General features: G+C 45.5%; 14 protein-coding genes across 14 annotated transcripts; 8 read left to right on the top strand and 6 right to left on the bottom strand.

The window, feature by feature from the left end:
- Positions 1–14199: 14199 nt before the first annotated feature.
- On the top strand, positions 14200–26608 carry MYCFIDRAFT_176173 (uncharacterized protein; the record flags this gene model as incomplete). The annotated part of the gene is made up of 6 exons (XM_007929980.1): positions 14200–14204; positions 23854–23925; positions 23950–23995; positions 24043–25211; positions 25264–26084; positions 26145–26608. The coding sequence occupies 6 exons, from the start codon at positions 14200–14202 to the stop codon at positions 26606–26608; spliced, it is 2577 nt and encodes an 858-aa protein (XP_007928171.1).
- A 1416-nt stretch (positions 26609–28024) lies between these two features.
- On the bottom strand, positions 28025–29093 carry MYCFIDRAFT_110181 (uncharacterized protein; the record flags this gene model as incomplete). The annotated part of the gene is made up of 4 exons (XM_007929979.1): positions 28025–28244; positions 28298–28383; positions 28448–28846; positions 28896–29093. Coding segments are annotated over 4 exons (903 nt in total), but the record flags the coding sequence as incomplete, so codon positions are not given.
- Positions 29094–30347: 1254 nt separating this feature from the next.
- On the top strand, positions 30348–32545 carry MYCFIDRAFT_57954 (uncharacterized protein). The gene is made up of 5 exons (XM_007929837.1): positions 30348–30441; positions 30494–30702; positions 30764–30963; positions 31021–32030; positions 32079–32545. Exons 1-5 carry the CDS (start codon positions 30352–30354, stop codon positions 32265–32267), a joined length of 1698 nt encoding a protein of 565 aa, XP_007928028.1. The 5' UTR covers positions 30348–30351; the 3' UTR covers positions 32268–32545.
- Positions 32546–36868: 4323 nt separating this feature from the next.
- On the bottom strand, positions 36869–37937 carry MYCFIDRAFT_118485 (uncharacterized protein; the record flags this gene model as incomplete). The annotated part of the gene is made up of 3 exons (XM_007929978.1): positions 36869–37165; positions 37225–37814; positions 37871–37937. Coding segments are annotated over 3 exons (954 nt in total), but the record flags the coding sequence as incomplete, so codon positions are not given.
- Positions 37938–38299: 362 nt separating this feature from the next.
- Positions 38300–39485, top strand: MYCFIDRAFT_79994 (uncharacterized protein; the record flags this gene model as incomplete). Its single annotated transcript, XM_007929916.1, has 2 exons — positions 38300–38960; positions 39040–39485. 2 exons carry the CDS (start codon positions 38300–38302, stop codon positions 39483–39485), a joined length of 1107 nt encoding a protein of 368 aa, XP_007928107.1.
- A 1919-nt stretch (positions 39486–41404) lies between these two features.
- On the top strand, positions 41405–43031 carry MYCFIDRAFT_165651 (uncharacterized protein; the record flags this gene model as incomplete). The annotated part of the gene is made up of 1 exon (XM_007929977.1): positions 41405–43031. A coding segment is annotated over exon 1 (1473 nt), but the record flags the coding sequence as incomplete, so codon positions are not given.
- Positions 43032–43325: 294 nt separating this feature from the next.
- Positions 43326–44180, bottom strand: MYCFIDRAFT_183144 (uncharacterized protein). Its single transcript, XM_007929976.1, has 2 exons — positions 43578–44180; positions 43326–43524 (listed from the first exon to the last, which is right to left on the bottom strand). Exons 1-2 carry the CDS (start codon positions 44102–44104, stop codon positions 43485–43487), a joined length of 567 nt encoding a protein of 188 aa, XP_007928167.1. The 5' UTR covers positions 44105–44180; the 3' UTR covers positions 43326–43484.
- A 928-nt stretch (positions 44181–45108) lies between these two features.
- On the top strand, positions 45109–45749 carry MYCFIDRAFT_197689 (uncharacterized protein; the record flags this gene model as incomplete). Its single annotated transcript, XM_007929975.1, has 3 exons — positions 45109–45201; positions 45256–45457; positions 45559–45749. 3 exons carry the CDS (start codon positions 45109–45111, stop codon positions 45747–45749), a joined length of 486 nt encoding a protein of 161 aa, XP_007928166.1.
- Positions 45750–45954: 205 nt separating this feature from the next.
- MYCFIDRAFT_208168 (uncharacterized protein) lies at positions 45955–48836 on the bottom strand (the record flags this gene model as incomplete). Its single annotated transcript, XM_007929974.1, has 5 exons — positions 45955–47865; positions 47914–48663; positions 48692–48725; positions 48768–48787; positions 48816–48836. The coding sequence occupies 5 exons, from the start codon at positions 48834–48836 to the stop codon at positions 46948–46950; spliced, it is 1743 nt and encodes a 580-aa protein (XP_007928165.1). The 3' UTR covers positions 45955–46947.
- A 41-nt stretch (positions 48837–48877) lies between these two features.
- On the top strand, positions 48878–52833 carry MYCFIDRAFT_204073 (uncharacterized protein; the record flags this gene model as incomplete). The annotated part of the gene is made up of 1 exon (XM_007929973.1): positions 48878–52833. The coding sequence occupies one exon, from the start codon at positions 48878–48880 to the stop codon at positions 52517–52519; it is 3642 nt and encodes a 1213-aa protein (XP_007928164.1). The 3' UTR covers positions 52520–52833.
- Positions 52832–54427, bottom strand: MYCFIDRAFT_140424 (uncharacterized protein; the record flags this gene model as incomplete). The annotated part of the gene is made up of 2 exons (XM_007929972.1): positions 52832–53256; positions 53314–54427. The coding sequence occupies 2 exons, from the start codon at positions 54425–54427 to the stop codon at positions 52832–52834; spliced, it is 1539 nt and encodes a 512-aa protein (XP_007928163.1).
- A 601-nt stretch (positions 54428–55028) lies between these two features.
- Positions 55029–56165, top strand: MYCFIDRAFT_35189 (uncharacterized protein; the record flags this gene model as incomplete). Its single annotated transcript, XM_007929737.1, has 2 exons — positions 55029–55431; positions 55501–56165. 2 exons carry the CDS (start codon positions 55029–55031, stop codon positions 56163–56165), a joined length of 1068 nt encoding a protein of 355 aa, XP_007927928.1.
- A 306-nt stretch (positions 56166–56471) lies between these two features.
- On the bottom strand, positions 56472–58685 carry MYCFIDRAFT_35595 (uncharacterized protein; the record flags this gene model as incomplete). The annotated part of the gene is made up of 1 exon (XM_007929744.1): positions 56472–58685. The coding sequence occupies one exon, from the start codon at positions 58683–58685 to the stop codon at positions 56472–56474; it is 2214 nt and encodes a 737-aa protein (XP_007927935.1).
- Positions 58686–59688: 1003 nt separating this feature from the next.
- MYCFIDRAFT_176160 (uncharacterized protein) lies at positions 59689–60873 on the top strand (the record flags this gene model as incomplete). Its single annotated transcript, XM_007929971.1, has 8 exons — positions 59689–59803; positions 59830–59962; positions 60025–60067; positions 60097–60106; positions 60142–60322; positions 60384–60550; positions 60582–60808; positions 60835–60873. 8 exons carry the CDS (start codon positions 59689–59691, stop codon positions 60871–60873), a joined length of 915 nt encoding a protein of 304 aa, XP_007928162.1.
- Positions 60874–69425: the final 8552 nt, after the last annotated feature.

Here is a 69425-nt window from a genome sequence, read left to right as displayed (position 1 = left end):
AGATATTCCGGTTGATTTGTATTAGTTTAGATTTTTATAAAAAGAAAACAGGGAAAAATAAGGAAGGTTAAAGAGCCTAATAGTTATAGTTATAGGCACTATCCCTGTTTTCTAGAGTATATTATACACCTGCCTTCGCAACTCTACCTAATACTCCCTCTAAATATCCTTATACTCTACCTACTAGAAATTCAACTAGGTACCTAGACCTATAGCTACCTCTATATCTTTTACTATCTTCTATAGATTGAAGGCCTCTTCTATAGCAGCCTCTACCTCCTTATGCAATACGAAGTTACTACCTGCCCTACCCTTTATATCTCCTAAATAACTAAGAGTTCTAAGGAACGAACTAGCATTCGGCCTTAGTATAGCGAGTAACTAGTAGAACGTTCTATAGAGCTGCCTTATAGCTCTTTTATATACTATGCCGATACCGAGGGAGGAGCTATCCTAGTACTTAATGTTGTCGAATAGTTCGGTAGGAAAGTGTATAAACTTCTTAAGGAGGAGGACTTCTAGGGAAATCGATAAGTTCTGCCTAGATCTAGATAAAGACATTCTGCTAAGCAGTTAGGGAATTGAACCGTAAACGAAAGGATGAAATTTATACCTAAGGAGTGCAGTTTCCGAACTGAACTATAATGCCTTATATATATGTATATGCTTTTGATTGGTTAGTGCCCTTAGCTAATTGTCTATGGATTTAAGGTTATATAAGTACCTTTATACAACTACGTAGCCTAAGTAGGATTCGAAAATTCTATAAGTACTAAGGACTAAAAATGCCGGCCACGCTGCCGGCTATACTGCTAAGTCTTACAAAGGGCTTGCTTAAAGCTACGTATACATTCGTACACTTCTTAAAAACCGATAAATTATATAGTTCGAACTAGCTACTTATATAGTTGCTTAGCAAACCAACCTAAACTAAACTAGAGTTTCGGCTTAGCAAACCAAACTAAACCAACCCGAACTACTACGGGGTCTAGGGGCCCTTAGGCTCGTAGTATAGGTAAGGTTGTATCTATAGGCGTAGTAATAATAGCAAGTAATGTCGACAATAGCGGCGCTAGTCGTCTTAGCGCTAACTTTACCTTGCTTTCGATTTCCTTCTTCGACTAATAACACACTCCGTAATACTGTTACTAATATAGCTACGCCGGCCGTATCGCCCTTTAGTACGAGCGTAACGCCGTCGTTACTATTATTATTACTAGCACCTTTCGCCTACGCGCGCGCGCGCCTCTATCGACTGTCTAGGCCTTAGGGTCCCGATAGGACGTAGAAACAAGAGGGGCGCTAAGAGGAGGACCTTATAGAGTACGCTAGTAAAGAGGTAGATTCCTTAAAAGAGCGGGCGATTAGTTAATAGTTATAGTACGCTCGTTAGTACTCGTTGCGCGTTCGTTATCGTAGTATAGTCTTGTTATCCTTTGCTAACAATTGCTTGCCTCTAATTAGTTAGCTTAATAGCACCCCGGGGGTAGCATTGTTCCTAGGCCCTAGTAGTAACATTATAGCCTCTTAGCCTTCTTCTTGTCCTTTACGCTAGTCTAATACTCGTCTAATAGCTTAGCTATATCCTTAAAGGAACCTTTAGCTTCCTACGAGTCCTATTTAGGTAAATAGCCTTGCTATCTTAATAGGTACTCCTTCTTGCCTTACCTAGTCCGATGCTATAGGATACGTTCTATAGACTACAGCTCTTTACTATCCGCTAGTATGTCTTCGTGTTCTGTAGGGGCTTTATCCCCTTCGCGTAGGTAGTACGGCTTAAGGAGGGATATATAGAAGGTGTTGTAGATAGTGTAATAAGGTAGAAGCTACAACTAATAGGCCTATGTGCCCTTAGCCTCTCGGATACGGAATAGACTAATATATCTTAGTGCGAGCTTAGGCCTTGTTTTACTATCGGGGGATAGGTGTTTACGGATACGGAGGTTCTTAGTGCTAAGTATAACTATGTCGCCTTGCTTAAAGGTTATTAGCGTATAGTGCTTGTCGTAGTAGGTCTTTTAGTACTCTTAAGCCTTTGTTAACTTCTCGGCTATCTTAGTATAGATTTCTCGTATCTTCTAGACACGTTCTATTACCGCTAGTATCTCTAGTACTTGACGCGCTTCCCTTTCCTTGCGCTCGGCCTCGAGCGAGGTAAATAGATCTTGTAGTAGGGCAGCGTTTTGCCCTATTATAGCTATATATAGCGAAACCTTAGTTAATAAGTATATACTATTGTTATACACAAACTCTATAGGCTATAGGAGGTTAACCCAATCCTCGGGGTTCTTATTAATATAGCTACGCAGGTACTACTATAGGGTAGCATTCTGCCTCTCTGTTTAACCGTTAGTCTATAGATAGAAGGCTATTAATAGCCGATGCTTTAGTCTTAGCTATAGGCATATTTCGCTCTAGTAGTACGATATAAATATCGAGCCCCTATCGGAGACTATCCCCTTAGGGGTTCCCTAATAGGTATAGAAGATGTTAGTCTATAGCGCCTCTACTATATTAATAGTAGTCTAATCTTTGCGCGCCGGGATATATCGAGCGCCTTTAGTAAATCGATCTACTATAATAAGGATAGCATCGTATACGTCCTTGCTACCCCTACGCTTAGTAGGAGGAAGGCCTATAATAAAGTCTATTATTAGCTTAGCAAATAGCTTCTTTAGAACAGGGAGCGAAGCTAACTCGCCGAACGGTAAGTGCTTCGGTGCTTTAACTCGTTAATATACGGCATACGTGTTTACGTAGTCCTTTATATCCCGCTTACTATTTAGCTAGTAGTATATACGCGATAGTAGCTCGTACGACCTCTCTATGCTATAGTAACCGGCAAGCTTACTATTATAGTGTCGCTTAAGAAGTTCTTATCGGATCGAATGTTTAGCGGGGATATAGTATCTGCCCTTGAACTTTAAATAACCTTTGTTATCGATCGACTAATTGTTACTCTTACTAGATCGAGTCTTTCGCCTACTTACAAGCTTGTCTATACGTTTAGTAGCAAAGGCGTCCCTCTACTAAGCCCGTAATAGCTTATCTATAAACGATTAACTATCCCTATCTATAAGGTTATTTAATAGTACCCTCGCTATTAAACGAGGTACGCATTATATATATCTAATAATATTCGATAGAAGGGTTCTAGAATAGTAGCGAACAATCAGAGACGAAGGGAAGACAGTTAAGAAGGAAGGGAGGACGAATGGAAAGCACTATATACTAGGGTAGAGGAGGTACTAAAGGCGGAAGATAGAAGAACCCCTAAGAGGGTATATAGGATAATAATCTTAGAACTCCTTAGAGGACTAAAAGCAATCTACAACTAGGCAAGCCACGTAATTACAAAGGTAGCTAATATAGTCGTAGCAAAGATTACGAAGAAACAATAGGAGACAAGCCTAAACTACCGCACCTAGGTAGCAGTAGCTAGTTAGGAGGCGCTAAAACCCCCGAGGATAGTAGTTAGAGTCTATATTACGGACCTATAGGAGCAAAAGGAAATCTAAGGACTTATAGGGAAAGAGATTATAGAAAGAATCGCAGTTAAAGAGGTAATTAGGGCTAGGAACGAAGGTAAAGGGATAATCAAGCTATTTATAGCACGAGCGTAGGATAAAAAGAAGCTAGAAATACAAAAAGAATAGACAACTAAGATAGGGAAAACAGCAAAGGTCTCCTAATAGCAATTTATAATTATAGCCTATAGTATAATAAGAAGCTTTAAGGAAGGACAGGATATTAAGAGCCTATAGAGACAAAACTAAGCTATATACCTAGGCCTAAAGATTACAAAAGTAGCATAGATTAAAAGGAAAATCGAAGAGACTAAGAAGTAGTCTTCCCTAATTATCTAGGTAGGGAGTATAGAGCAAGCTAATATAGTACTAGACTAGGGGTTGTTCTAGGACTTTAAAAGATTAGAAACAGAGATATATAGAAGCAACTATAGGATAATATAGTACTTTAAATGTTAACACTATAGACACTTAGCAGCTAAGTGTATAAAGATAACTAATACCTGCTCCTATTATATAGGTGATTACTAGGTTAAAGAATGCAAAGCATATAAGGGAGAGGCAAGATATGCATACTATACTAAAAGACACCCCTCTTAGGCGAAAGAATGCCTAGTAAGAATACAGGTAGCTAGGAAGGCAAAGGAAGCTAGAATCAATATACTAAAAAGATATATAACAAGCTAGGGCAGCTAGGTGTAGAAGCAACCTAGCTAAGTGCTATAAAAGAGGTCTAGACAAGATAATAGGTTCACATTTAGGGCCTTACTAGCATAAGAGAGTCACTAGCAACTAGGGAGACTAAGATACCTTAATATTGTAGGAAAGGAAGCAGGGTAGACAAAGCTTAGTTAAATGTTAGTCTAAAGTAAGGGAAGACCGAAGGAAAACTTATAGGGAAATAATATAGATAAAACCTAATAAACATTGCAACATTACTAAACATTATATAGTACAATATCAATAAGAGCAAAGACAAGGTACAGAGGAGCTTCCTTTAAGCACTAAACCTAAAAGAACATTACATTATTATAGTCTAAGAGCCCTAGCTCAACCTATATATAAAGAGACTAGCAATAGTTAAAGACCTAAGATACTACCTAATTATCTATAACTAGGGAGCCCTAAGGACATACATCTATATTAGCAAGGAGATAGATATAGAAACCTAGCAGGCTATACTATAGGAGGATAGGGACCTAATATTAGTTCAAGTAGAGACATCCTAAGGTATACTCTAAGTCTACTATATATACAACCTACTACTAGACTTAAGAAGCAGTACCTAACTAAAAACCCTAGAAAGACTACCTAGAGTTATCTAGGGGAACACCTACTAAATCCTACTTAGGGATTTTAACCTCTACTACCCCCTCTAGGGCTTAGACTTTACCCTAGCTTACTACTTCCTAGTAGGAAGACTGATTAATATATTAGAGAGGGAAGGAATAGAAATTGTTACCCTAAAGGGACTAATTACTTAGGAGGCAAGAGGAAGCAGCAGCACACTAGACCTATACTTTGTATTATATTAGATTAGGAATAGGATTATAAGATATAGGGTTAACTAGGAACTAGAAGAATTATTAGACTACTTCCCGGTATAGATTGAGCTAAATGTCTAAGCTAATTAGGAAAGGGAACTAGAGGAGAAGCTTAACTAGAAAGGTACCTAATAGGGCAGGATTAGGGAGGAACTAGAAAGGGACCTAAAACTAGAGGAACTCTTAATAAAGTACCTACTAAGGCTAGAGGATATTAACAAAGCAGTAGAAGAACTAATAGGAATCCTAAAACAGGTAGCTAGAAAGCATACCCTAGCAAAGAAACATTTACTATACTAGCAACTATACTAGACTAGTAAGTGTATAAGGAAGGTTAAAGTAGCAAGGAAGGCTAGGAGGCAGTAGACACAAACCTATACCTAGGAAGCATAGGACAACTATAACAAAGCCTACTAGGAAAAGAAGATCTAGATTAAGAAAGATAAGATACAAGAATAGAGATCTATAATAGGAATGATTACAAAGAAACTAGAGGAGATATAGAGGATAGCTAAATAGGCAAGGAGACCTAAATAGGATAAGGATATACTACTACAATTCCCGGACATTATAGACTAACAAGGACAAATATAGACTACAATAGAAGGGAAAGCAAGAGCCCTAGGCTAATACTTCTTCTATAGAAAAGTACAAGCAAACCTATTAGATATAAAGGAGAAAGAACAAGAGACTCGACTACTAGGCATACTAAGAGACACCTAGGTTAAACCCGAAACTATTGAAAAGATCCTAAAGAAAATTCTAGGCAATAAGGCACTAGGAGAAGACAAGATCTATAATAAACTTCTAAAAGCATATAGGAAGGGGCTAGCCCTAATACTAGCTAATATCTTTTTATAAAGCCTAGTACTAGGACACTACCTAAGACTATTTAGGAAGTCCCTAATAGTAGTATTAAGGAAGCCCTAGAAGGAAGACTATATACAGCTTAAGGCCTATAGACTAATAGCCCTACTTAATACAATAGGCAAGGTGCTAGAAAAAATTGTCGCTAAAAGGCTAATAACCTTTACCGAGGAAAGGAATATCCTTCCCGAAGGCTAGATAGGAGCAAGAAAGAAGAGGTCAACACTAACAGCTATAGAACTAATTACAGAACAGATCAAGCATATCTAGCACTATAGTTAAAACTAGGTAGCAACCCTCCTCTCCCTTAATATCTTAAGAGCCTTTAACAATGTCTCCTATAAAAGGCTCCTATATATACTTAAATAGAAAGCTATACTAAACTAGATAGTCCAATTTATCTAGTCCTTCCTATAGGAAAGATTAATATAGCTTATTCTAGGCAAATTCAAATCAGACCTAATGCTAACTAAAAAGGGAATCCCCTAAGGATTAATACTCTCCCTAATCCTCTTCCTTATCTTTATAGCAGACCTACTCCTACTCCTAGAATCAAAAAACACATTAGCATTAGGGTTTGTAGATAATACAAACATCCTAGCCTAGTCTAAGACAATAGAAACCAACTACAAGATCCTAGAAGAGAAGTACTAGGAGTATAAAAAATAGGTAAGGAGGCATAGAGCAAAATTCGCCCTAGAAAAGTACTAGCTTATCCACTTTAGCAAGGCTAAATCAACCTATAATATAAAGCAATCAATCACTATCTAAGGCTTTAAAACCTAACTATTAGCAGAGCTTAGGGTACTAGGGATCTAGCTAGATCTAAAACTGAATTAGGGACTATAAGTAAAGAAGGCAAAGCAGAGGGCAGATGCTAATATACAATCTATTAATAGGCTTATAGCCTCTATATAGGGGGCTATATTCGAGAAAGCTAAAGTTATATACAAAGCAATTGTTAAGCTAGCAATACTATATAGAGCATAGATATAGACAGCCTAGGAGAAAATACTAAAGAGGATTGAGCAACTAGTTAGTAGGTCCTAAACCTAAAGCCTAAAGAAAATCCTAGGAGTATATAAAACTATACTAACAAGGGTAGTAGAAAAAGAATTAGGGATCCTACTAGTTAAACAATACTTTAAGGGACTAAGACACCAATATGCAGCAAAGACAATAGAATACCTAGCCTAATAGACTATCTAAAAGGCACTAGATAAGATAAAAGCCTAGTATATTAGGACTAGGAGGCGAGATAGACTACAAATAACTCCCTAGAAAGTCAAAGACCTAGAGCAATATAGAGTCTTAATAAGAGAAATGCTAGAGAAAGAGCTTTAGGGACTAAACGTAAGGCTAAAGGAAGATAAGCTAAAGGGAGAGAAACAAAGCCTAGTAGAATCAATTGCTAGATACCTATAGGAGTAGGAATAGAATAAAACACAAGTCAGACTAGGAACCCTAAAGGTACTAATCAAATTTGGTTAACATAACTACTAGCTCTATAAGGACCTAAACAGGGCCGAGGCAAGCCTAGCTATCTAAATCAGATCTGAACATATTAGACTTAGATCTTACCTATTTAGAAGAAACGTCCTAGGAATTGAAAGTAGGGCTTACTAATATAGCTACTAATCTCAGAACCCTAAGTATATACTACTAGTCTACCCTTAATAGTTAGAAGGCAGAAGTAATTAGAGACTAAAAGCAATGGAAAGGGAATACGACAAGCTAATCTAGAGCAAAGAAGACCTAAAGAGGATAGTAAAGTAGATTATTAAATAGGGATTTGTATAACAATTCGCACTAGCAAGGGAAACTAAGGAGTAGATAAGAAGGAGGGAAGAAGAGGGGGAAAGAAGGGCAGGGTAGTAGGCAAGGTAGTTAGAGGGTAATAACTATAACACTAGTATACCTTAGAGGAAGGAAAACAAGGAAACGAGGAAGATTAACACTTATAAATAGGATAGGAGGGAGGTTTTTACCAACTAAGTTGGTTTCCTACCTAAAACAATATATAGAAACAGACCTGTATAGGCCGAAAGGCACTATAACAGGCAAATGAAATATCTATCTATCTATATATATCTAATAGCACTAGCAGCCGGATTAACTGCATTAGTGCTTTAATCGCTATTACTATATATAGCGATATCGACTAGGGAGTTATTATAACTTCTCCTGTCTATGTCCTTAGCCCTTGCCTTAACACGCACTATTAATATAGCAAGAGCATTAACATGCTTTAAGCCGTCGCGGAGTCCGGTAAGCCGCTTATCCTACGCGTACTTATTAATAATATAGGCTATAGCAATCTTATACTATAGGGTTAGAAACAAAGAATTAATAGATTACTAAGTCTCGCTATTGTAATTAGGTCGCCTCGATAGGCTATTAGTAGGGTTGCTTACGCCTAGCCGATATAATATATTAAAATCAAACCTAGCGAGGTAGACGGCCTATCTAGCCTATCGACCTATAACCCTAGTAACCTTAGTAATACTACGGAGGTTGTTATAGTCTATATAGACCTATATCGTATGTTAGGCCCTATCGAGGTAATGCCTCTAATACTTGAAGGCCTCGACAATAGCTAAGAGCTCTTGCTCGTAGGTCTCGTAGCGACGCTTAGTATTAATTATCTTTCTCGAGAAGAAGGCAATCGGGTGCTAGTAGTAGTTACTATCTAACTGCTAAGACATTATAGCTAATATAGCGAACTGTAAAGCGTTAGTCTCAATTCGGATCTACTTGTTTAGTACAAAATAGTATAACAAAGGGACTTTAGTAAATCGCTTCTTTAAACCGTCAAAAGCGGCTTGTGCTCTATTAGTCCATTTAAACTCTCTAGTAGGGTTGGCCTTAGTTTTAGTAAGCTTAGTTAGGGGCATTATATGCCGTAAATAGCCCTTAATAAATCGGCGATAGAAGTTAGCAAAACCGAGGAACGACTGCAGCTCCCTAATTAACGTAGGAATAGGCTATTTAGTAATAGTTTTAATCCAATTAGGATTAGCCTTAATACCCTTAGTTAATACGAGGAAGCCGAGGAATAACACCTCCTTAGTAGCAAAGGTGCATTTAGAAGGCTTGCAATATAAGCTATAGGCTCGTAGGCGGTCGAGGACCTTGCGTACTATAGCCTAGTATTCCGCAATGTTAGGAGAGTATATATAAACTAGGATGTCATCTAGGTAAACTATATAGAGGTGATCTAATAGGCCTAATAGGGCCCGATTGATGTAGGACTAGAATGTAGTAGGGGCATTAGCTAGCCTAAATAGCATAACTAAGTACTTAAAATAGCTATAGCGAGTACGAAAGGCTATCTTCTATTTATTACCCTTACGGATGCGGATGCGATAGTATGCATCCTTAATATCTAATATAGTATAGTAGTAAGCGCTAGAAAGGCGATCGAGGGTCTTATTAATAAGCGGAAGTAGATAGCGGTCTTTAATAGTAACAGCGTTAAGCCTACGATAGTCGACACATAGGCGTAGGCTACTATCCTTCTTTAGCACGAACAGGATAGGTATACCGGCAGGGCTGTTACTATACCGAATACGCCTATTAGCTAGGTTTTCCTCTAGATACTTACGCAATATAGCAAGCTCGCGCTTACTAAGGTTATAGAGTGGTCTAAAAGGAACCTCCTTGCCCTCTATAATATTAATCTTATAATCCGTCTCTTTAAATATAGGCAATATCGATGCTAGGTAGTGTTTAAACATATTAATATAGGTCTCTCGGATAGGCTCTAGTATGCGAGCAAGCTAATTAGGATCTATACTATTAGGGGGTATAGGCTTATTATTATTACCGAGCAGGTCGGCCGTCGGATTAGCTAGGGTTAGGTTGCTAATAAATAGGACCCTAATATTATTAGGGCACTCGCTAATATCGATGTGTTTAATATCCTCTTTCCGAGCGATTCTAAATCGCTACTATTAAAGGCCTAGGTCTATAACTATAGCATAGTACTTAAGGACAGGGTTGCTAATAACAATATTAGACGGGAGGCTATCTATGTCTACTGCGTAGGTAGTAAAGTTTAGTAGGCGCTTATTGCCGAGGTCGTCCTTTAGGGCTATATAGACATAGTAGGCTCCGTAGGTTAAGTGCCGAGCGTTATTAAACTAAGTAAGGGTTAGTAGGTTAGTCCTAGGCAGTTGTCGAAGGTCTAATTGCTTAGCTAGGCGATAGCTAATAAGGGCACTAACTGAATTTCCTAGATCTAGTATAACCTTAGTCTTATAGTTAGTCCTATACGTGTCCGATACGAGATAGGTACGTATAATAGCTAGCACAATGTCGATGGTCTTACGCCGCATAAGGCTAACAGTTAGTACGGCGCTTATTCTTTTTTCGAAGGACCGATAGGGGTAGCATTAGCGGCTAAAAGGTGCTTACGGTGCTCGGCGGTAGCACGGTCGATTCGGGCCTAATCCTTAGGTTTGTCGCATTAGCCTAGTAGGTAACTAGTGCTATCGTAGTTAAAGCACTTCAATCCGGTTAGGAGGTTACTATGTCTACTCGGATTAGCGCTAGAATTAGAGGAACGATTAGGGGCGTATAGAAATAAGCCCCTTCCTTGTCCTCTTCCTCGCTAGGGGTTTCTACCGCGGTATCGGCCCCTGCCCCTTCTACGTTAGTCGTTACTGTTTCTATTGTTAGCAGTGTTAGTTTAGGGAGTACCTCCTTAGTTTCTACCGCGGCTACGGTTAGTAGATAGTCGTATCTTAGATTCTAACCGTTGCTATAGCTATACTATACGCTCTATAGTCTCTACTTTAATTATAAATTAAATGCGTATAAGATTAGCCTATTCGAACACACGGCGGCGGTCTAATTTAAGGACAAGCTCCTACCTTAGTTTAGGGCGTATTTCGGAGATCTATATAGAGTCGGTTTTAGCCGGAAGGTTATCTTCGAGGGTCTTTAAATAGGCTTTAAATAAGCGAGCCGATTAATTAGTCTTCTATTTAGCTCGAAGGTACTAGTCCTAAGTATATTGTTGCCTTAGTATAGGGTTCCTAAGGGTGTTTAGTATAACGGTCTTATAGTCTTGCTATTAAATAGCGGTCTAGTCGTAAAGGGAATCAAAATAGTTATCCTATGTACGCTTTAGGTCGCTATTAATGTACTATATAGCGTATACGACTAAGGAATAGTCGTCTAGTAGCGCTCTTAGTGCGTTGCGCTAGTTAAGCTTACAGTTACGAATATAGTCGTTATATTGTTTTCGACTAGAGCTATCGAACACGGTACAATCCTTAAGTTTAGCATCCTTCTTTTAAATAGTTAGTAAGGAAGGCCCTGCTATTAGTTTAGTTGTCGGGGCTTCCTAAAGGCGGCGAAGCTTAAGAAGGTTATCCTTTAACTGTTGTTCTTAGCGTAAAGTAGTAAGCCTGTTTTAAGTAGCTTCTTAAAGTCTCCCTACTAGTTAAGGACTAAAGGCTAGTTAGCTATATCGACGATTAATAATATTGTTAAGAATGTCGTCGACAGGCAATTCTAGGTCGTTACCTAGAGTTACAGGTTCTTTAGTAGGCTTAGTAGCAGGCTCTTTAGTAGGTGCTTTAGTAGGCACTTTAGTAGGCACTATACTACTAGCATTGTCGTTGCTAGTACTGCTAGCGGCAGCACGGTTGTTGTTTCGTAATAAACCGGCTATTATAAGGGGCGACACTAATAATATATTATTAGCCCCTAAGATGCGGATATAGCGGAATTAGTAGATATCGGCCTAGTATGCTTAACTTAGTGTAATAGGCCGTATAGAAGGCCTTGCTTAATAATTGGTACGGTTGTTTCGATAGAATAGTACGTATAGGTCCCGTTCTTCGGGCGCAATATAGTTAGATTAGTCTTGTTTGTAGCTATACCGCTAAAAGCTTGAAATAAGGACTGTCTAGCTACTACCCTTAAAGGGTAGATCGAATACTGTATAAGAAGGGTATGCTAGTAGGTAGATAGGGTAGTAGTAGGTACGAGTAGTATTCGATAAGGAGCTAGAAGGAGAGGGAGGAAGGTAGGCAAGTTAGCCTACTGCTAAGCGCTAAGCCCTACCTAAGGCATCGAGACCCTAGCTTTACTCGAGCCCGGTTATATACTAATCACGTATAACCTCTTTAGTCCTAACAAAATACTACTTAGCCTTTTCCCGAAGGCGACGTTATCGAGCAAGACCCTCTTAAGAAGTCGTAGTTATATCTTTAAGAGCCTTAGCCCGTAGGGTAAGAAGATCTGCCCTAGTACGAACAGACCCCTAATCGTAAACGCCGTACGTGCGATAGGACAATTTAATAGGAAGAACGGCGTCCCTCCTAATTATAAGTTCCGCTAGTATAAGTCTAGTCGTATCGATAATAGTAGTTCGGTCCGCCTAGAGAAGGGCTAGGACGCGGGTAGAAATAGGAACTAATCTGTCGCTACTATTAGTTATCTTAGATAGGGCATTAATTAACGACCGATAGCCGCGCTTAATAATAGCATTCGACTAGAGATAGTATAGGGAGATACGAACGTTCTTCGCCCTATATAAAATAAGTAGCGCTTAAGGCTCCTTAGCTATATTGTTCGTAGCGTTGTCTAAGATAACCTCGTAAGGTATTCCCTAGCGGCAAAATAGATCCTTAAATAGGAAGGTAGCTATATTACGGGCATTAATAGCACCGCAACCCTTATAGAAATAATAGGCCTCCGGCTATCGAGAAAGACCCTCTCGAATAATATATAGGCTATTATTGCGGCTAAGATAGACCCTATCGCTATACTACCGCTCCCTAACTAACTAGGTAGTAGGGATACGTAGCTCCCCTAGACGTCGGTAGCTATTCCTAAAGTTACACTTAGGACAGCTCTTATAGTAGCGGGAGACATTAGCCTATACGCCGTCCTACTAGTAGCGTCGACGAAGGACATCGAAGGTGCCCTCCGCCGCCTAGTAGCCGAGCTTATCGTAAACAGAACGAAGGATTTCTTATTAGGCTGCTAGATCGTTAATAACACGCTAGAGCGGTATATTAGCTATAGCCTATCGCTAAAGGATACGATCCTTAATAAGGAACCTCCGAGAATAGCGAATAATACGACGGTATTAACTCTTTAATAGACCGAGAGCTCTCTTCGTATAGGTAAGGAAGTAGGCGATATTATAGGAGTCGTCGGAGTAGACCCTATTAAGGATATTATCCCTACCTAGTTCGCCCGCCTTAGTATCGTCCTAGTCCTCGCTATTAGTAGTAGGGTCTTCGTTAGGCTAGTTACTAGGTTAGTCGTCGGCAGTAGACCTAGTAATTACCGGTATAGCGTTAATATAGAAGGTAGTAAAGAAGGTGCGGTTAATAACCGCGTCGACATCCTCTTCTTCTACTATCTCGGCGATATCCTCTTCTATAGTAGGCCTTCTAGAAAGGCTATCCGGTCTAGTATACTTCTTACTAGGAACATAGAAGACGTCGAAATTAAACAAATAGATCTAGGCAACCTACCGAGCTATCGTAGAGTTAGGCAGGTTAGAGGCTATACGGTTAAGCTAATAGACTAGCGTCTAAGCGTCGACTTCTAGGCGAAAGAACACTCTAAAGAGCTAAGAACGGAACTTCTTAAGAGCCTTATAGACACTAAGGCACTCTCGCTTGCTAGTATCGTATCGGGCCTCGATTAGTTTCTATAGACCGGACTTGTACCGGACAGGGTAACGTAAGGAGGGCTCCTTACGATTATACTATACTAGCATCTCGCTATAGCCTTCCCCGCTCGAGTCGATAGCGACAATTAGCAGACCTACGCCTTCCGAGTAGTTAATAGAGGTAGGCGTAGGCGCGCTAACAAGTGCCTTAGTAACCTTGTCCTTAGCGGCTTAGTAAACGGAGGTCTATTTAAACTCTATATCCTTCTTAAGCAAGGCGTATAGAGGCTTATATACTAACGCAAAGTTTTCGACCTAGATACGGAAGTAGGAGACTACTCTAAGCTAGATCCGGATATCTTTCTAATAGGTAGGGTCTAGCTAGGATACAATCTTTAGGACCTATACATTGTTAGGATAGCGGCCGTTCTTATTAGTAACAAACCCGATAATGTTTATACGCTTATATAGGAGCTAAAGCTTTTCCCTATATACTATTAAGTTAGCCCGCTCTAAGTCGCAGAGGATACTATCGAGGTTCTAGATGTGTTTAAGAAAGAACCTACGGATACTAGGCTCTACTTCTTCGTTATTATACCTAGTTTTAGGGCCTTTAATACTAATGTCGTCGAGGAAAGGCATCGTAGTATAAGAAATATATACCGCGAGGACTTAATTTATAATACGCACGAACTAGGCTACTAAGTTAGTCGCCCCTTAGGGAAGGGTAGTTTGTCTATCTAGTCTAAGAGGCGTTTCGAAACTAGTTAGGTCTCTACTATCGGAGTAGAGAGGTATCTAGTCGTAGCCCGAGAACATATTAACTAGTAAGGCTACTATATAATTAGCAAAGGCTTCCGAGAACCTATTAGTCTCCGGGGGAAGGTTAGTATCTCTAATCGTAACCGTATTAAACTTTTAGGCAGCGTTAATTAGCCGGTACTTCTTTAGTTCCCTAGGAGCTGTCTTCTTCTAAACTAGGAAGTATAGATTGCGATACGAGGCATAGGAAGGCTCTAAGGTGCTAGCCTTTACACGCTGCCGTATTATGTCCTTAACTATACCTCTTAGGCTTAGGTTTAGCTTAAACCCTAGGTAAGCCTAAGGCTTATACTCGATCGTTCGGATCCTCTATAGAGGGGCAACCTCTAGGTTAATCCTGCCTAGATACGTAAAGTTATATACTAACACGGCTTTACGGTTGTATAGAAGCTCGTATAGCAAATCTAGTTTAAGATCCGAAAGCTCGATACTAGGTTTGATTTTCGCTAGTCTCTCCGGCGTTAGCCTTAAACCCCTAGGAATAGTAGAGAACTTTTTTATAATATACCTCTAGTCGTACGGACTATCCCTAGGTATTAATATCGCTTTGCGGTTAAGGCACTTTTGTCGCTAGTTAGGATTTCTACTAGGATTAGACCTATTAGTTATATATACGCTGCCTTTTACGGGCTTAATCTTGTTAGCTACCCTCTTATATAGGGTATATATACTAACCGCTCGTAATACCCGAGCCCTCTCTCTTTAACGTTAGGCCCGGAGATTAGCGTAATAGAATAGCGCGTAAACTTTATTAGAAGTCTCCTTAAGTCGGTAGGTATATAGCTAGTAATCTTAATTTATAATTCCGGCGAAAACGTTAGATTCCTAATAATACCCCCGGGGTATTATTCGATCGGCGCTCTAATTAGTTAGTTCGGATTCGGGCTCGGGTAGATCCGCTTCCGGCGGCGATAATTGCGATAGTATTATTACCGAGATTCGTATACTAGGTTGTCGTTACCGTATTGTTATACTCGCTATCGCTTCGAGCATTCGCCTCCTTAGTATAGAGCCTAGAAACTTGCCTTAACGTACGAAGCGGCGTACCTCTAGATATAACCTATTCGAGCTATACTAACTTATAGCGCAGATTGCCGGTCTTATAACCGCGCTATAGCGTTTCCCGAAGAGCGCTTAGAAGCAGCAAGGATATCCTCGTAGGACTTATAGCTAGTGTTTCCGATATAACTAGTAAATACGACTCGGTTACCCTTCTAGTTAGCGATAGTTCCTTCCTAGGAGCTATCGTCGTAGTTACGCTAGATACCCCGGGTTATACGAGACTATAGACGACCTAGAATAATTAGCGTATTCGGGTTAGCGGCAATCTAGAAGGTAAAGGAAAAGCATATACCGAAAGCGTCTACTATAATATTATAGTAGGCACCTACTAGCGCAACCTCCCTATTTACTCCCTATATACTAAGGGAAATATCTCTGTTTATTAGCAGTCGGAGCTGTTTAGCCTAGCGCTTACTTACAATAAGTAACTCTAAACTATTATTAAGTATTACTAGTAACTACTAACTATAGCTTCTAATAGTAACTTAAATATAGATAGCGGGAACGATAGCAAAGGAACGGGTAACTACGGAAAGGTCTATATTATTAGGGATAGAGTAAAGTTCCTTAAGTCGAGGAGGTCCTACTCGACTAATTTGTTAGCTAGTAAATTAGATAGCCTTAATAGAAACTGAAACCGAAGTAGGGTCGGTATTATTACTATCCCCTCGGCCTATCTCCTTAATCCCCTCTTCGTTAGTATTATCGATAGTCTCCTAGCTCTCGTAGGTTACTAATTCGCCTTCTATAGACTCCTAGGCCCCTAAAAATTTAGGAAGGAACTATAGGGAAGAGACGTCGATATAGTCCTCTCGCCCCTATTTACGTCGGAGGGCTATAAAGTCTTTTATAAAGGTATTATCGTTAGGAATCCGGCTCTAGAACAGGTTAGTAGGCAAACCGTATACTAGAAGCTCTTCTATAGACACGTTAGACTTGAGGTCTAGGAACTATAAAGCCTAGAAGAGAGCATTTGCCTTTGTATCGTAAGAGTTAGTAGGCCCGGCACTATACTTCTTTATATACCTATTAAAGCGAAAGCTCTTTAGGTCGGCTAACTTTCGTTTATAGGCCGGCGGGTTAGCTAGGCCTAGGGTACTACTAAGGTCGGTAGTATTATCCTCTATATCGATATCGGGAGTCTCTAGTACCTCCGGAGTAGCTATACTAGCTCGGGTTATATAGTCTTTAGCTATCTAGAGTGTCTTAGTCTTAGCGACTAATTCTCGCTGTTTCTTAGCCTTATTAGCTGCCTGCTTCTTAAGTATCCTAGTAGGGGCTGCCGTACTAGGGCGGGTAGGGTTCTGCGGGCTCTTACCCTTGCCCTAGGACTAGGTTTAGGACGACTAAGTTTAGGACCTTATAGCAGCGTAGACATCTATACTGTTCTTAGTAACCGCGTAAACATTAGTAACTACGTCCGGGTCCTAAGACACAAAGTTGACTTTAATAGGCTTAGTAGTACCGTTACTACTCCGCTCCTTAACCTGTTTTGCCCTAACCTTCTAAGTTTCTCGTTTAGCAATAGCGGCGAGAGTACTATTCCTAGCATCCTTAAACTCGATCTTACTACTATATTTCTTCTCTAGAAGACTCCTAAGTTAAGGTAGCTTCGGGGCTCTACGATCCTACTCGAAGTTAATCTTGTCGCCGGTATCGGTATAGTAGAACCAACTATTTACTTATATAACGAGCTTCCTCTTAAGAAGCTCTTTCTAGATAGGGCAGTCCGATTAAATATATTTGAAACCGCCGCATATCTAGTACTTGCTATCTAAGTTAGAATAGATCTTCCGTATAGCGTAGACGTTAACTAAAGGGGCCTTAGGGTAGTTAGGATCGGAAACCTAGTAGACCGGTAGTATATCCTTTAGTATACTAGTATTAATAACCTCCCTAACTCGCTATAGTGCTTTCGTATTAAGGTTAAGCTAGGCTAGGGATTTAGCTAAGTCCGCAACGTCCTAAGAGTGCTTAGTAATAGTAGGAGTTACAGTCTTAGGACCGCTCTACGACTTAGGAAGGAACCTAGGTCCTCTACTTCCCGAGGCGTCGCTCTTTACCTAAGCTAGGTTATTCCGGTCCTCGCTATAAATAAACTTCTTCGCATCGGCGGAGCTATTAATATCGTCCTTAACAGCTTCTAGGACCTCTTTATACTTCCTAAAGGTCTTAGGATTAGCTTCGCTAAGCTTGTAGCGACGGAAGACACGCTTAGCCGTAGACTACGGCAACCCTTTAAGGAGTAGCCTCGTCCTTTAAGAGTTCTCGAGGTCCTACTAGTTAATGCCGTCCGCTAACTTAACAAACTCGCGGACATACTCCTTTAGGTCGTTATCTTCGGTACGCCTCTCTATATAGAGGTTCTTAAGCTACGTACGACTACCTTTAATACGACGGCTATCGCGATCCCGATACTCCCTTATAAAGGCCTGCTTAAAGACCTCCTAGTCGGTATTAGACTTGTCGTCCTTTTCTAGGTAGCTAACTAGGGTTCTAAGGGTTCGGTAAAGCTTAGTAATAGTAGTCCTTATAAGGGACCGGACCTTATACTAGTCCGACTCCTCTTCGAGTTCGTACTTAGTTAAATTGTCCTTAAAGCGTTCTACGTACGCCGTAGCGTTCTACTCTTCGAATAAAGGGTTCCTACTGCTTCCCGGCTCTAGCGGGCGACGCCTATTCTAACGGAGAAGGTTAGTTTGCCCTTAAATTATCTTTATAACGACATTATAGAGAGCCTCGGGTATAGAAGGCTCGATAGCCCCTAGGTCGATAGCGCTTATAACAACTAGTCGTCGCCTGATTTCTTCGTTAATAGAGTCTAGTAGGTTATTAGATTCCGAAGATTCCGCTAATTTGTAATACTCGCTTTCGCTAGAGCTTATTCGATTGTTATAAAGTAGTTAAAATAAAATGCTATAAGAAAGTGTTTTTAGTATATATTATAGGTTTAGCTTGTTTCGATATTGCTATACGAGAAAATAGTATCCTAGGCTGTTTTCTTCTAATGTTACCCCTAGGGTAGTATTAGAATTTAGCCTCCTAGGGGTCGCCTAGACACCCCTAGGAGCTTTAATTTAGTAAATTTAGATAAAAGCCTCTCGGAGGAAGGAACTGCAATCTCTATTTATACCTAGATCCTAGAAACTAGCCGCTTTACTAACTATCGTTATCTCCTTTAGCTAGGCGGGGGGCGGGGACCTTCTTTTTCTAGTAGAAGGCTAAGTACTATCCGAACGAGGCAGCGAATTCTAAAACAATCTATCCGGTTAATAGGGGAACTATCTAGGTATCCGACCTGTAATCTAGAAATTGCTATCGTATAGATAGTCTTAGCAAACTAAGCAAGGCCGATAGGTAATTAATCTATCTCCTCCTTAGGCGGGCGGTAGCTTATCTCGAGTAAGCGGTGCTAAATAGGTCTTCGACCCGGAGCCGAGTCCTTAGAAGCTAGCTACAGTTACAGACCCTAAGCTATAACAGTCCTAAGGGTTTGCAGCTTTTCGGGGTTAAAGCGATGCCCTTGTTAAGAGGTTTCTCTGCTTGTCGTAACGGCCCCTTAAGATACTTCGGTATCGTCCGTATTATAGGCTCTTATCGTACCCTCGCTTCGGTTATAGCTATTCGTGCCTAGAGACTGCCTTTAACACACCCGAACCTGTTAGATATAAAGAGATAGCCCTACCTTCGGCTCTAATAAAGGACGGAAACTAATACTACTACTACTACTTGTAGCAATAGTATAGGCTACCGAGGGTAATATAACCTATAGCAATATAGGCAGCTATGTTTAGTAAGATAGGATAACGAGACTATCGCTTAGGCTAATAACTAGAGCCCTGCAACATAGGCATTATAGAAGTGTAATATAAACAATATACTATACGAGGTTAATAATCTGTCTACTCTATAGAAGGAGGCCTCTTATATAGGCTTAAAACTAGCCTATAGGTATAGGGCCGGTTACTAGCTAATACTATATTTCTAATTTTATCTCCGCGCCGTCTCTAGGTCTAAGGTACGAAGTAGAAACCTAGCGCTCTATATTTACCCGGCTATTATAGAGACGAGCTATATTTAGATTAGTTTCTTCGTATATTACGACCTAGCGGATAGTAAGCGAAAGGGCGATAGAACGTTTATAATACGTCTCTATTTAGACCTAAAATACAAAGGTCCTAAGGAGCCCTAGCATCCTAACTATAAGGAGATTCTTTAGTATTAGCACTTTAATCCTCTATACTACGAGGTAGATAGCAAGCCTACGAGAGAGAAACTTTAACGAGAAATTCTCTATAATACGTAGCGCTATTATATAGCTATAGATGTGTACTAAGTCCGGCAACTCGAAGAAGAATTAAGATAGCGACCGAGTAGGAGAATAACAGTATATTAGTAGAGTCGAGGTCTTATAAGCGAAGTACGAGATAATATAGGCTCTTAGTCGTATAGAGTAACGTACTATATAAATAACTAGGCGTGCTACTCTTATTTACTTACGACCTATATCCTAGGATACTATTCTCGTACTTTTTATACTCTTTTCTAATACCTTACCTATAAGCGCTCCGCGATAACCGAGTAAATGTAAGCTATAGGATTTCCGCTCGGTACCTTAGCCTTCGAGATACGGCGGAGTTAATTCTCTATAATACGTAGCGCTATTGTATAGCTATAGATACGTACTAAGTCCGGCAACTCGAAGAAGAATTAAGATAGCGACCGAGTAGGAGAATAATAGTATATTAGTAGAGTCGAGGTCTTATAAGCGAAGCACGAGATAATATAGGCTCTTAGTCGTATAGAGTAACGTACTATATAAATAACTAGGCGTGCTACTCTTATTCACTTACGACCTATATCCTAGGATACTATTCTCGTACTTTTTATACTCTTTTCTAATACCTTACCTATAAGCGCTCTGCGATAATCGAGTAAATATAAGCTATAGGGTTTCCGCTCGGTACCTTAGTCTCCGAGATAGGGCGGAGTTGAATTTAGAGCGATAGCCGGCACTCGTAGCCGGTATATAGAGACGGTAGTAGGCCTTTTCCTACTAAATAACTAGCTTATTTAGTATAGCCTACCTAATATTTCTTATATTTCCTAGTAATAAGCCTAGGTTACTTATAAGATTACTATAGCTAGTAAGGGCATTACTAAAGAATATCTATACTATAGTAGGATACTATTATTACGCCGGCTATTTATTAAAAGGAGGCTTTCGCCTATTACTATACCGGCTATATATACCGGCTATATTTCAAAGTTTGCCGTACCTGCCTTTTTTAGCCGTACCTACCTTCTTTCCTTACTCTAACGTTACTATAATATAGGCTTACGCGACGCTTACTCTATTACCTAGCGATACCGCGATACTACCTCTCTCGCTATATTTAACCTTCGTATCGATACCTATACCTCTACGCTCTATATCTACTATCTCCGTAATACCCTCGCTCCGCGCGCGCTTTCGTATACCTTCGTAACGTACTTTTTTCCTTAATTCGACGACTTTTATAATACCGAGTCTACTTAACTAAGTTACGACGCCTCGCAAGAAGGGACCTACTACTTCTACGAGTCGTAATAAGACCGGAAATAGTAGAACGAGTATAGTATATTAACGTAAGAAGGCTACTACTACTACCGCTAGATCTAGTACTAGAAAGGGCGTCGCGAGTAAGGCTCTACGTAAAATAACGGCGGGCAAGGCTCTACGTAAGACGACGACTAGCGCTTCTACTACTAGTAGTAATAATCGTACGAAGCGTCGATAGCGCCTAGGAAGCAAGTCCTATTTATAGCCGGTAGCGTAGCCGGTAGCGTAGCCGGTAGCGTAGCCGGCATTCTTACTGTCTTTTTACTAATCCTTCTTTAGCCGTAGCCCTCCGTAAGATTCGAAAGTATTAGAAGAGTTCTAATTAGACTAATCTCCTAATCCGTAAAGCTCCTTTCTAACGACTTGTTCGCGAAATTACCTAGAATTATAGAACGGACCTTCGCTTCTAAGCCTCCGCGATAGGCGCCCTTTAAGAGGCTATAGAAGCCTACCTAGTTCGTATCTTCGAATGTATATTTCTCTTCTACCTCTTTTCGGACTATACTAATACTATTTTAGCGGTTAACCTTATAGCTATCTACGCGAAGCGTATAACGATTATAGATAAGGATTTCAAAGCACTCGATTAGATTCTAAAAGGCTAGAATGTCTATATTCGAGATAGTACTAGGTAGGATAGATGTTCTAGTAGGAAGGATGTTCGTAGTGTCGTCTATAAGCTTTTCTATATACGAAATAAGCCGCTATTATACGGCGCTATATACCGCGCTCTAAATACTCTCTAAGTATATATATATAGTATAGTATACTTTATTAGCCGTACGGAATAGAAGTCTTCGAAAATCCCGTTAGTACTAAGGAGTTAAAAGGCCGGCTACGCTGCCGGCTACGCTACCGGCTACGCTACTAGCTACGCTGCTAGGGTTTTTAAAGAACTAAAAGAAGATAGACATTCCGGTTAATTTGTATTAGTTTAGATTTTAATAAAAAGAAAATAGGGAAAAATAAGGAAGGTTAAAGAACCTAATACTTATAGTTATAGGCATTATCCCTGTTTTCTAGACTATATTATATACCTACCTTCGCAACTCTACCTAATACTCCCTCTAAATATCCTTATACTCTACCTACTAGAAATTCAACTAGGTACCTAGACCTATAGCTGCCTCTATATCTTTTACTATCTTCTATAGGTTAAAGGACTCCTCTATAGTAGCCTCTACCTCCTTATATAATACGAAGTTACTGCCTACCCTATCCTTAATATCTCCTAAATAACTAAGAGTTCTAAGGAACGAACTAGTATTCGGCCTTAGTATAGCGAGTAACTAGTAGAACGTTCTATAGAGCTACCTTATAGCTCTTTTATATACTATACCGATACCGAGAGAGGAGCTATCCTAGTACTTAATATTCGAGAATAGTTTAGTTAGAAAGTGCTAGAACTTCTTAAGGAGGGCTTCTAGGGAAATCGATAAGTTCTGCCTAGATCTAGATAATAATATTCTGCCGAGCAGTTAGGGAATTAAATAGCGAGCGAAAGGATAAAATTTATACCTAATAAATATAGTTTCTAAACTAAACTATAATAGCTTATATATATATATGCTTTTAATTAGTTAGTACCCTTAGCTAATTGTCTATAGATTTAGGGTTATATAAGTACCTTCCTATAACTGAAAAATGCCGGCTACGCTACCGGCTATACTCTCGTATCTTATAAAGGGCTTGCTTCGAGTTACGTAGACATTCTTACACTTCTTAGAAACCGATAAATTCTATAGTTCGAACTAGCTAATCCTATAGTTGCTTAGCAAACTAACCTAAACCAAACTAGATCTTCGGCTTAGCAAACTAAACTAAACTAACCCGAACTACTACGCGGTCTAGGCGCGCCGCTTCGTATCTATTATAACGATATACTCGTTACTACTAATTCTAACCCGGAAGCTAGTTTTATCGAAATTCTATATATTCCGCGGCTTTATATCTAGTCGCTTTATTATCGCCTTAAACTAGTTAAACTAGCTCCTTATCGTAGAAGGGTCGTAAGCTTCCTTCCGCTATACCTTAATTAGTTTAGACTTAACTTTGCTAAGTCTATAGTACTTTAGAAAGCGGTCCGCCTAGTCTATACTAAATAGCGGTATTATATCCTTCGATATACCTTCTAGTAGCAGGCTTACTAGTATATCTATCGCTATAACGGTAATTAGCGGTACTAGTAAGAATATATCTATTTCGTCCCTCTTTTAATAATAATCCGCTAGCGCTATCTCTTAAGACTCGTCTAATTTAGTATTAGTTAATAGACGGCTAAATAGCGACCTACGGCCTCTTAACCGCTAATAGATGCGAGAATATAGGCGAGTTGCTTTCTTACTCTTATAGAGCGCTCGAATACTAACCTTCTTATCCGATTTAGCTACTAATTCGTAGTATCTCGAAACGACGCGCTCTACTACCCTTTCTGCCCTCTCTACCTCGGTTAACCGCTTAGCTCGCACCCTCTTTACGTTTTTGCCCTTATTACGCCCTATATCGAGTTTTATATATAATCCGTATAGTAGAATATAAGAAATAGGAGGACTATACGCTTTAGAATAAGGTAGACGCGCCTACTAAGGATTATATAAGAAATAGCGATAGTAAGGTCCTATAGCTACTATATACTCGGATAAACTAGCTAATATAATAACTAGACTCGCGGTTTAATACTATATATACCTAGATATCTATACGGGAATAGAACCTACTACTATATCGAGTTTTACGTATAGCCTACTAAGAAAAAGCGATTTTACGTATAGCCGGAACCCCCGCGAACAGCGGGGAGGAGTGTGTGACGGAACCCCGGATATGGTCTAAAATACAGTGTGGAAATCCTTCTCCTGCCAAGAAGTCACGTGCTGTCATGTGACTGAGCTTACGCGTCACAGCTTCACCTTCACCATCATGGTCCAGCCACGCGGTGCAGGCACAAGGAGCACACCGCAAATTGGCTGCGCGCCTAGCTAGGTAAAGTCCAATTTCCTACACCTCTTCGTGAAGTGTTTGCCATTGCGCGCCTCATCGTCCTGCATACAGAACAACATGACCTCCAACGTTATGCCGGTGTTGCCAAACGAGCTCTGGCAGCGCATCTTCTCTTTCGCATCGCAGAATACCGATACTCCCTGGGACCATATCAAATTGTGGCCCTCGATTCGCGCGGTCTCGGGCTCATGGCGCGCAAACATAACTCGAGAATACCTCGAAGCATATATCAAAGATCCAGCACGATGTCTGATATACTGGGATGCTGGAGAAGACTACGTGCCAAACATGGAGCATGGAATGATACATCAGTTTGATCTCGAGATGACCTTTGACCGGTTCGATAAAGATGCCGAGGGTAACGAAGACAAGACAAGAGTCGTGTTCAAGGAGACCAAGCAGACAAGACTGATTCCCAAGTATTGGTCTGCGAAGACGAAGAGTGCTCACAAGAGGAAGAAGATGCGCGGCTGGCAGGAAAAGATTGAAACATACCTAGGGACGGGTGACATTGGAGATGCAGCAGGAGGCGGGTGTTTCGATGATACAGCTCACGTCATAGGCATTTACGGACAAGTGAACGACACCGCATTGCCAGGACTGCGCTTCGACCCAAAGAAGTTCGAGATATCTTTCGAATGGGAGCCTATGCTCGTGGCATTCATGAAAGAAGCTCTGGAGCTCACCAAGCGCTTCGAGAAAGCTGCAGTCAAATTCGAGACTGCAATACCCAAAGCCACTCCGAGACTTTCGCCAAAGGAGATTTTGGCGAGCATGGAAGCTAGCACGAACGCGAAGAACACTATAAGAAAACGAGTTCGAAGAGAGCGCATCTGGCGTCATTATCGAGCGATCAATGATTTTTGGGCAGATAAGGATTTTCCGTTCGATGATGAGGAAGAAGCAGTTATTCTCAAGCGCATCAACGATTTCGCAGGCGCGGGCGGCGACGAGCAGTTTTCCAGGATACTCAAGGCTTTTGGTGGTGGCGAGAGCGAAGGTGAAAGGCTCGATGCCGATGACGACCAAGAAAGCAGCAATGATGAGGATGAGGCAAGCGAACATGAGTCGGATGGCATGGTTGATATCTGCGACATAGACACCGGGGATGAGGGCGATAGCACCGGTTCAGACGATGAGGATGAGGACTTGTAACATTAGGTGCTATACCTCGGCCTCTTGTCGAGAATCACAGTTCTTCAGTCACTCATCTGCTGTGAACCGATGGTCCTACGCCTTTCTCAGTCCGACTAGGCTGCATGCGCTCCGAGTATCAACGAGAATGCAGCAAACGTATCAAACGGCATCGAGAAGACCATCTAAAAAGGGCAGGACTGGGCAGGGAGCTGCTGCGTCATCCGATCAGAGGCCTGTTTGCGATAGTACTGACCACGACGATGACATGGTCGTCCCAGAACCCGACAAGCGTGCCCGGACCCCTTCACTATACGATGCTACAGGAATGGGTCAGCCGCGCAATGATTCCCTGAATGAGACCATCGGCGGGGAAAGATGGTTGACGACTCCAACATCTGCCCAAGGACCTCATCTTGCTGCGGGTGAAGATCATTCATCGAGACTTGCAAGAGAGCTCGCAGGAAAGGATGGCAGTGAGCCACTTCAGGCCAGCCTCTTGCAATCGGTGCAAGACAACACCTCGAAACCACGAAGAAGGCGTCGAACCGCAAGCAGTGGCAATACCACCGGCCAGTTGTCGACTTGTAGCTCTCCTACAAGTGCAGCTCATTCGCAGCAGGCTGCAGATGGCTTGCCACTCCTGGATCCCGCATCGCATCTCAGCCATTTGACTGCTGACGCTGGACTCGCCGAAGCGTGCGCCGTCTATCGACATAGCGACTGTGCGCGAGCTGAGGGACTGCTGAGTGAGGACCAGGAAGACGAGGATGAGATAGTTTGTCAGAATTGCAGAGACAAAGCTGCAACAACTAACTCCATCGGTGGAAACGAAAGGACCCAGCAACCATCGCAGCAGCTTGTCCCCGTCGATTCTGACGAAACTGTCAGTGACGAAATTCTCGCAGAGCGCATCCAATTGGGAGAGTATTAACGAGATATTGAACAAGGCGAGGAGATCGATGAACTGCAGGAGACAACTGAACAAGATCAACCCAGCGAGCAAATGATCCAGCTTGATCCTGCCGAAAGATCGAGTACATCGGCCACAGGGGCACCTACAACCAACAACACGGTGATATCGGGGGCTCAAAGAAATCCTCAGCTCCTCAGCGCTATGGCTCGTCCCACGGCACCGCTTCATCCCGGCCCTGGTGCCATCGAAACGGAACTTGATCAGTTCAAATACCAGCAGAACATTTACAATAACCTGATGGAACGTTATGTTCAGGGGGAAGCGGAAGAAAAGCGTAGGCTTGTGGAACAGGGTGCTGTTAATGAGGATAACGATGATTTTATGAATGATTCGGATGGTGATGAGGTGGAAGGTGATATGGAGGAGGAGGAGGAGGAGGAGGAGGAGGAGGAGGAGGAGGAGGAGGAGCTGAGACCAATGAGAGCAGATGGAGCATAGAAGCGGCTTCGAGGCATTGTCTCATCACCTTTCTGCGAGTCAACACAGCGCGTGGCAGAATAATGTCAGTACACCATTTCCACCTACGTCTGCTGACTTCCAACCAGAACCATCTCGTCATCGCTCAAGTAGCGTCAGTTCATTCACATCTCAAATCACAAAGAATCACAGCAATCAAGACAAACATCGTTCCCTTGCTTATACTACAAGTCGAAATCATGTCATGAAAACATCCCCTCAAGATCCCCCAAAGCCCAACTCCCCCAACCTCATCATGTCCGGACACACCACCCCACCCCTCCACGCTGACATGATGCCTTACACCGGAACCCACCCCATCCCCCCCTCCCTCCAACACCTCTCCAAAGAACTCAACGCCCTCCTCCCCACAAAACTCCAAACCCTGCATCCCAAATCCCCCCAAAACGGTCGAAAATGGCTGAGCGACCCCTCTCGACCCTGGAGTGTCCATTTCACAAAATACGGATGGATAAAGACCGACTCGACACTTTGGAATTTCTGGATGGACACGAGACTTTTTGCTCCGTGGGTTTGGAAGAATTTGGCGACGAGTAATTTGCAGGGGAAGTCGACGAAGTGGATTTGGGGGTTCGGGAGGGAGGGAGGGGGGAGGATTTTGCCGGATTGTGGTGGGTCTGAGACTACTATGGATCGCATGTCGAGGGAGGGTTTGACTGAGGTAGGAGCGCACGCAGGAGAGTTGGAAGATGTGAAATGGTTTTTCAAGTGTCGGGGTTGTGGGCTCACGGGGGAGAATGTTGGGGAAGGGAGTGCGGCATTGCGTTGCGATGAATGTGAGATATGGCAGCATTTTGACTGTGTACGGGAGCAAGGGATGATAGATTCTGAGTGGAGGTTGGAGGATGTCGAGGAAAAGGGGTTTGTATGTGAGAATTGTAGAGCGAGTTAGAAAGGCGGAGGTTGACTTTGAAAATCTGTAGATTGGTGTTCGATACTGTACACTGGTGATTTGGCAGGAAAGGGCCCTATCCTACATTTCTGCATTGGAAATCCGTGGTTTGCTTTTTCCTCCGTCACCCTATACGAGGCCTGATGTGTCAGGCTGGGGACCACAAGCCTCTCCAGAGAGAGCTTGAGAATCTCATCAGTCCAAATTTTTAGGTGAACGCTCACAGCGCCGCTGTACAGAATCGATGCCTGTGGAGCCCCAGCCTTGCTTTAGACCTTCGACACCTCATTCACATTGATATTTACAGTCTTGGTAATACCATTTCCAGCCATGATATGCGTCTCGGAATCGCCGTCTTCAGCAGCGCCGACCTCTGTCTTCATCATATCGAGCTCATCCATTCGAGCATAATTCGTTCGAGTGCTGCGCTTTGTGCTATTTGACTTGATGTTGGAGAGCTCGGATAGCGCGTTCTCGGGCTTTTGTCCACTACGAGCACTGGCAGATGCGTTGCCGTATTCGCCGATGAGACGTGGTGCGACATGTCTGAGGAAGAGTCGAAGGATTGGTAAGCAGCCGCAGATGACGACCAGATTGCCTTCGACACAGATCCAGGTGGCTGGTGTGGCTAGATGCCAGGACATGTCGGTGGATTTGACGAGTGGTGGCATCAGGCATAGACGGATCACGGATGTAACCATGGTTCTGTGATGATGTGGTCAGGATATCGCTCGCTGCTCAAAGTGGTCTGGACGTACAAAGAGCCGATACTGAAGATGAAGATCAGTCCAATTTTCTGCAGCTTCGGCACTTGAAGCTTGATCAGCATAGGCATGGGCAGGAACTGTCGAAGAAGATGGACAGTCAGTGATAGTCTGCATCATTGTCGTGTTATCGCAGGTGCTCACCAGCATGAGGATGTCCGATGCCGCGTTCAGACCCGCGGTCGCCAGATAGATCTGTCCTCGGTTGATACAATGCCCTCCAGTGACCATTACATCCCAGACCTTCTTGAGAGGTGTGCAGGCAAATATCAGGGCGAGCGCCAGGGAACTGCTGAACCCGACGACCAAGGCCATGACGCCGTAGATCGAGTACGTGAACCACTTCTCTCGTGAGAGCTTGAGATAGAAGAGAAGGATCGAGAACTTTGCCAGTGCCATGACAATGAGATAGACGACGGAATCAATGGCAGTAATCCGGACGATTTTGTTGAAGTCCAGGAGGCTTATGTCCCAGATATGGGCTCCGATGATGTTGACAGCCATGAGGTAGACGATCGTGATTTGGACGACCAACGACATCATCTATGAGCGAGTAAGCCACATTCGCGATGAGACAATGGCTCTTCCATACCCAAGATACGATGAGTAACACATCGTCGATGCCAAATATCCGAGCCAGAAATGCTTTCGTGTAGATTCTGATGAGCAGGAAGGTAGTCGATATGGCCATGCCCGCAATCGCCAGGACGATTCCAGCCGTAGTATCCTTAGTCAACGGGTCGATCAGATTGTTTGTCAGACCAGGTGGCGCAGACGCAGCTGGTATGAGGGCTGGGTCAGTCGGGGTCGCTGCCATCGCAGACATGGCTACCAGTAGGCGTTGAACAATAATGTCGCTTCAACGACGACAGCAGTAGGGCATGGCGAAGCGATCGACGGACAGATATCGCTAATAGCTAATATCTGTTGTCGGGACAGGTACTGCCACCAGAATTCATGGCCCTGTCTAGAGCCTTGGGGTTAGTCTGCCGATCCATCGAGGCCTGGTGTCGATTATCCCAATGAAGTGTTTGCAACAGGCATGGCACGGCTTGTTGTAGTCACTGGCGGCACGTCCACCACACTCTTGGGTAGAAACCCCAACCTGCCACGTCCGGGCCGTTGATACAAGCTTTCACAACGCGCGAACCTACAGCTCCTGCTTTCCGAGTTACCAGATTGTGATGATGATTTATTATACAGCAGGCTCGCCCGATCCGACATTCAATTCCAACCGTCCATATTGTTCGCGGAGCCAAGCCCCCTAGTTGGAAAAGCTTGAAAACATCTAGGCCAGACGCTGAGTCTCAAGGATTCTTGTCCGAGCTCGCATATTCTCTTTATTAGGCAGTCAGCCGTCATGCGTGCAGTGATGCAGATGTGCATATGTGACGATGGAAGGTGAGGTTACTTGAGGTGGAGCACCACTTTCTTGACAGGCTTAAAAGCCTCCTGATTGATGCCACGACGGATACGGAGTTATTCTAGAGTTTTGCGGAAAAGTGCACTCGATCTCCCACGTATGCACTCCTTATTAACCCATTCACCTCACATACGCCCCATGATGATAACGTCGTTGGAAGGTGCCAAGGTGGCCAGGCCGCAAGAGCTTGTGATGCCGAACGCACAGCTGAGTTTGTATTGTGGGACGAGGCGGTCGACTTCTGCGCTGCAAACATGTGCCTGTTGTCGGCCATGCACTGCAACAAATTAGAACCATGTCGTCCACGAGAGACCAGCTTGAGACTCTTCAACGCTCGAAATGAAGTAGTCGGTAGATATCACAGTCTTTCTTGAGTCTCTTCGACGATCTTGAGAATCCTCGGTCGAATTTCCCGAGACCAGGATCCCAGTAGTCAGTGACCAGGTACCAAGAGCCTGTTCCAGGATTTCAACAGCGTCTGAAGCTTGCGGCAATCACCGTCCATCATGTCCTTGTATTTAAGAACACATTGGCTTGTAAGGAGACAATATTGGTTCTGTGCACTCTACATGTATAATCCCTCGAGGTCGCGTGGCAATCTCATTTGCAACACCCATCTACCAACATGATGAGAGTGCTGATACTTCTCCGGACTGTGACAGTACTGTCGGTCAAGCTCGGATTGGCGCTTGCGAGTGATGAATCGTCCCACTGCGTGAGAAGATGTGGTCTCAACTATAACGCACTCACGACTGATGCTGCTCTAGTGTCAAGCGCTCACCGACGCTGGGTTGGGTGACGCGCTAGTGTTTTCTGGTATCGAGGCCTACGACAATGATCTGCAGAAGTACTTTTCGAAATCTGCAGTCTTGACGCCGGAATGCTTTTTACAGCCCCGAGATGCCACGGAAGTAGCTTTGGCAGTGAAGACGCTGGTGGCCGCAAACAAGACCGAGCCATGTCAATTCGCGGTCCGGTACGTGAGACGTCGTGCCTGAATGACAAACACTTGGCTGATGATGACTTTCGGGTGCCAGTGGCGGGGGCCACACTCATTTTGCTGGCGCGGCCGGCATTGAGAAAGGTGTGACAATCGATCTCGGCATGATGAACGATGTTACATATTTCCAAGACAACAGCTCTGTATCAGTCGGAGCTGGAGCGGTTTGGAGCGATGTGTACGAAGCGCTCGACAAGATCGGCGTCATGGTCACTGGAGGACGATCGTCATCGGTCGGTACGTTGGATTGTTGTCTCCCTTGGCTGAGATCTGCTGACAGCAAGATCGCAACAGGTGTCGGCGGGTTGACCCTTGGAGGAGGAAACTCATTCTACGCCGCGAGGTACGGATGGGTGTGTGACAACGTTATACGGTATGAAGTCGTACTCGCCAACGGAACGATCGTGGTCGCAACTAAAGATGAGCATCCTGATCTCTGGCTGGCTCTGAAAGGTGGCAGCAGTAATTTCGGTGTGGTCACGCGGTACGACTTTGCAACATTCGAAGGAGGCAAGATTTTTGGCGGCGTGGTCTTGTATCCTGGAGACACAGCAGACAAGCAGCTGCAGGCCGTTATCAATTTCGGCAACAATATCGAGAAAGATCCCTACGGCTCGGCCATTGTCATCAGCGTGATGATGTCGGACACGAAGACTCCGATGTTCATGAACAGCTATGACTACACCAAGTCAGTCGATGAACTGCCAAAGTCTGTCTTTGGAGAATTCCTCAGCATACCTGGAAACTTCAGCGATTCGACAGGCCTCAGAAACATGACCTCCCTGGCTCATGAATTCGAGGTAGCGAAAGATCATCGCGTCCATTTCAGCACCTTGACGTTCAAGAGCGACATTCGTGTCATGCGCAAAGCCCATGAGGCCTATGAGAATGTGACAAAGACACTTCTCGACCAGGCCAAGGGGGATTGGGGGATATACACCTTGTACCAGCCAATCCCAACACTGTTCTCCCAGCACTCCAAGGACAAAGGCGGGAATGTCTTGGGGCTCGATCGCTTCAAGGAGAACCTGATCATGTATGAGCCATACCTCAAATGGCAGGGTGCGGAACAGGATGAGCTATTCCACGCGCAAGCACGGTATCTTCGGGACACCATATCTTCGTACGCGAAGAGCATCAAAGCAGACAACGAGTGGTTGTATCTGAATTATGCAGACAAAGAGCAGCAGCCTCTGGAAGGATATGGCTTGGACAATGTCCACAAGATCCGAGCGGCAGCACAGATATATGACCCAGAAGGAGTCTTCCAGTATATGATGCCAGGCGGCTTCAAGATCTCTCGGGTAAGTTGTGAGGAGCCCTTTTGGAAATCCCGGTCTAACGAGACGCAGGTCAAGGATTCGACTGTTCCAGGAGCGAAGTCTCATCCCAGGATCGGTGCCATCGCAGGAGGCGTCGTCGGAGGCGTTGTCGGAGCGGCTCTAGTCCTTGGAGTTGTTTTTTTCTTCTTGCTCAACGCTCGCCCGCAGCCGAATGCGCATAAAGTCGTGGACCCTGTTATCGTTCATCCCAAAGCGTAGCGCGATAGCTGAGTAGATTACATGGACCTGGCGATTTGTCTTGGTGTATGCTTCGGACTTCGGAGTCTGCGGCTTCCACTGTATGCTCGTGCCTTGCGTGGAGCTCATCGTCCTTCAGCGCGAAGACATCCTGCGCTATGGCTTCATCTGCGGTCGAAAGATGGTAATAATGTAGAGTTGAGAAGACAGCAGTGTGTTGGTGTCTCAGATCAGCACAAGCTGGCGCTCGGCAGTCGCGTTTGCGGTGCGCCGGCAAAACCTTTCTGCCCTCTCCTTTCACTCGCTTTGCAATGATTTTAAGCAGTTGTCAGAAGATTTTAGTGCCCGGCCGATTAGCCCTATATATAATTTCCGAGGCATTCCTTCGTAGATAACCGGATCTGAGAAGTGTTCATATTGCCAGCCAAAATAGGCATTCCGTAGACGCTAGGGTCCTTAACTTTATATCGTCGAAACCTAATAGTATAGGGCCTATTTTCTATATAATAGGAGGTGTTATAGGCGTTATTACGAGTGTCCTATAATACTTATTAATAGCAATATTTATTAACTCTAGCCCTTTAATATAGCCTATCTTATCCCTATTTCTATAACCTATTAACTGCGCTATTCGCTATTTAGTCCGTTAACCTAAGGCTCCTTTATACCGAAGGAATAGTTTAAATAGGTATAGCCTTTTATAACTAACTTCTAGGAGAAATACGAGGGCGCTCGTTATAAGGATAGGTTATTATAGCGGACGATATACTACTATCGTTGTCGGCGTAACTTTAATCGCAATCGAGAGCTAGGTATTAGTATCTATAAAGTAGAGTTTTATAAGGACCTATACGATACGTCGATAGCTATAATCGCGGTATTCGATCGGAAGGCGGATAAGGAGCCTTATAGCTATAAGATCGCTCGAGGAGGCCGCGATTCGGCGTATAGTAATAACAATATCTATAGTTATACGATAGACTATATAGTAAGGTTAATGTAGTAGATTAAGTCGTATTACGAAGCTAACTAGACTAGCTATAGGATGTAAGGGCTTCTAGTAATAGCCTCCGGGTTATTATTAAATACCTAATAGATTAGTATAACTATAAAACGGCTTATATATTCTACCTACTAAAGGAGGGTACTAATATAGGTCGTCTTGCTATTATTAGAGCGCACCGTATAAAGAAAGGTATTATAAAGTACTCTATAAAGAAGAATATAAAGAGGGTATCCCTAACTAAGAAGGGCAATATTCGATTATAGCTAGACAACCTTAATCGTTATCTCGGCCCTCTTATAGACGATATTATAGGCGTAGGACTTTCCTATAAGGCTCTCTCTGTCCGTATAGAGGTATTCTAGCATAAGGGTATTGTATAGTAGGCCGACTAGTAGCGTAAGTTACTAAATAGTAGTATTGCTAGTAATATAGGTTCCTATTTCTTCGGAGCTAGTAGTACCTTAGGTATTAGCTTTCCGGCTTTCTTCCTAATATACAAATTTCGATAGCAACGACTAACCGTCTATATATAGTTATTTCTCTTCGATGCGACCTACAAAACGTCTAATAATAACTTCTACCTATTTATAGTCTATATCCGTAATGCCTTCGGCTCCTAGATACTAGGGGGGCATATATTGCTACAAAGCTAGCGAGTAAAGCTAATTAAGGCTAGGCTTTAAGTATTAAAGAAATAGGCACCCGGCTAGAAGCCTATAGTAGCTATAACTAACGACTAGGCTTAAGAACAACGCGCTATTCGACTAGCATTTAAAGAGGAGGCTATAACTATATATCTCTATTAACGATACGCTAAAGAGACCTTCCTACGACACTTCCCCGAGAAGCAGCATCTACAGGCCTAGCGGCTGTTTTCCTATGCGATTTACTACGCCCGTAGCGACGTAGAAGTTATCGATACTATCGATAGAATCGTATAGGAATTAAGAGACAAATACGCCTCGGATAAACAGGTGCAATACCTCCTTAATAACTAGCGTAAGAAGTCGTATCTATAGGCGACTTAGGCACGGCTAGGAAGCCCTCTTTTAATACAGGTCCGGATAATATCGCCTCTCGAAGGCTATTATAACGCTATTAAATACGATAAGAGGAAAGAGATAGTCTAGCTGTCTATATATAGCACTATAGTCGAGCTAATAATAATCGACGCTCGATTGTTATAGAAGGTAGACCTTTAACTATACCGAGTTAGAAAATCTACTAACTTCTAGAAGGTTAAAGAGATGCTATTCTTCGAGCGGCTTCAACCTCTAGCGGCTTAGGACCTTGTTAGAAAGCAGCTATTAATCGTAGAAGAGTATAAGGCAAAGGGCCTACCGACTTACTATAGCCTTATGCTATACAATAGATAGGAGCCGGCTCTAGCTTACTATAACTGCCTTCCGTAGTTTCAAACCTACTTACCTTATTACTATATCCTTAGGTTCTACCTGTTTGTTACGCTATTAACACTCTAGCAATAATAGGTATACGTTAATTAGTATACTAGCTTTAATTCTATAAAGATAAGCCTATATTAGAAGTAGCGAGACAGCGATTAGTTATAGCTAGAAGGCTACGAAGATATACGGAAGCTATAGACTATAGGAGACCTATATCTTCGTAATTTAAGGTCGTACTATAACGAGGCCGCCGAGGGCCTATCTTAACACTTCTATCGTATTCGCGACGATAAGACCGTTAATCTAGTAGTACGCGATAGCTATATACGCGGCTTCCTTCGTAAGGTTAAGGATACGCTATATAGCCTTACTAACTACTTAATTACTAATTACTACGAGAGCGGCGCCCCTAAGGTTACCTTTACAAGTAAGCGGCCGCGCTAGTAGACCTTATACCTTCTAGCGTAGCCGACGACTCTAACTCGGTCGATAATAATAACAACCTTCCGAGCGCTAGCTATAGCGCGGCCGCCGCGATAGCGACAATAACAGCGTGTTAATTAGGCTCTATTATCGTTACCTACGCGCCCTTACTTCGAGCCGCTACGTCGCGAGTCGCTACTAGATATACAGTCGGTATAGCCTATAGATATCGACTTAGTTAAAGAGGTAGATTTAATAGGCGACACGCCTAGGAATACGTCCTTTGTCGACCTTATAACGCCTTAGCGGCCGTTACGAGTTATAGACCTTAGATTAGAGGCATTAGTAGCTTCCTAATACGACTAGATAGACAACGACGACGCGATACGTAAGATAAAGGGCAAGAGAAGGACTTCTAATCGATATAGCGATAGCAATAAGAGGCAGAGATAATATAGCGATAGTAACAAGAGGTAGAGATAATATAGCGATAGCAATAAGAGGCAGAGTTAATATAGCGACAGTAACGTCGTTAAAACAGCGACTATATATAGGCCTATAGTGCTAGCAACACGTATTAATATTAGAGTCAACCCCTGTCTATCTAGTTAACTAATTAGGCAAGCCGTCGTACTAAGAATACCCTCCTTCTTAACCCTAATCGTTACCTTAGCTAAGGCTATTCTAATCCGGAATAGGTTATACTACTATATCGGGACTCTATTAGCAAACTTTAGTAGCTACAGCCTAGAAGAGTAGTATACTAAAATCTTTAGACAATCGCCTCTATCTTTTGCAATATTAGATGTTAGTCCTTAGTCTAGCAACACTCCTAAACGAAAATACGACTAGGATAAAGAACGTAAGAGCTAGTAATAAGATAGAGCATAGTTATCCTTATACTGCTTCGAAAATAGCCCTTATAAGCGATCTACTACTAGAGATAGTATATACCGTTGCTATAGTCTACGTTACTAGTAACCTCTTACTACTATATTACCTTATAATAGCGCTAAAGCCGAAGAAAGTACCGTCGGAGCCTATAAGGACTATATTCTTCTAGTTACGCTCTATAAGGACAATTAGGCCGCTATTACTATTACTAAGTCGACTAGTATTAATAGCTATACGAAGTATATAGATACTCGTATCTACTATATTCGAAAGAAGATTACTAATAGTTCTACTATCGTCGAATAGGTTAGTATATACGACTAGATTACTAATAGCTTTACGAAGCCGCTTAATAAGATTATATATAGCCGCTTAATTAAATAACTAAACCTAGTAGATTACAAGGCCGCTATTAAGAGCGCTATAAAGCTAGCTACTAAATACTAAGAAAAAGCCGTATTTGCCCTATTTAAAAGGTCCAAGAGTAGTCTAGTTTGTTTGCCTGTTTCTACTTACTAAAGAATCATGCTGTATTATGAAATTCTAGAGCATCACAGATGCCTGTAAACGAGACACGCTCGAAGAAGCTTGGGGTATTTGTAGTAGAAAAATGTGAACGTGAAGACCAACTCCGAGCCTGCATCATCATCGATCCAAAGACGACGCCGGCGTGACCCCAAAAGTTTCCTCTTCTGATCCGTAGGCCAGTGTCTGTGTACAGGAACGCTCGCAGTCCGCGGTTCACTGGTAGTCCGCACATCTTGCAATGGGATGAAGTTGACCTCTTCGATGTCTCTCCTCCGCACCACAATGTCTGGTTCGCTCTTATCCATCCCACTATTCACAGCTGTCGGTCCGGACAAAGCAGACTGATTCATATGTGCGGATGCCTCTGCCGTAGAGCCCATGAGTCTGGGATGGAAGCGTCGGATGAAGTTGCGGATTGCAGGCATGCAAGCGCAGACGACTGCGGCGTGGAGTTCGATTGTGCTCCAGTATCCGACTGCTCGGTAGTCCCAGGTCAGGTTTCGAGAATTCCCGAATTCGATCAGGACTTGGAGACGGAGGATGCTGACGATTGTGACGAAGAAGCCGAGACTGAACATGAGCATGACGAGGAATTTCTTTCTTTTGTTCAGGTTCATCTTCCACAGCATCGGGAGAGGGAGTCCTAGGGTGTGTGCATCAAGCTATAGAGAGGAGCACTGTCAGCAAAGGTCTGCACGCGTCTTGGAGCGCTTTCACCCACAATCATGTTGAAAGCTGCTGACGTCCAGCCTTGGGCATTGATATTGTTGCAATGGCAATCGTGCTCCAAATCCCAATGAGTCCAAGCGCAGCTCATCGGTCGGCATTGAAAGAGAGAGATAAGAAGAAAAGCGAGTCCGTAGGCAGCATTGAGCGCAATGACGATCCAAGTCGCTTTCTTGAACTTCGGGTTCTGGAAAATCCTCAGATACTTCAGACACATGGAGATTTTGACAAGCGGGAGAGCTGTCAGGTAGAAGTCCTCGTCGACGTAGTAGATCTTTAGGATCTTGTAGATGTTTCCGAATGGTAGGGTCCAGACGTCCTTGCCCAGGCCTAAGTTAGCGAGCACGATACTGAGACTGCTCACGCCGATGATCTCGGCCATTGCGAATATAATGACGGCGTTATCCCACCAGAGTTGATTATATATACGCATCTCCTCGTAGCATGGAAATGAGACTTTTGAGATCATTCTAATAAGATATACGATCAGCGCGATAGCACATCCAATGACTCCCGCATAAGAGACGATGTGAGTTTGATCGCGTGCTGGTCTGGAGCATATTGTATCTGTCGTGTTGTTGGTGGCTGGGATGCGTAAGCTGATGGTTGCCTTTGACTGTGAAAGAAGAGGAGGCGCTTACTGAGTTGCTGTTTGATGGTACAATTTTGAGCTGCGCACAAGGTGACTTTGGCTGTGAGGGTAGCATTCTCTTCCTTTCTGCGTGTGCCTGTCTATCGTCTATCCGGAGGCACTACGGCTGAGATGAGGCAGTCAGCATCTTAGCACGAGCATACCCACATCGCTGAAGAAGCTGTTGCCGACACCTGGTCCGAATCCCACGCATCGGCTCCCGTTCGCGTGTACAGCGTGTATAGCGTGTATAAGGCGAGCACTGTTCACGGACCGGAGCCGCGAAGCCAGGATCTTGGTTGTCGGAAAGGTACCAGCGTCAATGATGCCGTGATTCAACCGTACACGCGGAACGCCAGTGACAAAGCACCTATCAGGGCATCTCACTGGGTAAAAACGAAGATGTCTACACTTACAGGAGTTGAGCAGCATTGCAAATATGCCTGCATCACTTTTGCTCGGGTTCCTTTGTCTTGGAACAACACCACTAGCTCATGCACATCGCCATTCTGATCGGACAGATCGACACCATGCAGCGCACAGCCTACACGAACGATTCCTGATCAACTCTCTCGATACGCCCGTCGACGTAACTGGAAGGCATGCCTACCAGCCCCCGAAAGAAGGCGATCAAAGAGGCCCTTGCCCAGGTAGAAGATGCGCGTCGAAGTTTTGGGTGCAAAGGTTTGCTGACTACGTCTCAGGACTCAACGCGCTCGCCAATCACGGGTACATCTCGAGAGATGGCATTGTTTCTCTCGCCGAAGCCGTTGCAGCGATCAACAAGGTATACGGAATGGGCATTGAACTAGCCACGATTCTTGCAGTAATGGGCGTTGTGTGGGCTGGAGCACCCCTTTCGCTCAATCCATCATTATCGATTGGCTCCAACAACACGGCTGTACAGAACTTGCTCGGCGGTGTTCTGGGAATTCTTGGCACGCCTCGAGGGCTCGACTATTCGCACAACTTCATCGAATCGGACTCCTCTCCGACACGCGATGATCTTTACGTGACCGGCGATGCTTGGACGATGAACTTGACCAAGTTCGAGAACTTGTATTCGATGCTTCCAGAGGGGCCAGACTTTCACGTCAGAGGTCATGGCCACATACGCCGCCAGAAGGATGGACGAGTCAATAGCGACAAATCCAAATTTCGACTACGGGCCCTTGACAGGATTTATTGCCAGGAATGCCGGATACCTCTTCGCCCTTCGTCTCTTTGCCAACCATTCGACTGAGTATCCGGAGGGCCAGCTCACTCATGAGAATTTGAAGAGCTTCTTTGGCGTGACTGGCAGGGGCTCCAATTTCACGTATCAAAAAGGCTGGGAAAGGATACCTCAAAATTTCTACAAAGTGCCTCTGGACTGGGGATTGGTCCAACTCAATCTCGATCTCGTGTCGTGGACGTTGCAGTATCCCCAGCTGGCCAGTATTGGGGGCAATTTGGGACGTGTCAATTCCTTCGCTGGCGTAGACCTGTCAGACCCAGTGGGTGGACTACTCAATCTCTCGAATCTGCTGGAGGGCAATAATCTGCTGTGCTTCGCGCTTCAAATTGTCAAGCTCGCCGCGCCGTCGTACACGAACAACATCTTCGCCACGCTGACCAAGCCTTGAACGCTCATTCTTGACGCTCTGGCAGCGCCAATCTTGAGCCTGAGTTGTCCTTCGTGGGACGCGTTGACAGAAGGGGGAGAAGACTAGTTGAGCGGATTGCAGCAGAAGTTTCCCGGTGCCAACAGGACTACTGTGGCATTTTGAGGGATGAAGTCCGAAGGGTATAGGCCGGAAGTATTTCACGGACGCGTTGCTGCTCCATCGCGCAGTCTAGGCGGAGCCAGCGCGTCGGATTGTTCCGGCATGTCAAGAGCCTGTCTCCGATGACAGATATTGCTGCGAATGATATCGATAGGCTGAAGGGAGAAAAGATAGAATTGAAGTGTCGAAAGCAGCCGGAGTGGTAGCTACTACCTCCATTCAGGCTCGTAGGCATAAAGAATTAAGTTGCGTAAATGTAATAAATAGGGATTATATTACGACCGAGTATACGTAATATATTAGTAATTAGAATAGGGCTAGCTTCTAAACTTACCGACAACTAATTACGAGCACTCTACCTAATTCTTCGCCTACGAGCCTAATATAAACCTATATAAAACTAGTAGGTAGAATATAGCTATCTACACTCTAAGGCTATAGCTTAATATCCCTGTAGTAGTATAGTAATATAAAGGTACTAAGGCCCTTCCTAGCGCCTCTAGTAAGGACCTCTAGGCCTAAGATAGTACGCGATAGGGCGTTATTATAATTTATCGCGTTCTAACTACTCTAAGGAAACGTAGATTACGATAAAAGTCTTAGCGTTTACAGTTTACTAGTACCCTTAAAGGTAAGGTAATAGTAAAAATCTATATATTCCGATATTCGAAATAGCGAGGCCCTTATATAGGCCTATATCTCGGCCCTTAAAGTATTTAAATATTAGTAATAGGAGTTATTACTATTGCCTTGCCCTTAAGGGCTATAAATCTTTGTAAAAATTAAGGTTTACCGGATAACTAGCCTTATTATATAGTAAATATAGCCTATAGCATCTATATTAGCGAGTACTATATATAGAGATATATTTTCTTCTTATTATTACGTAGACGGTAGAATAGCTTTTTAAGGTTTATCTATCTAGTATATAGTTATATTTCTATAAATCCGAATTTGTTATTCTCGTTTATATACCGGACGGTTATATAGGAGCCGTACGGTTTTCTTTTAAACGCTTTATAGATTCTATTTGAAGTTACTATCCTAGATATATCCCTTTAGCTAGCTACTTAATAATGCCTAGTTTATAAAGATCCTTCTAGCTTTACTAAGTATATCTATTATAAATCCCTTTTTATCTATATTATATATATTCTTAGACTTAATTTTATATTTCTTTATTTTTACTTCTTACCTAGTAAAGTAGTTAGTATACGAGGACTATAAATTAGCCTTCTTCCGAGCCTTATCTAGGTTACTAAGGTACTTAGAAGACAATATATCTAAGTGCCTTTTAGTAAACTTAGTAGGCTAGTTCTTATTAGGCTCCTAACTATAAACCTACCTAGTAAAATTCCGTATTATTTAAGTAGTCGGTAGTAGGCCTAAGTTAGTTAACTTATTAATATATTAGACTAACTTAGCCTCTTATGGATTGCTTAGTAATCGCTTGTCTTCGTATTAGGCCTATTTGCTACTCTAGATACCTTTCTAGCGCTTAGAAAGTATATAGTAGTTTACCTTATTAGTCCTAGTAGTAGTAGTAGCGATATTAGGATTGTCCTAGCTATTTAGACTGTTAATCGCCTTATTAATCGGGTCTATACTTATAGAGTTATTCGTATATAAAGTGGTCTACGGAAGTGGCTGGGTGCCGTGCGCCAGGGCCAGAAGCCTTCTATTTCTAGTAATCAGCTTCTCTATTTACACACCCCTTGACCCCCTCTCTACCTACACCTTCGAAGGGATGTGGAATATTGAAGCTGAATGCACTGTCTAATAAATGATAGCAAGCGCTCATCACTTGGCCATCTCTTAGCAACTCTTTAGACACCTTCCGAGCTTGTAAACAAACACACTCTTTACCTTCCTCATTTCCTTCTTCGCAGTACAGCTCACTCCGGGAGCTGTTCACCTCGAGGCTTTGCCGTCATGGACGACGATGTAATGATTCTCATGATGACCACCTTAGGTGCCGGCGGACGTAACGAGTACGGCAAAGAAGTCGGCGAGCGATCCGTCCTTCTTCTCGACAAAACCATGGCGAGGTCTCGCACTTGTACAAGTCGGCTCCTCCAACTCCCTTCAGAGATCCTAGCAGACATCGTCGAGTTGCTGGCCAACGACAAGAGTTCGCTTGCAAATTTCGCTCAAGTCAATATCGAGTGCAGACAACTCGCTCGCACGGCTCAGTTCGCCGAGGTCGCTTTCGACTACAGTGCCCGCGCCCGTAGATTGGTTGCTCAGCTGAACAAAGAACTTGTCGATCGAAAGGGTGGAAATAGTGAAGAGAAGAAGCCGAACATTGGAGCTTGCATTCGACGGGTTACATACGCTTCATCGAGATATGCGGTTGCTATGCGACACCGCAACCTCTATAATGAAGTCTTCGGAAGTGGATCACATAAGGCTCGCCAGAAGGAACATGTTGATCTCGTCAAGACTTTAAGGGATCAGGCAAGGCTCCTCTATGAGGACTATCGCGATAACATCATGTTGTTGCTACCAACGGCCATGCCTAATCTCGACACCATCATCTGGAAGGAGCGATATTCTATAGGACAGCACTTCTTCGATTTTGTCAGATTGTCACATGCCAAGCATCTGAAGTTGTATCGTGTGCCGCTGCGCTTGCCCATTACTCTGCATCTGAAGGAGAATTGGGCCTGGCCAAAATGGCCTCTGAAATCTCTTCATCTGGAAGTCAGCCCAGCATGGAAGCCTGACGATGAAGATGATTCTGATGGTGAATCACAGACGACACTTTATAACTCAAATCGGAACGCGGAGCAGTTCTCGGAGTTCTTGACTGCGCTGCTCAAGCTTTGTTCGTCCTCACTTGAATCGCTCAAGTTGGACTATCAAGACTTCATGGATCCAGCAGGAAGCACCGTATCGGGCGCATGGCCAGATTTCCCGTGCTTGCGCTCCTTTCATTGTGGAACCAACCTGGCACCTGAAACGGTCTCTGCGATCTTGTGTGCTCCTCTTCGCGAGTTGCAGATTGGATTTATTCCGCGGCGCAGTAGCTTCAATCTGACACCCGAATGCCGTCCTACACTACAGACGCTGTCTATTTTCACAATATCCGAAGAGGATGAGGCAAAATCAGTCGCAAAATTTCTCATGATCAACAATCACATCAAGAAACTAAGAATCGGTCCGACGCCGGATACTCTGCTAGATGATGAGATTATTCCAACTCTCGCCACTGGAAACTTTACCAACCTGAAATCGTTGGCTTTAAACTACGAAGGACCTGGGACGGATGATGAGACTAGGCCGCACAATGGCACAATTTCTGCACAAAGCCTTGCTGCCATAGCTACAATTTCTTCGCTGGAGCAGCTTTGGCTTACAGTAGGCATCGAATATGGCTCTCGTACACAATGGCTGATTGACCACGAAGAGCTTCGCGAGCATCTGAGTCGTTTGACCAACCTTCGACGGCTTGCACTGTGCCGCGATGGCTATGAGGTCTTGTCAGCAGGCCATCACGAGGACTACTACGTCTTGCAGTCGGCCAGAGATGATGTGGATCTGTGGGAGCGCGCGGAACTTGATCGAAAGATTGGATTGTTTGACGCAGCTCGGTCTCGTGATGCGCGGCGGGCAGAGAAGGAGCGCGAGCGCGAGCGCGAAGAGCGCAGGCAGAGAGGAGAACAGGTAGCCGACGAGAGTGATCCTGAGGACGAAAGCGAGGCGGGAGATGCTGGCGGGCCAGAGAACGACCATCAGAGCGACGAGCGATCAGATGACTCAGCAAGTGGCCGCCCTGCTGCCGACGAGGATGCAAGCCTCGTTGGTGTATCAGAACATGATGACACTGATCACAACCAACCCTCAGACGGCGACCAGTCAGAAGATTGGCGAAAACCTTACTGGGAACTTTCGCATGGTGAGAAATGTCCAGCTGAATGCCCATGCTGAAACGACACTGACCTGTTACAGTGGAGAAATTCGAACTCTCTCACCGCAATGCAATGATGAATGAGGTCGAAGCGTATGCGGAGCATATCCCGTCGCTCGAGTGGATATACGTAGGACAGCTCCCATTCCACATTCAACGTCACGGCCAAGGCGTGGAAGTTTCCCCACTCGTGGCGGAGAGAGAGTCTTGCCGAACTGCTTTGGCCAGAATGTTTGGGGCGGAGAGCTTCGACCCTGATGATGGGTAAGACGGGTCGAATGTTCGAAGATTTTGCAGTGTCGTGTCCCGATGTCAAAGCCCGAAGTGCATAGGCCGGTGATGTTGATGTTTCAAACCTGTCCAGACTGCATGGTCCCTGCGGAGCCGAAGCATGAGGAACGATTCCACGATGGCGAGACACGAGGTCAAGGGAATGAGTCTTGCGTGGACTATTCGGAATGGGCAAAGACGGTGTCACTGTTACAAAGATGGGGAGGATGCAAAGCAAAGCACGAGTGACGATAGTTGCAGAAGCTCTGGGGTGTATGGTGTCGCCCAGTGCCTCCATATGTATATATCACATGACTGATGTCTGGGATCAATAGTTCTATCCGGTCCGAGCAAAAACTCTCAATGACACTTCGTAGAACCTCCACCAGTTCCACTCACGCACTTACTCAAGCATTCGTCATTCGGGACCCGTTGCATGTCACCATCTGTCGAAAGCCCCGACGCCTTCGGATCTCCACCACATGCTCCTCCAACGTCGTTGCGTTGGCACGGAAATTCTATACAATAATCCTGGAACTGTGCGTGGAGGCTCGGGATGCTATGTCAAGTCTCATCCACGCGGAATCTCTCACGGTTATGCTTCTGATCACACGTATTGCTCCCCAGTTCAGTACACACGGCTCTCTTTCTACATCGAAGGTGTTGAATGCAAGGTTTCTGAAGAATTGGCTACCTCTCGTACCGCGGACTCAGGTCTCTACTAGTGCTCGACACGCGACTAATGGACTCTGTGCTGATACCTACCTGTAAATGATTTTGCCGCAAGAAGGACTGGACTTCCTATGCACTGCACATCTTGCAGTGCGGTTCAAGCCGCATGATGGCTTTCCTCACGAGACAGAACCTGGGTTGTTGCAGCTGACTTGAAACGCATCGATTACGAAACAAAAATCTGCAGGCGCTGGCATGTCCTTCGCAAGTCGAAGAACAAAAATTTCGGCTCCCCAGAACTACGACACAAGTCTCAAATGGCTATCCGCTATCGATATCAGGCTGCCTCACAAGTCTTGCGCATACGCGTCAGATTTCTATGCAGCAAGAGCCTCCTCATCTGAAACGCGCTCCTGCATACAGAGAGCGACGTAAGCTAGCTTGGCTTGAGCCGCCCCAAAGCTGCGAAGATTCGGAGAGCCGAGAAATCCAATGGTATAAGAGCGAAGTTCGAGTACACAGTAATGGAACAAGCAGCAACACAAGCAGCTTCACCGAGCACCTCAACAACTCCCTCACCCGCAGAAGTCCAACGAAAATCTCCGAACAAGTTGACATCCATCCTTCACAATGCAACTCAAACTCATCGCCGCCACCATTGCCTCCCTGGCACTCACTGGAGCCCTCGCGATCCCCGAGCCAATTCCAGGCGCATTCCCAGGTGTAAGCTTCACACTACTACTGCATCGCAGGACTGCGAAACTAACGAATCTCAAGCCACTGGACGAACCCCAACTCCAACCCCGAGCTGATCAACAGCAGCAAGCCAAAGACAACGCCAAAGACAACAAGGGCGTAAACGACAACAAGCCCCAAGGCTGGCAGCAATGGGGCCCAGCTCAACAATGGGGCCAAGGCCAGACGTACCCATATTACAACAACGGCCAGTACAACAACGGCCAATACTACGCTTCCACCGGTCAGTATTCCTCGTATCCATCCCCCCACGCTTCTGACCCTCCTCTTTTCCTTCCATTCAAAAATCACTTCTTACTTACTAACGCTTCACTTCACTTCTAGGTTATGGTCAGTACAATGGTCAGTATTACCCGTACAGCTACAACTACAATTCCGGCAATGGCGGGCAGTATTCTCCGTACTACAACAGCTACTACAATGGTTACAATAATGGCCAGTATGGATACTCTGGATATGGATATGGACAGACTGGTGTTTGTTATAATAATCGCGGTCAGGCTTACCAGTGTTAGAAGTTGGGGGGAAATCGGGGTGATGGGACGAGTGCGACAGGCGAGGCAGGGCGAGGCAAGGATGGATGGAACTTGGAAGGGGTTGGGAATTTGGGAGGTAATATGGTTGGTGATGAGAGATAGGATGGAATGGAATGGATGCACTCTCGCTTGGTTGTAGTTCGGTGGGGTTTTTCGTAAATTTCTCGAGTCTCGAATCGTCAGTGCGGAATTGAATTGGTGTTTTCTCTCGACCTGCAGCCAGTAGCACCAGCACGACTCTTCTTCCTCTCATCCGCTCCGCAAGTTTCGTAGGACGAGATCACAGACATGTATCAAGGTTAAACATCAGCGTTCGTAATCTATACCCTTCTTTCCTTTTCCTCCTCCTGATCACCTCATCTGAGCCCTCGGTTGCACTAGCCATGTTAGCGATATGTATAACCCGAAAGAATCATATCACTATAACAACACATGTGATCAAGAAAATTCCTCATAACTTCTCGTCACCCTCTCTCTCTCTCTCTCTCTCTCTCTCTCTTCTTTTTTAGCGGCAGTACGAACATATATTGAGTGAGCAACATACATTTGCGTTACGGACTCCGACTCCAGAACGAAGAGATCGCGAATGCAAATACGGTTGGCTCAAGAGTACTTTTTGTTAGGTGATGATTTCAGACCAGGAACTGTGGCATTGTGCTTGTCAAAAGAGAAGAACGAAGCCTCTGGGCAGGCATGGCTTGCGTCGTGTGCACTTTGCAGTCCCTCCCACCATGTCTCTCAATTTCTTTTTTTTTTATGATTTTGGAAAAATTTCGTCAACGCAGTAGTATAAAACCAAACAGACATTTTCAACAAGCAATGTCCATTCGCATACTACAGATAACCACAAACTAGCATATCTCCAGAACGCCGTCCATTCCCCGTCGTGCTTTGCTCCCAAACATCGATCGATACTTTTACACACACCCACCAACAAACATCTGAAGAAACCCATCATTCCTGCATGCAAAATGCTGCGAGCAAAAGAACATGCAATGCAAGTCGGGTATCATCAGTCACTAAAAGCAGAAAAGAAAAAGGGAAATGTATCAAGATCTCGCATGTCCAGGCCGAGCCGTCCTTCCCTCCAGCACTTGGGTCTGGGAGTAGGCTGACCGATGCGAAAACTCGCGTAGAGCAACAGCAGCCGTAAGGTGTACAGAGTCGGTCCACTCGTTTACTTCTTGTTGATCTCAAGCAGCTTGACGTCGAAGACAAGAGTCGCGTTGCCTGGGATCTGGGGTGGTGCACCCTTGGAACCGTAGCCGTGGTTGGCTGGGATGGTGATTCTTCGCTCACCACCGGCGCTCATGCCAGCGATACCGATATCCCAGCCCTTGATGACTTCGCCCGAGCCGAGCTTGAAGGAAAATGGCTTGCCCGTCTTGTTGGAGTCGAAGACCTTGCCGTCCTTCTCGAGCTTGCCAATGTAGCGCATGCTGACACGGTCACCAGACTTGGCTGCTGGGCCAGTACCGACCTTTCGGTCGTCGATGGTCACGCCTTGGACCTTCTTGATGCCACCAGCCTTAGCTTCTTTCTTGGAGTCCTTGGTGGGTGTTGGACCTTGCTCGAGCTCCTTGGCGAACTGAACCTTCTTGTCCGACTTGGTGGACGAAGGAGCCTCAGGTTCGGGAGCAGCAGTGGCTGATCCGTCGTTCTTCTTGAGCTTCTTTTGCTGCTTTTTGGAAAGCTTCTCTTCCTTTCGGGCTTCCTTGGCAATCAGGTCATCGATGGTGGAGCCATCGGCAACCTCCTCCTCGGCTGGGCGCTTGTTCTTTCCCTTCTTGTCCTTCTTCGCCTCGACAAGCTTTGGTGCCTCTTCTTCCGAGTTCTCGTCGTCGACCTCAGTGATGCGTGGGTCCTCCATGTCATCAAGTTCGTCCTCCTCGTCCTCCTCGTCAAGCTCGTCACTGTCTGGCTCGAGGTCGTAGTCGCCCTCTTCGTCACTGTCGGGGTCATACATGCCTGGGTCGTCATGGCTGTGGGTAGGCTCAACATAGTTGCCGGTAAGGAAGACGCTGTGGGTGCCAGACACCTTGAACAGAACGTTCTCACGTTCGCCGATGGTGAGATCGAGTGGTTGTTGCCAGTTCTGCGCAGATTAGTATGAGGTTTTTCAGCATTTATTGAACGGGCTCACTTTGGCTGGGTCGAGAGTGCAGATGACAAACTCTTCAAAGTCGTCATCCTCGGAATCCTCGTACTCTTCTGAATCCTCGTCGCTGGCCGGCATTTTACCCAAAGCCTTTGCGGATTTCTTGAAACCGTTGACGCCGTTTGGCAGATCGTCGACGTCCATGTCGCTCTCTTCCTCAAGCAGCTTCTGAATTTCCTTCTGGGCAGCAGCCTTCATGGCGGCCTTGCTCTTCTTTGGGTCGCTGGGCCCACCGTTGACTTCTTCCTCGTCGCTTTCAGACTCGCTGAAATCGTCGCCGCCGCCAAGAAGGGCCTCCATCTGTTCAATGTCGAAGTCCTCGTCATCGTCCTCATCGTCTTCGGAATCGTACTGGCCGAGCGGCTGGCGAATGATTTTCAGAGTCGCACGTGGGACTGCGCCGTCCTCGCCCTCTGGCTCAGCAGATGGATCGATGGCGGCCATGGTGATACGGTAAGCGGACGGGATCTCAAGGCTGCCGACGGTGAGGACGTCGCCAGGTGGGACTTCGACGCCGAACATGGCCATTGGCACCATGGCGGACATGGCGATGTAAGGTGAAAGATGTGCTGGGTATTTCCTGGGTGCGACCTTCGTTGGTCTGTAGAGAGATTGGGCTCGAGTGTATCGAGCTTGAAGGTGGTGGGAGACGCCGAGGTTGGGCAGTGCAGGAAGAGGAAAAGGCAGAACTTTTTGCGAAAGCTCGACGCCGACGCCAAGATTTCGGAGGACGAGCTAGCCTGATTCAGCTTGTCTATCCGACTGAATATCCGACTCGATATCCGACCCGGCTAAGACTGACCACTGCACGTCATCTTCGTCGCGTCGCCGCCTTTCACTTCCCCTTCACCTCATTCACCTGTGGCAACGCGCAATTTCGGAATCACAACGCCGACCGTCACGCACATGCCAGACTAGCAAATGCCCATAATGTGCCGTCTACGCGAATATGGGCTCGAGACTGGAGAAGAAGTCGGCCAGCGTCAGGAAGAGCATCGAAAACCACCAGTTCACCGGCGATGAGACGCGCGAGGAGTATGAGCCGTCCAAGTTTGGCGGCTTCTCGGACTACTTCCGCCGCAAGAAGATCAAGTTGCAGAACTTGGATGCTGAGCTGCGCTCTCAGAGCGCCGACAAGCCCCAGATCTTCCGTGGCTTAGTCTGCCATGTGAATGGCTACACCCAGCCCAGTCTCAATGATCTGCATACCATGGTCGTGCAGCACGGCGGCGGCTTTGTTCAGTATCTGGATGGCAAGACCATGGTTACCCACATCATTGCTAGTAATCTGACGCCCAAGAAGAAGGAAGAGTTTCGAAGGTACAGAATCGTCAAACCTGCCTGGATCGTGGACTCCATCAAGGCTGGAAGATTGCTGCCATGGGATGCTTATCGTGTGGTGGACGAAGGTGTCGGTCAAAAGGTCATCGGATTTGACAATGGCCAGGTCGTCAGCCAGGCCAGCAAGAAGCAGGCAGGCTATCGAGAGCAGACTGATGCCAGCTGGTATACATCTCAATTTCGCTCGCAGCAGCCCTCTTCGTCACAGCTTCCTCCCAGGAAGCCTCCAAAGCTTACGCAGACCGTGACCCCAGACATCGAGGACATCGAAGACGACGAATATGATCTGCCGAGCTCCGTGGAGAATGCATTGTACGAAGCTGGCGAGTTGCCCGTCGAGGGGACCACGCTTCAACGGCCTGAGGTTGCTGCACCTCAGACTCCGCCACCGAGCAGTCCTCCTGCTCCAGTCAAGGACCAACCGGTCGAACCCGTCGAAACAAGTGACAGTGCTGCCATAGCCACCGATCCAGATTTGCCTCTGCCCGATCAAGTTCGAGACGACATTCCCCAGGAATCTGTACAGTCAGCTCAAAAGCCGTCAGTCCTTCGTGCTAGAGAAGCTTCACAGGAACCAGATGTCTCTCATGCAGTCGTAGCGCAGTCTGATGTCTGGAAGACGGTGTCTCCCTCGAAGCTGGCACAAATGACAGCCGAGGAGCATAACGCACTCATCCTGTCAGACCCGAAAATTCGCAAGTCAACGGTAGTGCATCCTGACTTTCTTGAGCAATATTATCGCGAATCTCGTCTGCATCATTTATCAACATGGAAAGCAGATCTCAAGTCACAGCTACAGGCCTTGGCGGCAGAGAGGACTTCCACACAGAAAGCTGGGCAGAAGAAGTTGCCAGGCCAAAGAAGATATGTCATGCACGTAGATTTTGACAGCTTCTTCGCTGCGGTATCGCTCAAGAAATTTCCACAGTACAAGGACAAGCCGGCAGTGGTCGCTCACGGAGGCGGATCAGGATCAGAAATTGCCAGCTGCAACTACCCTGCTCGCAAATTTGGTGTCAGTAATGGCATGTGGATGCGTCGAGCGCAGGAGCTTTGTCCCGAGCTGAAGGTGTTGCCATACGACTTCCCTGGCTACGAAGAGGCCAGTCGGCAATTCTACGACGTGATTATGGCCACAGGCGGTATTGTGCAAAGTGTGAGCATCGACGAGGCATTGGTAGATATCAGCGCCATCTGCATTGCTGAAAGTGGCTCGAACGGCGTTCAGCGAGATGAAGGTGCTGTTTATCGCGAGCAGAAGAAGGCGGATGCGGTCGCCCAGGACATGCGAGAGGAAGTCCTTGCCAAGACAGGATGTAATGTATCTGTCGGTATCGGTGGCAATATCTTACAGGCCAAGTGTGCGCTTCGAAAAGCAAAACCAGCTGGTCAATATCAGCTCCGACCCGAGGAAGTGCTTGACTTCATGGGTGCTCTTGAGGTCACCAAATTGCCAGGAGTAGCATACAGTATCGGTGGCAAGCTTGAAGAGATTGGCATCAAGCTTGTCAAGGACATTCGCGATACGTCAAAAGAGCGGCTGGTCAACACGCTCGGACCAAAGACGGGCGAGAAGCTGTGGGAGTACGCACGCGGGATCGACAAGACTGAAGTTGGCGATCAAGTCATCCGAAAGTCTGTCTCTGCCGAAGTCAACTGGGGCGTGCGATTCGAAAGTCAGGAGCAAGTGGACGAGTTTATGCACGGTCTGTCCGGCGAGCTGAGCAAGCGTCTGTTGAAGGAACGGGTCAAAGGGAAGCAGTTGACCATGAAGGCCATGAAGCGTGCAGCAGATGCGCCCCTTGATCCTCCCAAGCATCTAGGTCACGGCAAGTGTGATGTCTTCAACAAGAGCATGCAGCTTGGAATCGCCACCAATGATCACGCAGTCCTAACAAAAGAAACCACCGCAATGATGAAGTCCTTTTGCATCTCGCCAGGCGAGCTGCGCGGCATTGGCATCCAAATGCAAAAGCTCGAACCCATAAAAGCAGGGCCTGGAGGCGGCGATGAGAGCAGTCAAAGGCGGCTGCAGTTCAACGCCGGTCCTTCCAAACCCAAGGCTCTCGTCGAGCGCGCCATGTCTACCGAGGACCCGATCCGAGATGATCCAACCACACCTCAAAAGCCAGCAATCGCAGAAGCCAACAAACCGACTGCAGCATTCAGACCTGTCGAGCAGCCCGGCACACCGTCGAAGAAGCCGCTGAATACCCTTGGCACACAGTTTGTGCTGCCAACCCAAGTAGACCCAAGTGTACTGGCAGAGCTGCCGGAAGACATCAGAGCAAAGCTGGCTAGGCAAGCAAAGCCGTCAGCTGCTATCCAATCCATGGACGAGGAGTCCAGGCCCGAAGAGCCAACGCTGCCTCCAAACGTAGCTGAACATCGCGAGTCAAACCATTCGTCCCGAGCCCAGTCACCGGCCGTAGCTCTGCCACCACAATCTCAGATCGATCCCAGTATACTCGAAGCTCTGCCAGAAGATGTTCGCAATGAAGTGCTTGGCTTCTATAAGCAACCACAAGCCGTGTCGAAACGAGTTGAGCAACCTCTTCTACCACAATCACCGCGGACCAAACGCATCCTGCCACCCCCTCCTCCCGTCAAACGTGGTCGTGGAAGACCCAGAGGTGGCGGGATATCAAGAAAGCTTCGTAACCTGCAGCACAGCGATAACACATTAACGCAGTCAAACTTCATTTTCAAACCTGCTGGTGCTGCTGCTGGCGGCGTAGACGAAGAACTCGACCCCGAAGTCCTGGCCGCCCTACCAGAAGAACTGCGTGCTGAAGTCTTGGCACAACAGCGACAAGCTCGTCTCCAGCGCACCGGAGGCATCGACATGTCCATGCACCGCCGAAAGAAACTTAAACAAAAAGACACCACTCCTTTCAGAAGAGTCTTCACCCTCCCCCCCAAACCAGACAAACCCATCTTCACCAGCCGAAAGCTGAGCACATTACCCGAACTCCGAAACGCAGTCTCTGCTTGGATTCGAGAATTCAATGATGAGGGACCTTATGATGATGACGTGGATGCTCTGATCAAGTATTTGAAAGCTGTGGTTATTGATGAGAAAAATTTGGATAAGGCTGTTTCGGTGGTGAAGTGGTTGGGTTGGGTGATTGACGAGGCGGAGGATTTTTCGCAGGATGTCATTGATGCTTGGAGAGAGGCGTTGGGGAAGACGGAGATGGGAGTTCAGGATGCTGCGAGGGAGCGCGGGGTTGGGAGGTTGGTGTTTTGATGTAAGGTTTGTGTTATGATGAGATACCCTGATCTATTATTGATGTTTTCCAATTCCGGATCCAGGCGGTCGATCTCATAGGGTGAATGGGGATGTGAGATCTGAAGTCTGACCGTCTGACAGGTATGCGGATGTCAAGGCATGATTCTATGAGCCGGTTGTCTCACTTGACTCAGAGGAAGCTGAGCTGTTGGGTCTCCCTCCGACTCCAGCTGAGGGTTGATATGATGGAAAGAGAGAGAGAGTGTGTGTGCTTTCCAAGCAAAGCAGTGGTTGGCTCACGGCGTAAAGAGTAATACAAATACTTCTGTTTCACTCCCTCAACAACCCCACCAAACACCCATTCCCACTCCCCAACGTAGCCGCAACCTTCTCAACCCACACTCCCCCATCCCGATCCTCGATTTTCCGAAACGTCTGCATCATCCTCACAGTCACATAATACGTCTCCGCAAGCGCATACTGCTGTCCCAAACACACTCTCTGGCCGCCGCCGAAAGGTATATATGCCCAGAACGGGCGCAAATTCGCATCGCTCCAACGTTCCGGTCGGAAGATGTTTGCGTCTTTGCCGTAGATGGCTTCGCTTCGTTGGAGGGCGTAGGTGGAGTAGAAGAAATTGTCGCCTTGGGCGAGGAACAGGGGTTGGAGGCCGTCTGGGCCGCCGCCGTGCGGGATGGTTGTGTCGCGAGAGGCGGCTTTGGAGAGCATGGGGACTGGGGGGTGGAGGCGGAGGGCTGGGGGGTGTTAGGGTTTGGTTGTTGAGAGGAGGTTTGCGGGTGTGTGTGACTTACTTTCTTGTGTGCAGTATCTGAGGTACTTCATATCTCTCAGCTTCTCGTAGGATGGAAGTTCACCGTTAAGCTCGTCAATCTCGGCGAGCAATTTGCTCCACACTTCAGGTTCTCTGGCAAGGTTGAAGAACAAGTGTGTTAGCAAAGTCGCGGTTGTGTCTCGTCCAGCTAGCAGGATATTCATGGTCTCGTTCAGGGCTCTGGTGCGATCGACTTCGTCATGCTTGACCAGTTCGTCGATGAAGACATACTGCTCGCCTTTCTTCGCTTTCTCTGCCCGCTCGGCTTGATTCTTCAAAGCACGGTCAACCCACTTCTGGATGTAGGCTCGTGATGTGGCGTTGGCGCGGCGAGCAGCGGGATGAGGGAAGAGGTTGTAGAGCTTTCCAAGCCGCGCGTGTAAGGTCCCTGCCTCCATGGCCAGATCGAATGCTGTGACGAAGTCCCTTGCCTCTTGAGAGGCTTCCTCGTCTGCATCAAGTGAGTTAGCGCTGGTGCCAGTCAGAAATTCCGTGGAGGTGTCCATAGTGAGGCGATGGAAAAGTGGTTGCAGATCAATTGTACTTCCATCATCAGGAATCAGAGCCAGAAGTTTGGAGATGTGTCGTTCGAACTGGTCCAATTCCGTGATTTGGCTCTTATCGAACTGCGGCTTGAGCATAGCTCGCGAATGCTGCCAGAAAGCGCCATCTGATGTGAAGATGCCCTTGCCTAGCAGGCCTTCAAATGCCGCCAATCTCGACGGCTCCACCAAAAAGTCATCAGCGCGGGTCAGCACACTCTTCACGTTCTCGGGGTCGCTTGAGATGACAGTCTTTCTCGTTCCAAATCTTGAGACGGCGACGAAGTTCCCGAATCCCCGTTTCTCAGGATCATGGATTTGGGTCAGCAGGTGGACATATTCGAGAATCTGGCTCTTTTTGGCGGCAGCCAGCATGCTTCGCATGAGGTTCAGTCCATACTGGTCCCACCATGGTGTGGCGAGGTAGTGTTTTGGAGGTTGACATGCATGTTTCTGTTCGAAGAACTTGCGCCTGCTTGCGAGGCTTGCCCTTTTGCAGATGATGTTTAGCACAAAGGCCACAAGCAGGCCCGAGAGGAGGAGAGGCAACATGTCGTGACTGACGTCTACCGCAGATGTGGTATTTTCAATACTCGACGGCTGGACCTGTGTGTTACAGGGTGAGGGGAATATCTCAGCTCATGCGTGCTGACCACGCATTACTGCGGACGTATGTCGTGCCACCCATGCTCGCATCCTCCTCTGCTTGGCCAGAGCCAAACATCCTCACCCTCGTTGAGCACAAGACGCCGAAGCAGGGCTGATTGTTTTGTCCCGTGTAAGTCGATATTGAATTGTATTGGTGAACCGTGAATGAAGTCGCTTCCGGAGATGTCTCGCCCGAGTTTTGATCGGGATCTGGAGAAGAGGCGGACCGGACCGCACATCCGCGAACTCTGTTGAGCCGAGGTCGAGTGGGAGTGAGAGCTGTTGCCAATGCAATGCAATGCAATATTCCGCTGCTAGAATCTGCTATACATATAAAACAGGAACACTCTCACTTCCACATGTGATTGACCAGGCTCACTATTTCCGCTTCACTCACCACCAACCCCTCCACAGAACGAGACACACTCCCATCCAGCCGACTTTCACGAACTGCGATCCAGGCCACGACACGTCCGGTCCATAGTCCTAGCTGGTCCAGCCCAGCATGCCCACCTCAGAAACCCTCAAAGAAGCAGCAAAAGGCAACACAGAACCCCTAAAACAGCAAATTCCCTCAACAAACGAACTCAAAAACCAAGCACACCAAACGCTCCAAGATGTCAAGCAAAAAGTCCCCACATCAACAGCAGAGCTCAAGGACGTGGCAGAAGAGACGGCAAAGAAGTCTTTCCAGAGCTTACGCGACTTCGTAGCAGGAGGAGTCGGAGGCGTATGTGCGGTGGTAGTAGGACATCCCTTCGATCTGGTAAAAGTGCGATTACAGACCGCGGAGAAAGGCGTTTATACGGGAGCTATGGATGTGGTGAGGAAGACGATTGCACGAGAAGGACCGGTGAGAGGGCTATATGCCGGTGTCTCTGCGCCGCTGGTTGGTGTGACGCCTATGTGTAAGTCACTCACACCCTCCATCTCCTCAAAAAAAAAGAACTCTCTAACAAGTACTGTGTCTCATCTAGTCGCCGTAAACTTCTGGGCCTACGGCGTCGGAAAACAACTCGTCAACACCTTCTCCGTCGTCGAAAACAACCAATACACCGTCCCGCAAGTCTGTTTCGCCGGGTTCTTCTCCGCCATCCCCATGACAGCCATAACCGCGCCCTTCGAACGCGTCAAGATCATCCTCCAAATCCAAGGCCAAAAAGCCCTCGCGCCGGGGGAAAAGCCAAAATACTCCGGCGGCATGGACGTCGTCCGTCAACTCTACCAAACCGGAGGGATCAAATCCGTATACCGCGGTTCATTCATGACATTAGCACGCGACGGTCCCGGCTCCGCGGCTTATTTCGCGACGTATGAAATTCTGAAACGGAATTTGACGCCGAAAGATCCTGTGACGGGCAAGCCGGGACAGTTGTCTTTGACGGCGGTCATGGCGGCCGGGGGTGCGGCGGGTGTGGCGATGTGGACGGCTGTGTTCCCGGTTGATACGGTGAAGTCGAGATTACAGTCTGCGGAGACGAAAGAGAGCATTGCGCAGTGTGTGGGGAATCTTTATCGGAATGGGGGTGTGAGGGCGTTTTTTCCGGGTTTGGGACCCGCGATGGCGAGGGCCGTTCCGGCTAATGCTGCGACGTTTTTGGGGGTGGAGTTGGCGCATCAGGCTATGAATAAGGTGTTTTGAGGGCAGGTTATGTATGGGTCTATATAGATGAGTGACGTGCGAGACGAGAAGATTAGAGCTGCACGTTTGGGTCGCGGATGAAGAGGTTCTGCGAAGTTTGAGATATAGAGGGATGTAGGAAGCATTGAGACGAGGGAATTGAGAGCACCAAGTGGCCTGCGCTTTATTTTCGGTCTATACTGATGATCATCTCCCAGATTGGACTGGTTGTTGTATACAAGGCTCGTTTCTTCGCTTCACTATCCTTCCCAGCCTGTTTTTTTTTCTTGCTAGCGTTCATAAAGTCCATATGCCTCAATTCCCCGTTTACCACACAGTACTCTGACTCTCCCCACCACCTTCACTCCGACTCTCCCCATCGCCACCTGCCCCAAAATTCTGCAACTCCTCCATATCCCACACGCAATCCGGCACCTCCCCCTCCTCCGGCCTCGTAAGAATCCCAAACTCCACCGTAAAATCCCCCCCAACCTTCCCACACGTCCCAAAAAAGCCCACAATCTTCTCACCCTCCCCCGGCCTCAAAACGTGGATGTCTTCATCCCTACAATTGATCTCTCCCCACCTCTCCCCATTCTCCAAATACATTCGAATCCCATCAAGACCTCCCCAACCCCCATTCTCTCCGATTTCGACTTTGGTGATGCGGGAGGTTTGCGGGAGGGTGTGGTGTTCACTTGCGTGGCCGCCGTTGATGGTGTAAGGGGGAGGGGGACCGCAGTTGGCGTGTGTGCCGTCGGAGTAGTAGAGTACTGCGCCGTCAAAGGTACAGCCGACGCGGAGATCGATGGAAGTGGCGCGGATGATTTGGCCGTTGGAAGAGCGTTTGTGGAGGAGGACGCACCATTCGAGGTGGTCGTCTGGGTTGTAGGTTTCGCTTTCCATGGCTGTGGATTTTATGCTTTGTTTACGGAGGCGGAGGGATGTGCCGGGGATGTTGATGTAGGGTTTGGAGAGGAAGAGGTTCCAGGCGTTTTTTATGAGTTTTTGGTTTCCGTTTAGGGATAAGGCTGAGATTTCGAAGGGGAAGGTGCGGTTGATGAGGTCGAGGGTTGAGGTGCGGTATTCGGAGCAGATGCCGAATGATGAGGGGTTCATGAGGACGATGTTCTCGGTTGGAGCTCCGTTCTTGGTGATTCTGACGAGCGCGAGACCAGCTGAAGAGTAGATCCTCAAGATTTCCGCGCCATTTTCGTCGGTGTCTATCTCGATGGTGATGCCGGCGTCGAGGGAGGCTGCAGTGACAGGCTCGTCACCTGGGAGGCGGAAATGAGGCTTGCATTTGAAGCGAAGAGCATCCTGTAGATCCCACTTCGCTTGGTGGTCGGGCGTGTTGGCAGGTAGGAAAGCATGGCCCCAGAATTCGCTGTAACCACGAGCCATGATGCCGGTGGTGTGATCAGCACCAAATGCATGTCCTACTTCGTGCAAGAATGCTCCCTGACCTACGAAGCATGCTTGAGCCATGGTGTTGCATTCGTTGTTGTCATTGCCGACAGTGTCACCAGGGACCATCGGATCTGTGAGGCAAGATGTGATCTCGTCCATCGCTCGAGGCCAGGAGTATGTTGTGTGGCTGCCAAATATGCCAAGAGAGATGCCATTGGCGTTGTGACATCCAAGTGCAGCATGACCCAGAATCAAGTCTTGCTCAATGTCGTAGTGCGAGTCGAGGATCAGGCCTGCGACGACCGGACGGCAGCTGGAGTCGAAAGGTCCACCGTGAGCTTTGAGGGCATCAGTGAAGATCTTGTGGAGGTGTTCGCGGTGGTCGCCTCGAGCATTCTGCTGAGCGATATTCTGATCTCTCAACGCATCGACAGTGTAGTTGGTGCGGATGATATGGACCTTCGGGACTGATCCCATCTGGACACCTTGCGCGCCTTTCGATGCAATGCTGCTCAAAGATAGAGTGGTAGATGTCCATTCTTCTTCCAGTCGGAATGAGCGTCTGCCGAGACCTTTCTGACGCATGTCTTCTGCGGTCAGTGCTTGCCACATAAGTGCCGTCGTGCGGAGCTTGGCGATTGCAGCATCGAGACTGGAGTGGGCGGAGCTGCGAGCGCCGTATTTCGCGGGCGGACAATCGATGAGCAATGGAGAGTCCTTTGCAAGCATGATGGCGAGGTGGAGCGGTGGCACTTGAAGGAGTGGCTGATAGTTGATTTCGAGGCGAGAGGTGAACGAGATACCTCCAGTATGATGAAGCTTGAACTCGAGTTCGTTGATGCCGCTTTGAAGCAGGACGAGCGCCTTCCATTTGCCATAAGCGACGGGGAAACTGATCTGCGAGCGAGAGCCCATCGAGTCTCGACAGTCGACTGAAACATAGTCGTCCTTGGAGTTGGCGAACATGGGACAGGTGCCGGTGACAAGGAGGCATGCTTGGTGCACAACTTCGCCATCTGCGACGTTGTCAACCATGAACTCGGCCATGGTTGTTGGCTGTGGTTGTATTCGGCGGGAGACTTTCGGAGCAGGTGCAGCAAGTGCGGAGTCAGAAGATCTCTTGGCAACCATGTTGGTAAGTGAGTGAGTCTTGAGTGCTGCTGGCTGTGAGAATGCTGTCAGATGTTCTTGGCCCTGTGGTCTTCTTATACATCACTTTCCGCGTTTTGGTTGTTTCGAATATACACACTCATTGGGTGACTGCCTCCAAGGCCAACGCTATGTCTGTGAGGTGTCGTCCACAATGCCACACAGCCACTTGGTGCCTTGAAGGATTCTAGGCGCGCGGAATACCTAGCACGTGACATATGGCTTTCGGGCGGTCCCAATGTTGCCATCTCGTCTTTCTTAATGTCCATGACATATCACAGCTCGCTGGATGTGACATACTGTCCTTGCTCTTGCGCCATGTACGTCTCCTCCCTTTCCCACTCGTTTTTCGCGGTCGCGATCGAGGGTTGCGTGCCGCATTACTGATCAAATCCTTTCGCCTTGATAACGTCTGTCTCGGCATGGTTTCAGGGTGGACGAGCAGTCTCGGAACGCGATCATTCATGGTGCTCTACTCTCGTACCTATGGAACGTCGTAAGCTGTTGAAGCGACAATACCAGCGTTTGTTCAACGTCCAGAACCTGCTCAACGCGTGCGCCGTGCAGAAGGACCACAGGGACTGTTCCCTGGGTGAATCAATGGAAGCAGCCACTAGCGTCCGTATTCTTCTGACCAATGAACATCGGCGCCTGGTCGACGCGCCAATGCTCGCGACATCCTTCCTTGGCTTGACATCAACGCATACCATCGAGACGATGGAAAATTGATCGCACAGTTTTGAAGGTCGCTCTCTCGACCTTCAGAAGTCTTACAGTACATGCGTCTGCCACCATGGAGGCAGATCTGGATTGACGGTTGAAGAGATGAGAATCGACAATCACAGAGGCGGAGGAGTCTTCAGGTGCAGAAAGAAGCAAACTGCCTCATCACGGTCACAGAACATCTAACCTGACATCCATGTCGATTCTACGAGCACGATCACACATCAATTCTCTATCCTTCCGGGACACTCTTCTAGCCCTTATGAAAAATCATCTTGACTTTCCTCCGCCGGAAAGACTAAAGATTATGCGAATGCTGGCAATGGCAACGCAAAAGGTTGGATTCACGCTGGTATGTTATATTTGTGGTGGTGCATGTCACGTTCGCTGCATTATTGACAAGCTTCTGCAGATGTCGTGGACTGGACTGAAGATGATGATGATGGGAAGGAAGTTGTGACCAGCGTCGTGCTGGGAGATTTTGACATCGCTTGTAAATTAAACCGACTCACGCGACGTGCCTTGGGGAATCCAATGTAGCGACGTCCGGAGGCGTATATAGGAGTAACAAGCCGAGCATCTGACGTTCACTCTGTAGGTCTAGTTGTAAGTCAAGAAGCGTGCTCAATGCTGCAGAGATGGTGGCTCTAATTCTGCTACATCCTTGGAGCCGGAGAATTGTTTTTACGAGACAACTATCAAGACTTGCTGAAAGCACCAGAGCAAGAAGTGCGCTTACTCGCCATTGGACCTGTTCCGGAGACTCTATACACGCGCATCCCTGGTGAATCTTGGAAGACTGCCTTGCGCAGCGCAGCTCAGGCGACGGATCTGGAAGTTACGGAGAGGCCTGCGCTCAGGCTGCGCGTCTGGGGTCAAGAGATGACTGAGCCAACGTAGGATTTGCTTTCGAGAACGAATCATCTTGAACCCGCGTATCGCCCGACGATGCAACAGGTGCTTGAACATCCCTTCTGGGAGGATGCTGCGGAGTCAGCGTATTGGCAGTGAGTTAATGACTGGAAGACATGATGTGGTCGGCGTGGCGAGTACGTTCCTTCCTGCGGTGAAGGAAATTCCGATTAAATTGGTCGGCGACCCACGCTCTGGAAGGAATTTCTGTGGTCCATAAGTACTCAGTGATCGCTAGCGGAGAGGGTGATATGTTGGATATTGCAATCAAGACATTCACAATGGACGACGAGAGGAAATTCTTTGTGACTTTGGCGGGTGGTGCGGTAGCAGCAGCATTCGTCAACGGGCCAACCTCGCGTGTGCTTATGCCACATGGAGGTATCATACAGCTTGTGGCAAGAGTCACTCCGTCACTACTGAGGTTTGAGCAAAAGCGTTGCAACGAAGACTTGAAGAGTGTGTGTGGTGTGGTATCACGTGCATGATGCCTCAGGCTGCAACTGCCGCACTTCTTCTTCCGACTTTCTCGTAGATAGTCTCTCTCGAATATATTAGTTACATTCAAGTGGTTATAAGCCCCCCGCGTTTCTAACGCATTTAACACGTATTCTAATAGTCAATCCGACTGCTACGTAGCTAGCGCTCGTTACTAAAAATTGCGCCGATACTATTATCGTCGCCGCTACTACCCTCGAGTATTCTAGTAGATACTAGTCCGACTCGAGTCGGTCGTTATACGTAATAACAGTGTTAGCTGTCTGCTATACTAGAATATAGGCGCGCCTATCGGCGGCCTCTTAAGATAAGTCTATAGTCTCTTTCTATATCGCCGTCGCTATTAGTAATAGCTCCCCCTATAACCGCTAACGCTTATATAAGCAATATTCCTAAGCTAAAGAATAAGGAGAATTATCTAGCATAGGCCTACGCCGCTAAAGGCGCCCTTAAAGGTATATCGGTCTAGCGCTATATATAAGGCACCCGCTAGCGACCTCTTACTAAGGACTCTAGTAAGTCTTCTAAAGAGTTTAAAGACTGCTAAGATAAATAGGACTCTAAAGATTAAACAGCGCGTACCTGGATCTTTGCTAACTATATTAGTAATATTTAATAATTACTACTTAGTCTATCTATATCCTAGGAAGTCTAGGACTTCCTTAAGAAGAAATATACTAGTAACGGTAGGTCTACTAAATTTATATTGTTCTAGGAGTATTCTACTCTTCGCTACGAAGGCAAGGATATTAAGAAGTTCTAGAACGACTATAAGAAGAAGCTTAGTGCGCTAAGCACTACTAAGTTAGCTATTAGCGACTATTAAGCAGTCTACTTCTTTATTATACTAATTAGCCTATTCTACGAGGCCTTCGCGTAGATGCGCCGCGAACAGATGCGCGCTACTAACTTTAAAGTAAACAGCAACACACTCGACAATATTATTAGTGCGTTACTTAATAAGAATATTATATAAGTTAACTAGGCCTAGTATAGTAGATACTATAGCCTATAGAAACTATAGCAGCTAGCCGCTACTATAAATAATAACGTACCTCGAGGAAGCGGCCGTAGTAGTCGTAGAAGCTCTAGCACTCGAGGCCGTAGTAGAAACAACTAGAATAGTTAGGCGCCTCGACTAAAGTACGCTTATTACAAGGGCACTTATCTAACTAACCGTTATTACACTAAGTACCCTTATTTAAAAGAGGAAGACCGACTCCGTCGTAAGCGCGAGAAGGCTAAGAAGAAGGGGGTATAACAATAGCAGTAGCGTAGTCTAACTGCTTAGCAACAACTACTATCTAGTCTATAAGGCCTATTCGCCTATAACAACCCTCGTACGGATATAGTAGAAGCTCCGCGATTATCTTAGTACTCGTTATAGTACTCGTTTAATGCTGTTACTATTAGTAACGCGGCTGTAACTACATTAGCCGCTGCTACTTATACTACCGACTAGGTTATAGACTTAGGTACTAGTATATATATAGTTAATAACCTAGCATTGCTTGTTAAATACGAGGGCTATAGTGTGCCTATCCGCTTTAGTAGCAATACCAAACATGCTACGCTTATTAGTATAGCTAGCACTAAGGTTGTTAATAAGCATAGAATAAGTACGCTACGACTGTTAGAAACACTATATATGCCTAGTCTAGCAGCTAACCTTCTGTCTACTAAGAAGCTTGCTAATAAGGGCTACTTTTACCGCAATAATAAGCGAGTATTGTTTACATACGATGCTAAAGGCAATAAGATTACTGTCGCTTAGACCTACCGCAAGGATAGCCTTCCTTTCCTTTATATACCTACCTCTAGTCCTAATAGCTAGGTTGTTACGCTTCTATTAAAGAAGGGGGTACTAATAGGTACTATAGAGGAATAGCATCTACGTCTTAGCTATATCTACTATACTAAGCTGTTGCGTCTAGAGGCTAAAGGCTACATTATTATTACTAGCGACAAGAAAGCATTCTATAACTGCATTGCCTGCCGTATAGCAATAGCTTATAGAGAGTATAGCCGACTGCCTCGAATGCGGCTATCTACGATCTACTATATTGTCTATATTAACGTAGTCTGTATTACTAACCCTAGTCTTTGCAAGGAACGCTACTTTACGCTGTTTACATACGCTAAGTTAGCTTATCGCTACGAATACTTAAGCAGCTTAAAGTTAGGAGCTATAGTAGCTATTAAGGATTATCGTATATACGTCCGTATATAGACTAGCTATTTAATCCCTATTTACCGCCTCGATAGAGGGAGTAAGTACGGCGGAAATTAGCTATTAAGCTAGGCTCGCGATTATAGTATTGTACTATAGGTTACGGCGCCTTATTCTTCGACTTAAAATAGCCTAGCTAAGGTTAGCAATTACATCGTTTATACTACGGCTCGAAAGATAATACTATATACTAATCTTCTAAAAGCTCTATAGCCGCAGGCTATTACTGCCGCTATATAGGTTATTAACATTATACTAAGCTAGGCCCTCGATAGAGATAGCCCTTATATAGTAGTTACTAAGGAGCTCGGCTAGTTACGCAAGTAGCTACGTATTCGACACCTGCGCGCCTATAGCTATATAGCTATTATCTACGACTATAGTATAGCTCGTAGCAAGAAGTTTAACGCTCGTAGTAAGCTCGGCAAGCTAGTTAGCTATACGAAGGACTCCGTAGACTTAGGCAAATATATAATCTACTTGCCTAACGAGCATAAGGTTATTACCTCGAAGGATATCTAATTTATTAAGTTAGGAGACGACAAGTTGTCGCTTCTAGAGGGCGTTAAGCTATACACTAATCCTAACAACCCGTCTAAGAGCCGGTTTATAACTATTAAGTTAGTTATACTAGCCTTGTTTAATACGACAACGAGTAAGGCACCGAAGGCTATAGAAGTGGCTAGTATTGTTTAGCAACTTCTAGCTTAATAAGAGGTCCCTATAGAGCAACTTAATATACTACTAGCAGATAAGGTAGTTAACCTACTACTAACGGAAGACGACATGCCTAACATTCAACTATTAAGCGAGAGAGGTAGCTTCTAATCTGCTAAGGAAGAGACACTATTTAATCTAAATGCTAAGAAGGGCGAGCCTAGCTAGTTACTAGAGTTTAAGCGACTAAATGCCGTAGGCGCTCGTTTAATACGTATTACTCGAAGCAATAAGTTAGTACGAGAGCTATTACGTAGCTATCTAGCCGATACTAGCGTTAATCGATTAACGCGCCGTAACCTAGCTAACATACTAATAGCCTATATAAAGGGCTTTATAGCTGCCTATTATATTACTAAATAGGCCGATAATCCTGCTAACGACATTCCTATTCTAAAGAGCTTTAAGGCTGCTAAGGAATTACTATACTAGCTATAATAGAAAGAGGCCTATAAGACTAAATACAAGTTACTTATCGATAACGCAACCTAGGTCTACGTTGCTAAGCAAGAAGTACCTATAGGCCGCAAGGTTGTCCGTAGTAGATAGGTGTTTACTATTAAGCGTAATGCTAATAGCAAGATTAGCCGTTTTAAGGCCCGTTAGGTTGTAAAGGGCTTTACTTAAGTTAAGGGTAAGGATTATAATAAGACTTATACCGCTATTGCTAAGCTATTAACTCTTCGAGCCCTATTCGCCCTTATTGCTTATTATAACATAGAAGCTTAGCAGTTTAACATTCTTACTGCCTTCTTAAACGCTATAATTAGCGATAAGCACAAGATCTACGTTAAACAACTATACGGCTTTAAAGACCGTAGTAGCAAGGGCATAGTTTGCCTATTGCTAAAGGCTCTATATAGCTTAAAGCAGTTACCTATACTATAGTACGAAGAGCTCCGTAAGTACTTAAAGAGCCTCAATTTCATCCCTATAATAAGCGACGTATATATGTTTAAACATACGCTTAGCAACTCAATTATCGTTATTTACGTAGATAATATAATTATTATTATATACTTAATAGCTACTTTATAGGCAGTCGCTTAACTACTAAAGGATCGCTTTAATATGCGAGAACTTAGTAACCTTTACTACTATCTCGGTATACGTATTATTCGCAATCGCAAGGACCGCACTATCTATATAGTATAGGACGCCTATCTAAACCGGCTTAGTAAGAAGTACGGTATATAGGGCCGTATAGCTCCTACTACTCTAACAGCTCTACGCTATACTAAGTCGGCTATTTAGCGTACGCCTAAGACCTATACAGCTAGTGCTACCTTTAAGACTAAGTACTAAGAGGGCATTAGCGAGGCTCTATAGCCGGTAATAATTACTCGACCGGACGCTTATTATACCGCCGGTTTATTATTACGCTTTGTCGCTAATCTAACTAAGGAACACTATTACTATTACGAAGCTAGAGGGAAAGGGATACCTAGCGGCTACTACTAGCCGCCTACTATAGGTATATACTTCCTCCGTAGCTAGATAGATATAATATAAATCAATATACTTTAAAAACCACGTTTCGAACTATAACAAAATAGTAGCTTCGCTACAAGCACTAGCGTAAGAAAAACGCACTAACCGTTACTAAACGGACTATCCGAACTACGGTTTACTATCCCTCTCCTCCTCCTAAGGTAAAAGGTCCTCCGTACCTAGGAGGAATCCTAACGACCTACTCTAACGCCATTTTCCGCACTATCGACGAAAGTAGCAGTTAGACTATACTAAGCGAAAGAGTTAAGAAATTACTAGCGACAAGTCGGCGCGGATACGGGCGATAGACTAAGTATACCGCCGTCGCCGGCACCCCGCCGCCTTTACTTTTCTATTGTTTATACCCTTATTTGTAGAAGGTAGGTCCGCCCGATACTAGGTTAGTAGGCACCGCAATTTAGGAAGGTTTAGAACAACTAAACGGCGGCTGCTACGCCCGCTACTACGCTCGACATCCTAATTACGCTCGTACTTAATACTTAAGTACCGAAGCCGCGTAGCCTATAACTAGCCTAACTAACGGCCTATTATCCTAAGTCTATAGCACCGAAGAACTAAGGGGAACCTTCTATTAAGTTATAGCCTACCGCCTAGGAAGATTGCACTCTTCCCGAATTAGCTAAGGACAGATACTACCTTATCTATACGGCTTTTACCCTCCTAGCTTTTTCTAAACTAAGACAGTGCCTAGTAAAACTTCTAGAAAGAGACCTGAAATTCCGCGTTATCGCTATAACCGAGTAGCTAGAAGATCCTAAAGAAGTAGACCTTCCTCGTAGATTGAGGTCTATATTAAGGGAGAACGCTAAGTCTACCGATAGGGATACTATACCTAAGCCTCCTACTCGCTCTAAAATTATTAGCAACTAGGTTAACAACAACTCTCTATCTTATTCCGCGGCACAATAGGTCGACCGTTTAATAGCTTACTAGCTAAAGAGCAAGCATTTCGCTTAGTAGAAGACCGAGAACTTTAGGTCTACCGCTAAAGAGCCTCTAGAGAACGAATATCGTCCTCGTCGTAGGAAAACTTAGATACCTCTAAAGCTAGAGAGGCAAGCGGTCTAACCTTCGGTAGAAGACGATATAGGAGCGGCCCCTAAGCCGGATAGACGCAAGGTTCCTTTTACAATTAATCCGCCTAAGGGCGACGCCTTTAAGAACTTCGGCTCTTTCTATAAAGAGCCCCCGCTACCGCCTCGAGAAAGCTCCCTTGTCTCCGTATCTACTACGTTACCTCTTAGCTCTCTCGCCGACTTAGATCCGGAGTAAGAAATATTAGGTAAAGCTAACGGGGCCGCAGCCCCTACTAACGGCAATGCTATATAGCAAATAAAGGAATAGTTTGCTTAACAAATGCGAGAAGAACGCGAGAGAGTAGGAATATAGCGTAAGAACGACTAGGCTCGTCTTAATCGCGCCCTCGTAGAGTAACGAGAGGTCTACGAGCTCGAGATCTAGGAAAAATTATAAGAGGCTTTCGAGCAGGGCCGCTAGGAAGCCGTAAGAGCTAAGAATAAAGCGGCCGCTAAAGAGAATAGCGAGGGTAGAGCTCCGTAGCTATCGGAGCAACTAGACTACCGTATTAATACGGGCAAGTTGTTTACGTCGGGATAGCGAGGAAACGCTAAGTCTACTATAAGACCGAGGGAAGCGAACTCTCGGAATAACACCGGCAATAACGAAGATAGTAATAATAATACCGAGAATACTAGAATTAGTAGGTTAGAAACGCTTATAGGGAAACTAGTATAGGCGATAGGGAATAATAGCTAGGTAGGCTATATAGCTCTGTAGAGTAAGGACTATCTAGGAGCGACTAGGCCGCCGCAATATATAGGTCTTTACCCGATACGCAACCGAGTAGGCTACGGCCTAATAAGGGTAGACTAGCAAGCTAATCGGAATCGAGATACTCGCCCTTATACTAGACCTAAGATTAACGCCGAGCGTTTCGCGGCCTTAGCCTAGGGAGTCCTAGTCGCTAGAGAGCTACCTACGGGCAACCTTAGGTCTATATAGAACCGCGGGGATCGAGGAAACTATATTAACCCTAGGTATAACGGTGTATACGCATATGCTCCTCTATATACTCCTTAGTTAGATTTTAGCTAGGAAATCGCCCCCTATAAGTTTAAGCCCGAGCAAATCGGGTATTTTAATAAGGACCTACTAGAGAGCAAGGGCAAAGGCCCGGTAGTGTATTTCGGGAATACTATATACTACCGAGATGTTTTCGCCTTTATTACGCGCCTAGATGTCGCTATTTAGGCTAGCGAATACCTAGCTCCTACCCTTCGTCTATTACTATACCGATGCCTTTAGGGTTCCGCTTTATAATAGTACCTATACGCGCTTACTAATAATCGACGTACGCTCCTATAGACCGGCCCGGGGATCGAGCAATAGAAGGAGGCGTTACGCGAACAGTTCCGATTAGACCCTTTAGTCGCCGCGCGCGAGATAGAGATAGAGCAATACCGTATTAAGGATATCGCGGCCCGTAGAAGCGTAAGCGAGTACGTTATTAACGTTATACGTCTCGCTTAGTAGAGCGGTATAGAATCGCTCGCTAGGTAGATTAATTATGCCTTCCGCAAGATCGCGCTAGAGCTTAGAGGTAATCTTAATACACCTACGGCACTATAGATATATTAAACCCTTATCGATATAATATAGGCCTACTACGCTACGTAGGTAGAGCTATATCTATCCGGTAGCACAACTACTAGCTACTATAGCAGTAAGTATAACCTTCGGCGTAGCGATTTAGTATAGGGTAGGTTCGTAGACCTAAGGTTTTAGCCTAGGTCTCGTTTTAACGCTAGACGCGCGCCTTTTCTCGGAAACAACAATCCGTATAATCGATAGTAACCTAACGTCTTCTAATAGCGCCGTTAGCCTAGACCTTAAGTCTATAGCCGCTAACGACTATAAGCCGCAAACGTAAGCGTAAACGAGAAGATAGCAGACGCGCGCGGTCTCCCGTAGTATCCGAATCCTTAGAGACAGTAGACGATGCCTAGAAATGTAAGAGGACAAGGCATTCCCGCGAATTATAGAGGCCTCGCCGAGCCCGCTAAAGGACGGAAACTAATACTACTACTACTACTTATAGCAATAGTATAGGCTACCGAGGGTAATATAACCTATAGCAATATAGGTAGCTATATTTAGTAAGATAGGATAACGAGACTATCGCTTAGGCTAATGACTAGGGCCCTATAATATAGGCATTATAGAAGTGTAACATAAACAATGTGCTATACGAGGTTAATAATCTATCTATAATATAGAAGGAGGCCTCTTATATAGGCTTAAAACTAGCCTATAGGTATAGGGCCGGTTACTAGCTAATATCCCTCCCTTTCTTCGTATCTAACTAGATACGCTTTATATCGCGCGCTTAAAACAAATATATGCGTATCCTTAGCGTTCTTAGCTAAGGCCATTTTTACAACTCCGCAATAATACCCCCGGGGTAGCATTAATCCTAGATACTATAATTATATAAAAACAACTTCCTAAGCAATACTATATAGACCTACTATTACTTTAACGCGCCGTAATCCTTACTAGCAATAACCTTATCTACTAGTCGGTTCTCGAAATCTCCTCCGTATACGTTAAAGCTGTTAGCACCGAAGTACTATCCCTCGTAGAAAGCTTAATTAACGAGGAGGTTAGCAGCCTTTTCCTTCGTAGTATTCTCCTAATCGTATAGATATTCCTTAATTCCCTCGTTATTAAGCTAGAGGATCTATTTAACTTCGTTCTAAATAACGTAACTTAACTAAGGAATCCTACTAACTAGGGCGTCGGAGATGTAACTAAGGCCTTCGACTAAGATAGCGGTAGGGAAGGGGAACGGTACGAAGGTATTCGAACCTAGAAGGGCGGTTAGATTGCGGTACGCCTTAGCAACCTTAGCGACGGTTAAGTTATCGTAACCCTTAACCTTAGTACCGTCGATAACGCGAGAGTAGCCTAGGTTAATTAATATGCGGTTGCTCTTAGTCTTTAGATTACTATATAGTAGGTATAGTATCTAAATAGAGACTTTGTACTCCTTTAGAGGGTTGAGGATCTACTCTGCCTTACGCCCCTTACTATTAGGCTAACTATCGAAT

Source organism: Pseudocercospora fijiensis (genome assembly GCF_000340215.1).
Source record: "Pseudocercospora fijiensis CIRAD86 unplaced genomic scaffold MYCFIscaffold_6, whole genome shotgun sequence".
Classification (NCBI taxonomy): domain Eukaryota; kingdom Fungi; phylum Ascomycota; class Dothideomycetes; order Mycosphaerellales; family Mycosphaerellaceae; genus Pseudocercospora; species Pseudocercospora fijiensis.
The sequence above is the reverse complement of the archived record's forward strand: the minus strand, read 5'-3'. Positions and strand labels throughout refer to the sequence as shown.

What these genes read in the sequence shown, in the direction of transcription:
- MYCFIDRAFT_183144 (XM_007929976.1), bottom strand. Translation starts at nt 44,104, where the DNA reads ATGGAGGCACTGGGCGACACCATACACCCCAGAGCTTCTGCAACTATC. An exon ending in AGAGAGTTCGAATTTCTCCA is followed by an intron (nt 43,525 to 43,577) that starts CTGTAACAGGTC and finishes GACATTTCTCAC; the next exon opens with CATGCGAAAGTTCCCAGTAA.
- MYCFIDRAFT_57954 (XM_007929837.1), top strand. Translation starts at nt 30,352, where the DNA reads ATGATGAGAGTGCTGATACTTCTCCGGACTGTGACAGTACTGTCGGTC. An exon ending in GTGATGAATCGTCCCACTGC is followed by an intron (nt 30,442 to 30,493) that starts GTGAGAAGATGT and finishes ATGCTGCTCTAG; the next exon opens with TGTCAAGCGCTCACCGACGC. An exon ending in CCATGTCAATTCGCGGTCCG is followed by an intron (nt 30,703 to 30,763) that starts GTACGTGAGACG and finishes TTCGGGTGCCAG; the next exon opens with TGGCGGGGGCCACACTCATT.